The following is a 60,948-nucleotide window of genomic DNA, read 5'->3' as shown; positions in this document are numbered from 1 at the left end:
TCTTACACTTCCCACAATTCATTTCTCCAATTTCAATTTTCTGTATTGATCTATTAACAGTAACAGGGGTCGATACTCGATAGTGACAATGAATAGAGGTACAGAGCACATCCAGATCTTACAAAATATTTCTTGACTATCAACCCATGTTTAGCCTGTCTATTCTCAAAATAACAACAAAGGGCACCTGTGTATAAAGTATTAAGGGGAGTGTCACTTGATGAAACGAGGTGATACATCATGTTGCAAAGGATTCTGGGAAGGGCAAGCTATTTCCTCTGTGAGGAGATTGTATTATAATTTAAGACAGAATTAAAAAGACTTGTTTGCGTCTGACATCGCTCTCAATCAAACTTGCTACGACCCTTGATTGGTTAATAGTGCACAAAAGGAAGGTTGATTCAACTTGTGTCAATCAGAGAAAAGGAATCACAGAAAATGGCGAAAAATTGTGTACTTTTACAAGGCAAAAAACACCTTTTCTAGGCTCTCCCTCATTTCAAATCATTAGTTTTGGTTTCTCTTTTGTTCAGAAACCAAAAATCAAGGGATTAAAAAGTAGAGCAGATCTGGTCTGCAATCTCTGTTCACTATTATGCTGGGAGGACACAGTATAGGGTATATAACCAGAAGTTTACAATAGCCTATTGTGCTAACATAATTATTATCATGATTGATATCGGAAATCTATCCCTGCGGATGACAGTTGATGCTCTCTGTTGAAGGTAGCATATTACACCCTGAGTTCTAGGCCTAGAAATCATATACATGCGCGTATATTGAGGGGTGGGGTGGGGTGGGGGCTTTGTTTATTTGTATGAAACATAAACGATGCATGGAGATGATTTGATTATGAATTAGTTTATTATCCCTGGTAAGCACAACTCATACCTCTTACCTAGACTCCCCTCTCACCCACCTATATAACCTCCTCTTCCCTAAGTGTCTCCTTCTCCGCCCTCATCTCCTCTATCTCGAGCTCTCTTCCCCCTTTTCTTTTCACTTCCAATGCTCTCTCCCATCTGTTTCTCTTTCTCCCTGCCCTTACCTCCCCCACACACCCCCATACCACACACAATCTCTTCTCCCCTCTATCTTCTACTTTTTCCAGTAAAAATTGCTTCAGTAAAAATCATTAGCTTATTGGAAGTCATATAATGGCCTTCCATCGATTCTGGTACATGGGATTAAGGACATGAATCGATTTCGTTTATAACACCTGCGTGGGCGCTTTTGTAATGTCGAATGAAAATATTTTGATGGTCTATATTTTTTCACAGCTAAAATAACCATGGCTTATTCGATTTTGTAAAACACATCTTTCAATGTAGATTGCCATGCTCGATTTCTCTCCTTGTGAATATTGCACTGCGAAATTTAAACATTTGTATACTTAGATCAGGTAACTTCAAACCAAATAATTTTCTTCTTCACACCACTTATGAAACGAAAACCGAATCTGCCTGATACAAATGTTCAGTTTTTAACAAAAGGTAGAAACAAAGAATTTGGTATCTTGTGAGTCAAGTGGTTAGGCAGGAAAATAGGAAACCATGTGACCAAAACCAAAACTAAAAGTAAACATTTGAAATGACCGATTGTTGTTGGTGCCTACAGGAAAGAAAGTTTCCTACTAAGACCTAACTTTTGAGACAGTTTGTGTATTTGAAGCTGCAAAATTAACTATAAGGTGCCCTGTTTTACAGCCACGTTCAGCAACTCATCATCGTAACACACTTGTATAATGTAAACAAACCCTACCTCAGTTTGATTGACAGATGATGTCAGACCACAGAATTAGAGAAGGAGAACCGGGACTCCCTATACCGCCACGTACAATTGCGCCGTCAGCTATGGGGAGAAAATTGGGGTATTCGGGTCCTTGCCGACGGTCTTGGAGACGAACGAAAACAATTCTCGTCTCATATGAAGCGTCTTGGTACTACAGTACAGGTCGCATAAAGTCGTCGCTCAAACGCGCCCATCATCCATGGCGCGCTTGAATGAAAAACGAATGCCTCGGCGCATTCCGAGGGAAACCGAATACCCCAATTTTTGCTCCATGCCTGTATCAAGATGGCGGTCGAGTCCTGGTTCTCTGGTTTTAATTCTGTGTGTCAGACGCAAACTAGTCTTTTTAATTTTGTCTTTAATTATATTGCTCTCACTACTGATGTTCGAATATTACCCACAATGCACTATTTTAAATGATCCATACCACTTATTGTTGGCATTCTAACTCAACTTTGCCCACAACATTGCCAGTCCTTGTGTGTGACCACCATAAATTACTCTTTTTATAAGCCTATCAAAAAATTCACCCTCTTACTAAGAACATCAATTATGACAACCCACATGAAAGGAGTCAGTCTACGATTCAATAAATAATCTGGGAAGATTAGAAAAGAATGAATCGCTCACTACTCCTGATTCCAGAAAAATACAGCACTATCTTTTTTGGATTAAAAAATAACCTGTTTTGCCAAATGAAACATATCCCTAAATCATAAACATTTTTAGTTAGTACTAACTACTAACAGTATACAACAGTCCAGGGACTGTCTTTTGGAATTGGCAGAAAAGCATTAAATAGCTCTTCTGGAGCCTTCAAGGACAGCTGTTTAGAATGTAAGGAAAGAATGGTCAACTAAGGAGAGCTAAATATCTCTCTCCTATATCAGATTTAAGGAGAACATTAGAGAGTAATAATTACTCTCACTCTCCTCAAAAGGCAGTCCCTGCAGTCTATAGTCGCCATTGAGCAGGAAAAGTCTCCTAGGTACTTGTGGCCCTTGAACATGTTTAAAAACAAAACTAACAAGATGTTACATAAAAGGTTTTGCTTTAAACATGTTCAAGGGCCAATGACACACAGGAGGTTTTTCTTGCCCAACGACGTAATGTTGAATGGCAGTGATCAAAAGGTCATATTTTGGGATAAAAGCCTCCTATAGGGCAAGTGACCTTTGTCAGCCTTTTCTTATCTTCCCGATATCATCAATCTGGTTAAAAAAATCAGTTCAAATCAATTTTACTATCAGTGAGAAATGGCCTTTTCTTTTAATTGAAACCCTTGCAACCAATGGCGCATCAAGTCCAATTGAATCACCGTCACTCTCCGAAGTGTCAGAATCATCACTATTAGCATAATGGCCCAGGCCAGGTAACACAGCTACTACTTGTGCCCTTTTCACCTCTGACCTCTCACCTCCAACCTCTGACACCTGTTGGGCTGTTCCATTTCTTACAGCAGGGGTTTGGATAGTTGATGGTGAAGTACTCTGAGGTGCTGAATTGGATGTGTTGTTTGCTGCTGCTGAATCTGTGTCGACTTTTGTTTTTTTGGAAGCACTTTCATCAGCAGAGTCACTTCTGCAACAAAACAAGAAGATAATTATACAAATTAAAAACAGGATTAAGGTGGTACTACACCCCTTGATAAATTTGTGACTATTTTTGCATTTTACTAAAAAAATAATAACACACTGGTAACAAAAGTTATGTATATTATAGGCAAAGAATCCAGGTACTACACTAGAATTTCAGTGACTCAAGACAAGCGGTACATTATTTATGATAAGAAAAGAGGTACTGCTAGAATGTTTCATCATTTCTTGACATATATATTACGATACGTCAAGAAATTAGTACACCTGAGAACACGTCATTTGCTGTCACGCCGACTTCCAATGCGCAGTAACAATATTCGATAAACGATTTGCGCATTGCCGCAGATTGGTGTGACGTCAAATGACGAGTTCTCAGGTGTACTCACAAAGGCTTATGGGATTTACCAAAAAGGTCAATTAATTGATTTTTGAATGATCCTGATCAATAATTGTTAGTGATGTAAATAGAAGATATTGGGCTCTTCCATTTAAAATCCACACTACCCCTGTGGAAGATTTTGGAAATATATTCCACAGTAGGAGTATGTTTTTCAAATGTAATTACTCAGAGTTAATCATTTTGAAACCCATACTCCTCCTGTATAATGACTTTATCTTCCACAACTGGAGTGAGTATTTCAAATGTAAGTTACCTAATTGTCTTATTCTATTTGAAACTTATACTCCCTCTGTAGAATACGTTAGCTAAATCTTCCACAGGGGTAGTGTGGATTTTAAATGGAATAGCCCATTGACTGCTCAGTGCGAAAAGAGGGTAAGTGCAATAGTGCCCTGTGAACATTTGGCAATTTACACACAGTACATTGTACTCATCTTCACATGGCAGCTACTGCACTTACCCACTTTTGGCACAGAGCAGTCGATACCCTCCTATAATCTGTATCTACCTCCAGTCACCGGAAGTTCAGCGTGATCTGCGTTAGCTTTGCGTTACTTGGAGCGTGTACATACTTTTACGAGCTCGATCAATGTGCCGCATATGTAGACACAAGAAACTACGCTAAGCCAACACGCTGAACTTTAAAGCTAGTGCCGGTGACTAGAGATAGATATACAGAATATACTAGGTCTATCTGCGTATTTACACTGAGCACTCTGTATTTTTACCAGGTATTACCTGGTAATCCACAATCCGATTCAGCCAACAGCCAGCACGTTTCTACTGATGCTTAAAATAAGGGTTGTGGTGTGTACCGGAAGTACTGAAAATATTTTCCTGACCCCCAAGCTGCTTTTAAGGTCACGATGTGATACATAAAATGTACACAAATGAATTTCAACACCCAGCAACCGTTAACCGTTGTGTTTCCACTGACAGAAATACCGGGTGTCACACCACATGGTCTACCTCATGAGGTGGATCACGGTTGCCGGGTGTCCACACTGCATCACCGGTAACACTCTAAACTAAACCACATTACCCGCCAACCGTCCCCCAGTAGAAACACACAGACTGTTAGCTGTGCTCCTTTTACTTACTTTTTCCTCTTGACTGCGCCAGCCAAGAGTGATGCCTGTGATTTCTTCTTACTGATCCCGCTCTCTGATGGTGACTTTTTCTGCTCCTTAGTGGATGTTGTCGTACCCGTTGATGACGATGATGCAGATAATGAAGAATCTTCAACTGATAATACTCTGTTGTGAGATTGCAGGTTAAGGAAAGAATCGGTCAAGCGGTTAAATACATTGTTTAATTAGAGAATAAAGGTATTGTTTTTAGCCCCTGGAGTGCATCGATCGTCTCATATAACACGGGCGACATCATTATTTCAAGTAAAACAATGAGGCGAAGCCGAGTTGTTTTATGCCAAAAATAATGATGTTGTCCGTGTTATATGAGACGATAGATGCACAACAGCGGCTAAAAACAATACCTTTATTCTCATTCTTAATCACTTCCAATTCAAATAAAAATATCATACAAATTTTAATCAAATTAAATCTACATTTTGCTTGGAATTACCAAGGGGCTTAAATCGATCAGTCTCGTTGTTGCTGTGCGCCTCCGATTGGTCCAAATAGCGAGTACGCGTATCGCGTTGACGCACACGCACTGACCAGTGTCATATCGTGTCATATCACACGGGTAAAGCTGGGTAAGGACCAATAAGATTGCAGGAACGTTCTCAAGTGTTTAAGAATCTACAATAGCTGCCCTATAAAAAAATGTGACAATTTCTGCATTCTATATTGTACAAAATCTATACATTTGACACCTGGCAGCTATTGCATGGCATTCTTGCCCTAAACCCTTGATGTATATGTGTATTTCACTGTTGTTCATCCAGGATTTGCCAAAAGATTTCAGCCCGAATCGCGGGTCAAATAATCGAAAAGTCACCCAATTTTTCTCTTTACCATTGGTTTCTATGGGGCAGGAAATGATCAGAAGTCGCGGGAGCCAATGTTGAAAAGTCGCCCAAATTTTTTCTTACCCATTGGTTTCTATGGGACAAGAAATTGTCAAAAGTCGGGGAAAATCTTCAAAAGTCGCCCAATTGGGCTACCAAATCGCGGGTTTGGCAACCCTGTGTTCATCATCATTTAACAACAATGCGTCCACACCGTCTGCAGCTATATGAATGAATGAATTAACACATGCAAAAAAATTACTAATTTTGTGAACACATTTAAAAACTTTGCTGACAATTTTTCCACTTTTTCTTCATTTATAGTACCAAAAATAACTACTTACTTCAGTATAAAATTGGTATTATCCTATGACAGGGGTGGAATTTCGTTAAGTGCCATGGGAGGCCAAGTGGATTCTCGCTGGAGATTTTTGCGAGAGTCCATGGATTCCCGCAAACAGATTCTTGTAGTATAATCTTGCGGGAGTCCAAAATAAATTGGCAAATTTTGTTCACCAAAGTGTCTTAAGGTTTTATGTAAAATGCATTCATAAATGTATTACTATAACTAGGGTGTACAGAATGCAAATAAAATGATTGTCAAATAACACACTCTGATTGTATTTGTACCAACTTTTAATTAGCCAATGTCATTATCAGTCACCATTTTATTTAAGGTTTATAGGTACTAATGATACGCCCCACATGATTGGCTGATTATCGGGTTGTGGGTGGGTAGATATCCACTCACTGCATTGGTTAGAAATTTTATTGATTAATCGGTTGTAAGTATTGATTTAAATTAGTTAAAAATCAGTGGAGCTGAGAGCTGGTCAAGTTTTCGCGATGGCGAGTGTTGAACTTGAACGTAAGTTTGCTGAGTGAATGAGCCGATCAAGTTGACTGAAGGCATTTCCAGCTGGACTCGCGCAATAGGACTTTTATGGGAGTCTCTGCAAGAGTAGACTCTCGGACTCTCGACGAAATTCCACCCCTGTATGATGTTGATATTTGAGGCTGATTTGTTGTGCAAATGAATACATTATATCTTGCATGGCATGCTTAGAGGTGAAATAAAAGAGTACATTTTTGGAATTTGAAAACTTGTTTAGTGCAGTTTTTCAAAACTTATAAAGAGAGTCTCCAAACAGGGTCCATTTTTGACCGAAAACAGGTCAAACTCTGTGTGACTTCTCTCTAGTCCAAAGGGTCGCTAGTCCAAAGGTTCTTTGTCCAAAGGGTCACTAGTCCGAAAACCAAATTAAATTCGCTAATCCAAAGGTTCTCTAGTCCAAATATAGAATAAGGGTAATAGGGTTAGGGTTAGGGTAAGCGACCCTTATTCTATATTCGGACTAGTAAACCCTCGGACTAGAGATATTCGGAGTAGCGAACCTTTTTTAGAATTCGGACTAGCAAATGTTACATTACATGTTCGGACTAGCGAACCTTCAGACTAGGGAACCGTAGGACTTAAGGAGTCTTTGCACTAGGGAACCTTCGGACAAGAGAGTTGTCACCAAACTCTGAGAGAATTTTGGATAAAAAAGGATATTTTATATTCCTCCACCTCCTGCATGATCTCCTTTTCTTCTTTCTTCTTCTGCATATCGATCTCCATCTGTCTTACTGCTACCTCATCCAGAAATTTACTCTCATCATCATCAAGACCTCTCACCATGTTTTCTGTTAAGAAAAAAGTGCAGTGAATTAGGTTACATGTTGATTGTCTGAAGATTTAGGACTAACAAAAAAAATTGTTTGATTGGTGTAATCCGACCTACCCTAAAAATAGGCCCAACCCTGACATTTTTTGGGAAAAAAAGTAAATTAATAAAAGTAAAAAATTAAAATTAGAAAAAAATCCCTATCTACCCTAATTTTTTTTTTAATGTTACGCCAATCAAACATTTTTAGGACTTACTCCAAAAACCCAATAAACCATAACCTTACCATACCTGTAACCCTAAACTTTGCCCAAACCCTATTCACAACCTCAGCGTATCGCACCATAAGTGTGTCCCAATGAATACGCACACCGGCGAGGAAGTTATTGATATCCAACAAAGACCTTTGTGTGTGCCGTAGCAAAATATATGTTGTAATTAAAATTGTTTATTTCAACAACTTTCAGAGAATCTTCAAAATCCAAACATTTTGTGGACCTCGCAATACTCCTTGGGGCACAGGATATTCCTTGATTCCAAAGACAAAATGATTAGAATTTTCACAATGCCCTTCAAAAAACTAATACAGAGTTATTAACCATAACTCAAATCCGAACACTAAACCCTAACCTAAACCTATCCCTAACACTAAACCTACAATTTAACCCTAACATTATCGCTAACCATATTCCAACCTAAAATGCCCTTAAACTTTAATTTTAACTCTTTTGGGACTTTTTGGGACTAATTTTAACTCTATTGGGAGCACGGTGGCCTAGCGGAACGGGCACAGACTCATAATCAGAAGGTTGCGGGTTCGAGCCCCGGCGACGGACATCGTGTTGTGCCCTTGAGTAAGGCACTTTATCTCGATTACTCCTCTCCACCCAGGTGTCTAAATGGGTACCGGCATTCTTAAATGCTGGGAAGGTAACAGACTCGCTGTAGAGGAGGTGTAGCGATCCCCTATAGCAACATTACATGGAGGAGTCTGGCCCAATCGCCAATGAAAGAGAGATGGGCACTCTGATCACTGTTTATACAGGATCGTCTCCTTTACCTTTTTGGGACTAATAATCCCTTGGATTTAACAGAATCTACAGTAATATCAAATAAGAATATAAATTCCAATTGCCATCGTTAGACTTAGTCTAAAGTTAGACCTGGTCTAACTTGTTTTGTGTATATGTGACACGATCAAGGGAAATGAGTCGGATGTCGCTAACATTGTTTTTGAGATATTGGCAAAAATAGTGTTCCAATTCTTTTGTTTTATATTGTTTTCAGTGATTGATAAATTGATGTAACTTGGCAAAGAAAAGTCGTATCAACATGGGGTTTTCAATTTCTGAAAGCTCTAGATGTCCTCTTTAGAAACTTTTGTAAAAGTCATTTTTGACCAGGGCCGACATGTGACTCATTCCCCATGATCATGTCACATATACAAACCTTACCAGGGCCGTAGCAAACAGGTGGACTGGGTGAACAAAGTCAATGGGCCGTGAGGGTTTAGAGGCCCAAGGCAAGGCCTATATGGGTTAGGGTTAGGGATAGGGCTGATAAAGGAGATTTGAAAAGGGCACACACTGCTGAACCCTGTCCCTGAACCTTAGTACATGTATGTAGTATGCACAAGCTATGGGCATGTCTCTTTTCTTAAAATTTTAATTGTCATAACTCTACAAAATCCCAGCTATTTTTTTGTGTGTGATTCTCAAATATATACAATTTCTGTGCGATTTCCCTGCAAAATAGTATATACCAATTTCTGTGATATTTGCTATTTTTTCCTGCATGATTTGCCATTTTTCCACATCGCAATATGAGACCTGAGCTCTTATGATACATCATCCGAGGAGCAGCTTCAGATAATGCCTTGGGATTTGGGGGCAGAGGTTATCTTTTGAATCCTTTCATGACCACTGAAGCATAGTCAAGGACACTCTCGCAAATTGAAAGACTTGTTGCTCGCAACAAAAGAATGTCAAAGTTCAAAAAACACAAATTTTGTGTAATCCGCTCCCCATAATATTGGTCTTACGAGAAACGGCTGGTCTCATACATGTATGCAATTTTGAGCCTCGGCTGGAGTTCTACTTACTAAACTGATGCTGATCATCATACTCTGCTTGCTTTCTGTCTTTCTGTTCTTGAAGTCTGTCGTATAAAGATCTGTTGTCATATTCTTCTTCAGGACATTCTGGCCGAAAAAGATAAGAAATTTTGTAAAACAATTAGCGAGAATGAATCTGGCTTGTGATAAAATGGGCTATTTCAGTTGAAATCCAAACACCCCGATGGATATCACTTTAATCTTCCACACGAAACAGCTTTGAAGAGGTTACTTGAATGGCTATTGGGCAATGGCAATTACGACATTTGAAATCTACACCCGCTGTGTGGAAGATTAAGTACGGTATATTATATCTATCTTCCGCAAGGGGTGTATGTGTTTCAACTAGAATAGCCTGGCAACATTACCTTCTGGTTGATCAGCTGTGCGTACTTTCTCCCACTCCTCCTGTCTCTTCTGCCTCTTCTCATTCAGTTCTGTTTCCGACACAAAAGACTTGAATGCCAGCCCGTCTGACATGATGACTACGGTGTATCAATTAGGAAGGATGGTAGGGAGACAGCACTGTCAACTTCCTAAACCAAACCAAAAAACAAAACAATTACTAGTATCATCGGGGCTCAAAAAAGTTTTTTTATGCACCCTAAACCCTATAACCAGTAGTGGAAGATTCGCACTCCATAAATAGCATTCATTAACGATACAGGTGAGGTGATATCATTTTAAGGACGATTATACAGTCAATGTGCTATTGGGAATTTTCCACAGTATACGGAAACAGCATGTTACCAGTGTGTTATTATTTTTTGAGAAAAATACAAAAATAGTCACAAATTTACCACAGGGGTGTAGTACCCCCTTAAGACAAAAATAAGGAATTTGTAATTTAGATACATGTACTGTCAATATCTACATATATTTGAATGGGGCTTCAACTTCATCAATACCGTACTGTTGTTTTCTTTGTTTTTTGCCCAATGTTTCATTTCAAAAATCCCAAATGACAATTTGAATGGCTTATCCTTCACTTTTAAATTTAAGCAATTTATGAACAATATAATTTGTTTTTACACTTTCACTGGGATCACTGAATGGGTTTTTAAGCCTGAACCATCTTGTCCATTTTGTCAAAAGTGCAGGTAAATTAACCTAACTCACATCACACACACACGTAACATCTGCTCCGCTTGCAGAAAAGTACAACTACATTACAACAAGTCTAGTTGAACTTCTTGAAGTTCCGAGTATAAGTGTGGAAGTGGCGTGATGTATGACAGGGAAACCTCAGTTAACACATTTGCTAGTCAGTCAAAATGGCCTATAAACCGGCAATACAAATTTACATTGAAATTTAAAAGAACCGCTTGCTCAAGGAAACCTGAGAGACTCGCACATGGAATTGAGAGGGATTTTGATAGCAGTTCCAAAAAAAAAAGCTGCTATCATCACTCATGAGATTAAGATCTAGAAACACCCCCGTAATGCTGTTTTGGGGAATTCTGCTAGCACGCAGAATCTTTTTGATGAAAGTCAATCTTTGACTAGATGTAACTTTGCTACGGAAAGTGCTATGACAAAAAGGTTTTCAGTGTTGGCTTTCTTTACTCAATGGCTTTAAAGGGGGTAACCCTATTGGTTTTGGATATGGATTGTCTTTAAAATTACATAATAATATCAAATATCGCCTCCTTTATGCTGCTTTGTGAACAAACAAGAGCATTTTCAGCGTAAATGTGAATAAATAGCCAAATTTGCAATCCAATACCTTGGTATCGTGAATTGCATTCTGGGCAGGCAATGACGAATGCTGACATGCTGTACAATGCCCGGCCCGTATTGAACGGAAATTTTTTTTTTTTTTTCGTACCATTTCAGAAAAAAAGGAAACAAAATATTTTTCCCCTTGCAATAAGTACATTTCAAATCACAAGAAAAAAAGTTTGCGTAAAATGGAGAGGAAAAAAAACCTTCCGAGACCGGGTTTTGAACCGGTACCTCTCGGGTAAAAACAAACGCTAGTCAATTGAGCTATTTAGCACACCATACTTACCGTTGCCGTTTTCATAACTATATACGGCAAACCGTCTCCTCAGCAGTTAGTGTGGTTCGCTTTTTTCACAGAATGTGTATGACGCGAAACCAAAGTAGCTGTTGCGGTGACTGATATTTCGTTCATAATTCCCTCCCAGAAATCCAAAGTATTTACCATTGTTTACAAACTGGTATACCTGTAAAACCGCTGTGATTCATGATTTCTCCGGAAATACATCGACTTGGAGCGTCAAATTTCAGGATAGTAATGAGAAAAATAGTATCTATTATGTGATACCAAAACCTCATCAACAATGAAAAAAATCGGGGATGATGCTGTCGATCGGGTTACGGACCTTTAATGTGATATATATAAAATGATGCAGTTTGATGGTAAATGAAATTTAAATTCACCTGGCATACCTACGTGATGCATCACGCAGTTCAGCGGCAAGTGGCAGAAACTAAAGTATGACTATGAAACCAACATTATACCATTGATACATGAACCTTTGCATCTTAGCAATACATAGTATGTGTGTCATCATTTCAGTCTGATCTGAAGTAAGCTTAAACCCATGAAAACAGCTTCAGCTAGCAACGCCAACGTATTATGCCTGGTCAAGCACCCTCACAGACCCAAACGTAGTGAGGGTGCTTGGTATGTCCGCCATGTTTCAAATCCATGGATGGCCAGCATAATGGCCCGCAAATTTAAGCTTTATGAGAAGCCTGTTTTAGTTGCAAAATGAGAACACAGAGTGGCTTATCTTTAACCCACATTCTCAATCTCTCATGCCAGAGGTTTAAATAAAACGATCCCTAACTAATTATCAAAAGATCGTAAATGTAATTTCTTGAAACGTACCGGCGAAACGATTTGTTTACAAACAATCCTTGTTCCGACACCGATACCGTTCATTCGGCTTCATTCGGCAAACCATGTGATCACTCAGGTGAACTAGGATTGCAGGGGTGGAATTTCGTAAAGTGCCACAGGAGTCAAAGTGGATTCTCGCAAGAGAGTTTTGCGAGAGTCCATGGATTCCGTAAATGGATTCTCGTTGTACAATCTTGCGGGAGTCCAAATGGTATTATATGTAGGCCTATGTAAAATGCATTCAAACAAACAAATAAACTAACAAAGTTAAGTTTTTAATATACATGTATATGTGTCATCATACTCTCACTTCCATATGTCATTGCATCTTTGGCGACTTTTCCTTTAAATTTTGCAGGCTTTGATTTTAAAGGCGTGTTGAACTTTAACGTAAGTTCGCTGAGCCGATCATTTCCAGCGCGAGTCCACATGAACTCTCGCAATAGGACTATTACGGGAGTCTCTGCTCGAAATTCCACCCCTGGGATTGGACGATCGATTGCGTGAAATTTTATCCAGGTTACCGGGCCATGCTTAATGGCGATACTCGCGTCTTGGAAATATTTTTCAACCACGTTGCAAAATGATCGGAAATACACCATCAAGGCGACTCGTTCGGTAAGCATCATTAAAACTAAGCAATATTTAGTATTTCTTCTTTTGATTTTTCCGATAAAATTGTAGTTTACAGTTTTGATTAGTTTGATGAGACTGGATTTAAACACCAGTCCACTAGTAGACGTTGTAATTGACAGTTTGACAGTTCCGCCGGAGGATAATGTGAATCCATAAGATGTGGCGATCAATTTCACGATTAAAATCTTTCCTGGGGCGATTTCCATTTCTTGCTATCATTTAAAGCCTGAAAGCATCAATACTAAAGACAGGCTGCAGATATATGTTAACATTGGATTCCATTTCTTGTTTATTTTTCACTGATGGAAACGCCTGTTCTGTTGTATCTTGTATTGGTAGTATTTCCCACATATACTCATAATACTGTCAACGTATGTTCATCAACTTCATGTTGCAATGACATTCAGACAACATGGACAATATGACATTCATGACATTCATGACATTGTATTAACGCAAATTTTAATAGACAAACGTACAAGCTAAACATTCAAGTACAAAACAGCGTTATAATATTACCTGGTTGTGAGATTTCTACTGTTAAAATGAAGAAAAACACAAGCACAAAGTCGTTTCTCTAAATCAATCAATCTAGGTTGACCTTTGACACGGCTACACACAGCCCGTGGTACACATGTGTAATGAGGGCGCACACCACTAAATAAACTCCCATTGAAATACGTGTAAATATACATGAAAGTAAGTTTGTTTTTCTACCCCATGTAAAACCATTTTTCATATTTTGGTAGCACCAATGTCTTAAATAATGATTAAAATTTAATTTAAAATGGGTTTTTTGACACAAGTTGAGACTAACTTTTAAGCTACGGGGACCTCAACAGCGCCACCCTTATTTTCAGCTTGCACGAATGCCTCCTTACCATGTCCGTACGCGGATTAGTTTTGGGAGCCAAACTTTTTGACCAGATCAAGATGCACCATTTTGTGATATTCTGAACATTTACCAATTGTATATCTTTTAATTTAATTATAATAAACAATCATGGCTACTCATCTTGCTCCCAAGGGACACCCACTTGTTTGCACTACCGACCTATGTTTACCGGGACTATCAAAGGTTACACCAAATGCGGAAGGATTTAGTGGTGTGCTGCCTTCTAAGAACAAAATATTTTTGTTTTTCTTTATTTTTGGAATCAGTGTTAAACATCTTAAAAAAGTGTCATTTCTTTTTATTGCTAGTCGCTCCAAAGTTATAAAACAGCGCTTCAAACAAGTTCGCACCTAGTGAAAAATGTGCTACTTTTTGCCCTTTTGAGAATTCTAAGGCCAGAGCAACATAGTAGGCCATGTTAAACTGTATTTATATTCCCATTGATATCAGAAAAGTGATTGATTTCTTTCAAAAATATTCACAATCATAAATATGACATGGTGGACAAACAGTATGTGAGCATTCCCCCGCTCTTTATCATGCAGTATATACGGATATGCCAAAGGCCTATGTTCTAAAGTTTGGGGGTATGGGTAGATGGAACGTCATTTTGGCACTTTAAAATGTTCATTTTCCAAGTTGTGTGTATTATTGTGGCAAGATCTAAAATTAAGAAAACCCATCATTCAAATTGTTTGATATATTTCTCTCTTGGGAATTGAATATTTGATAATATTTTAAAAATACCGGCATTTTGGGCCGTGTATCACGAAAAAAGCACGCATTGACTTTCAAAGTCTATTGCGACCCAATTAAATGGTCAGTGATTATTCTAAAAACATTAATATACGAGTTTTGTTCTTATAATTACATTTTCCATCAAAATAATTTCAAAGCTGTTTCACTTTTTCTGCGCCGGGATAATCAAAAGTGACCACTCCTATGATGTTAAGGCCAAAATAGCTCATTTCTATAGCACGGTCTTAAATTGTCAATTCGATGGGAACTTGTGTTTTGAAGGCAATTTCGTGTGCGTTAAAGAATGAAATCGCGTATTTGTAGACAGTAACAGAAAACAGACATTTTTTCTTTGCAAATAGAAAAGTTTCAGGCAAAAATCTCAACTTTTGGCACTTAAAATCAGGTATCAATCATGCCCATAGCCTAAAAAATGAGTCTTCGAAGGGCGCACACCACTAAATAAACTCCCATTGAAATACGTGTAAATATACATGAAAGTAAGTTTGTTTTTCTACCCCATGTAAAACCATTTTCATATTTTGGTAGCACCAATGTCTTAAATAATGATTAAAATTTAATTTAAAATGGGTTTTTGACACAAGTTGAGACTAACTTTTAAGCTACGGGGACCTCAACAGCGCCACCCTTATTTTCAGCTTGCACGAATGCCTCCTTACCATGTCCGTACGCGGATTAGTTTTGGGAGCCAAACTTTTTGACCAGATCAAGATGCACCATTTTGTGATATTCTGAACATTTACCAATTGTATATCTTTTAATTTAATTATAATAAACAATCATGGCTACTCATCTTGCTCCCAAGGACACCCACTTGTTTGCACTACCGACCTATGTTTACCGGGACTATCAAAGGTTACACCAAATGCGGAAGGATTTAGTGGTGTGCTGCCTTCTAAGAACAAAATATTTTTGTTTTTCTTTATTTTTGGAATCAGTGTTAAACATCTTAAAAAAGTGTCATTTCTTTTTATTGCTAGTCGCTCCAAAGTTATAAAACAGCGCTTCAAACAAGTTCGCACCTAGTGAAAAATGTGCTACTTTTTGCCCTTTTGAGAATTCTAAGGCCAGAGCAACATAGTAGGCCATGTTAAACTGTATTTATATTCCCATTGATATCAGAAAAGTGATTGATTTCTTTCAAAAATATTCACAATCATAAATATGACATGGTGGACAAACAGTATGTGAGCATTCCCCCCGCTCTTTATCATGCAGTATATACGGATATGCCAAAGGCCTATGTTCTAAAGTTTGGGGGTATGGGTAGATGGAACGTCATTTTGGCACTTTAAAATGTTCATTTTCCAAGTTGTGTGTATTATTGTGGCAAGATCTAAAATTAAGAAAACCCATCATTCAAATTGTTTGATATATTTCTCTCTTGGGAATTGAATATTTGATAATATTTTAAAAATACCGGCATTTTGGGCCGTGTATCACGAAAAAAGCACGCATTGACTTTCAAAGTCTATTGCGACCCAATTAAATGGTCAGTGATTATTCTAAAAACATTAATATACGAGTTTTGTTCTTATAATTACATTTTCCATCAAAATAATTTCAAAGCTGTTTCACTTTTTCTGCGCCGGGATAATCAAAAGTGACCACTCCTATGATGTTAAGGCCAAAATAGCTCATTTCTATAGCACGGTCTTAAATTGTCAATTCGATGGGAACTTGTGTTTTGAAGGCAATTTCGTGTGCGTTAAAGAATGAAATCGCGTATTTGTAGACAGTAACAGAAAACAGACATTTTTTCTTTGCAAATAGAAAAGTTTCAGGCAAAAATCTCAACTTTTTGGCACTTAAAATCAGGTATCAATCATGCCCATAGCCTAAAAAAATGAGTCTTCGAAGGGCGCACACCACTAAATAAACTCCCATTGAAATACGTGTAAATATACATGAAAGTAAGTTTGTTTTTCTACCCCATGTAAAACCATTTTTCATATTTTGGTAGCACCAATGTCTTAAATAATGATTAAAATTTAATTTAAAATGGGTTTTTTGACACAAGTTGAGACTAACTTTTAAGCTACGGGGACCTCAACAGCGCCACCCTTATTTTCAGCTTGCACGAATGCCTCCTTACCATGTCCGTACGCGGATTAGTTTTGGGAGCCAAACTTTTTGACCAGATCAAGATGCACCATTTTGTGATATTCTGAACATTTACCAATTGTATATCTTTTAATTTAATTATAATAAACAATCATGGCTACTCATCTTGCTCCCAAGGGACACCCACTTGTTTGCACTACCGACCTATGTTTACCGGGACTATCAAAGGTTACACCAAATGCGGAAGGATTTAGTGGTGTGCTGCCATGAGTGCGTTGCAAGTTGTTTGATGTTTTGTGATTTTTAATTTTGCATCAGTTTATAAATCATTGAATTTGCAATATGATTGAAATAATATTTTTATAATTCATATCATCACTCGTGCACGGGCTCACATAGGGAAGAACTGCTGCATCGTTTTCCACTAGATAATTTGATAGTTTGGTAAGCTTAACTTTTAAAAGTTACATGTTGACGTTTAACCCACTAATACTACGGCACTAAACCTGGTCAATAAATGGCATTCAATGGTCATGCCATGCCCATGATGCTGGTTCACAATGATCATGGCATGCATGGACAGGCAATTTGTGCACAATTCACAATGGTGCAAATTCGAAGATAAGATTTAAGAGTTCTCGAAATCGCTGTCGCTGAAGCATGACACTGTCACTGTATAAAGCAATAAGTAGGTATCCCAGGCAAACCTTAGCTTAGTTAACACATTTGCTAGTCAGTGAAATTCGCCGACAATGTCAATGCATATTTACATAGAAATTTAAAACAACTGGCCGAAGAAGGAAACCTACATGTTTTCTATACTTCACTTGACCCAAATATATGATTTTTTATGGTGATAAGACAATCGCACATGGAATTTTAGAGGGATTTTGATAGCAGTTCCATTAAAAAAAATTGCTATCATAATGAGACTAAGATCTAGAAACACCCCCGAAATGCCGTTTTGGGGAATTTTGCTAGCTGAATCTTTTTGATAAAAGTCAATCTTTGACAAGATGTAACTTTGCTACGGAAAGTGCTACATGAAAAAAAGGTTTTCAGTTTTGGCTTTGTTTACTCAAGGGCTTTAATTTGATATATAAAATGATGCAGTTTGATGGCAAATTTGAATTCATCTAGCATACCTACAATAAGGCGATCTCATTGAAAATTTTATTAAAATTACACTTTAATTTTTGAAACATATAATTTCAATTAATTAAATGCTGGTTTCACACGTCACTTTCCTGCCGCTCTGAAGATGATTTTACTTCACTGCGCAATCGCACCAAAAACGCAAGCGGTGACCAGGGGCAAGCCGATATATCGATCACTCCACCGCTTTGCCGCGGCGGTAGAACGCTGGGAGTTGAATTCAAGTCAACTCGGAGCGGTGCCGCTCTGACGTATGAGAACAAAATACGATTTTGGAGCGGTACTGAGCTGCAAGAGTGGTTTTCAGAGTCATGCCGCTGCTGCTCAGCGGTGTGCCGCTCGGCTTGCAGAAAAGTACAAGCGGCATGATGAAGCGGCATGCTCAGTGGCAAGGGGCAGAAAGTATGAAACAGCGTTCGAAATAGGGCTGGTTTTTGGCCTGGCCGGTAACTTTTTTGACTGGCATCTTGTTGCCGGCCCGGCTGGCCGGTAACTTTTTAAGGTCAAGCCCGGCTGGCCTGTGACTGTTGGAGGCCTGCATATTTGCAGAGAATATAGTTGCAGAGAATTCACTGTCGGACTTTTGGCGCTGAAACTCCCCACCGTTTGCTCGAGAAGTCTAGCCACAAATTTACCAAAAAACCTTTGCCCACTCCCTTGTTTTGATATGTGCCAAAAAATCTTTTTTGGGGGAACCCAAATTTAAAACCTTAAATTGTCATATGCGACCGCAGCGAGCATGAAATTTTGCATACATATATTTGAATGTGTTCCTATAATGTTTTCCTACACCTTTTAGGGTGTAATAGAAAGGGTGCCTAAAATATCTGTGCTAAAAATTGCTTGCTCCCCTTTTGACCTGCCAAAATCGCTTGACCCCCTTTTTTCGACCAACCAATTTTGCTCCCCCTTCCTATAATCAACACCGTGGGGCTCACCCCGGCTCACATTATAATTATTGCACCACCCCAGGCCCTTAGAGGTCGCCAGGATTCATGTTGTTGCCAGGGCACATATTATTGCATACATACCCAGAAAATGTCAATATGCACAATTTTTTCATTTAATTTTTTTTATATCTTTTACTACGGTATTTTGTTTATATCACGGATTTGTTTGCAGAGTTCTAATCATGGCTGCCGGATCAAGTCAGAATGCTAAACCCAAACTCTCTAAACATCTCAAGCAGATGAAGGTAAGGCTGAAACGATTATCGCAACCGTTAATCGCATAGCTACCAATATGTGCATGCGTCATCGGTAAAAATAGCGGATCAGTAAAAAAAATGAGATTAATAAATTTAATATTGGATTGGATATCGGCCAATTTTAGGAACTTCAATATCGGATTGGTGAGCTTACCCCCATTATATGGGGATTGTTGTGAAAAGCAGAAGAGCAACACATCCTGTATTCTTTATGGGGAGGAACACTTATCTTCAAATTCCAAGGCAAAATGAGTAGTTTGGCACGGGTTAAGGTGGTACTACACCCCTGGCCAATTTTGTGCCTTTTTTGCATTTTTCTCAAAAATTATAGCGCATTGGTGACAAGTAAGATATGTATATTATAGGGGCAAAGACTACAATTACTGCACTGGAAATTTATTTCAGCACAGACAACAGTTGTGGAGTTACAGTCAAAAATGAGGGAAAACCAATATTTGATCAATAAATCAATAACTACTTGTCTTGAGTCACTGAAATTCCAGAGTAGTAACCGGATTTCTTGCCCCTATATATTAGGGTGCATCAGATGCCCCTCATGTCAATGGATTCATCTGTCCCTAGTCTTAAAATGTTCCTATTGTCACAAAACTAACATGTGCCAAGTTTGAATTAATTCGGAGGTCGTCCTGGGGGGCCACCGAGACCCTAAAGTTACAATGTGTGTTCCTATGTAGTAAAGTTCGTTGACCCCTGTACAATTCCTATTAGAAGCCGATCGAACAATTTAAAGTAGCTGCCATATCAAAACCGTCAGGACTTAGAAGTTCAAATCTTTTGCGCTTATAGTACTGATAATCATCTTCGAATCGGTGATAAAAATTAATCACCAACAAAATGAGCATGTGTGGAATTGGCACAAGCGCCCTCGATACAAAATTTCAGTGAAATAGGCATTTTGTGGTAATTTTTACCTCAAATTTTACAAATGTTGATGTCCTGGTTGTCATTACACTTTTACAAAGCAGATTTTCTGAACTTTAGATCAATATATAATACATATTAACAACTTTCAGTGTGAAATAAAGTATTATAGCACTTGGTTAAGACAGAAATGATAGATTTTCCCAAGAATATGGACTGTGGGGGCACTTTTGACAATAAAACACACAGTCATTTCTTTGGAGATGGATTTTCATCACAGATTCAAAGATGATTATCAGGACGCTTAGCTCCCAAGATTTGAGCTTCTAAATCCAAACGGTTTTGATATGGCAGCTACTTTAAATTGTTCGATCGGCTTCTAATTGGAATTGTACAGGGGTCAACGAACTTTACTACATAGGAACACACATTGTAACTTTAGGCTCTCGGTGGCCCCCAGGACGACCTCCGAATTAATTCAAACTTGGCACATGTTAGTTTTGTGACAATAGGAACATTTTAAGACTAGGGACAGATGAATCCATTGACATGAGGGGCATCTGATGCACAAGTGCTTTATTGGTTTCTGAGAAAATTCAAAAATAGTCATAAATATATCAAGGGGTGTAGTACGATCTAAGTGATATACGCACTGCCGTATAATAAGTACAAGTGTCATAATTATCTCCGCCAAACAAAGTTAGCTATTAAGGCACCAGAGACAAGTTTGTTTGATCTTTGTATCGACCATCGATGCTGCTTCAATGCTTGCTATTTTAATGAACTATCAACTAATTAATCAGAATTAATACTAAATTTATATTGGTCAATATCACTACAGGCACAAATGACTATTTTATCCCAATTAACAATGGTAAATTAATTGATTTCATAAATTGATTTCGTAAGTTCGAGAGATCAAACTAATTTGTTTATATCGCCTAAATGAGCTCAGGTGTACTGAGCCCGGATGTCGCCAGTGCCACTATTGAGATATGCTCCATTGAACTTAAGGGGGTACTTACGTACTACACCCCTGGCTAATTTTATGCCTATTTTTTTTATTTTTCTCAAAAATTATAGCGCATTGGTGACAAGTAAGATATGCATATTATAGGGGCAAGGACTACAGCTACTGCACTGAAAATTTAGCAACTGAAGGCAAGCAGTTATTGATTTATTGATCAAATATTGGTTTTCCCTCATTTTTGACTGTAACTCCACAATCGCTGCTGAAATAAAATTTCCAGTGCAGTAGTTGTAGTCCTTGCCCCTATAATATACTTATCTTACTTGTCACCACTCACCAATGCCCTATAATTTTTTGAGAAAAATGCAAAAATAGGCACAGAATTAGGCAGGGTGTAGTACCCCCTTAACAATAAACAATAGGAAACAAAGGATTTATTGTTCTGTTCTGTTGTCTCAATGTAGTTTATGCAAAGGACACAGGAAAAAGAGGAGGAAGATGAGTTGGAGAAAGAAAGACAACAGAGGATAGATGAGGCACATTGGGCGTTAGATCTGCCAGAATTACAAGTCAAAGAGTAAGTCATTTGACATGTTTCCTAACTTTAATAACTAAATATTTTGAGAAATTGGCAAAGTGCTAAAAACCCTTCCCTGTAGTAATGCAGTGGGATTTTGAGATGACAAAAAATTGCGTAAGTCAAAAACAATTTTTTGGAAAAAAATTATAACTTGGCAAGTAAGGTTTTCTCATCAATACACACATCCTATATCATTTTCAAGGAGTTCTGTCCATGACAGCGTAGCCGATAAAGCCACCTTAATACCATAGCCCCAACCTGTGTCACATATTATTTGGGTGTAAATGACACTGCATTACATGTACCTTTTATTTCTAAGTACAAGAGCTAATTTGTGATGCAATCAAGCTACATTTTTTGCGATTATTGATCTTTAGATATCTAAATAATGGAATTCCACTTTCTTTGTATTTTATTGTTTTTTTAAAACAACATAAAATGGCTATATCTCTAGAATTGTAAGTCCAATTGTCATGGGATTTTCAGTACAATAAAGCTCTGATAAGCTCCCGGATCAATTCCCCGCAGGACCCAACAAAAATCTCTGCTCTCCCCGTGGTTCATCTGGTAATGGCGGGGCAGATGATCCATGATAAAAGACCTCGTTTACAGGCGGTTCCGATCAGGGTAACGCCCGATTGTCGACTACACTTGCCTGTCCTGTAAAAATACCCCGACCAGCTATGTACTGCGACCGCTTGTTCACCAGGTCACTTGTATCTGGCGAAGTTTCATCAGCGTTATCTACTAGATTTCAGCTGTTAATGCCTAGATATGCCCGACATTAAAAAATAAAAAAATAAGGTTACATGCAATGAAATAGAAAATACATTATTGTATTGTCTGACAAAGGACTCATTTTGTTTGATCATATCACAAATTTATGCTATGAAAAGGTGTAAATTGTTTTAATTAGAAGGAGCAAAAAATATTCACTTCTGGTTTTGATAAATCTGTTGATAAATATGAAGAGCTTTGTTGCAAAACCCCTTACATCCACTTGAGCAATTTTGAGAAAACATCAAAAACTCATCAAAAAAATTACTGATATATGGGGATTTGCAACAAAAGCAGTTTTTGATGTGATGCTTGGGTAGGATGAGCATTCCGCCAAAAACTGCTTTTGTTGAAAACCCCTTATATCAGTGATTTTTTTTTGGACAATTTTTGATGTGTTCTCAAAATTGCTCAAGTGGATGTAAGGGTTTTGAAACAAAGCTCTTCATATATATGCATATCATAATTATTTTGAGAAAAGTAGCTTAAACATATGAGTAACTTTATAATATAAATAATTTGATTTTAACTTTTTGATTTTTTTTTTCATTTCAGGAGCAAATATGAAATAGAACCTAGCTTTGTTATATGTGAAGACCTTCATCAATTTGGTAGGATGTCATTCAAGGGCATTAATCCCACTATTGAGGTAAGTACTGAGGTCTCTGATTGGTTGAATACATGATATAATCATCTGAGTAACCAATCAAAATAGAGCTTTTATATCTCTCTGCAATTTTAAGCTTAAGATGGTACTACACCCCTTGATAAATTTGTGACTATTTTTGCATTTTTCTCAAAAAATAGCTACACACTGGTAACAAAAGTTATGTATATTGTAGGGCAAGGAATCCAGTTACTACACTGGAATTTCAGTGACTCAAGACAAGCGGTATGTTATTTATGATAAGAAAAGAGGTACCGCTAGAATGTACCTCATTTCTTAACCTATAATGAATCACTTGTCTTGAATCACCACAATTTTAGTGAAGTAATTGGATTCCTTGCCCCTATAATATACATTACTTTTGTTACCAGTGTGTAGTTATGCAAAATTATTCACAAAATGTATCAGGGGGTGTAGTACCACCTTAATTGGACCATCCACTTTCATTTGGGAACAGTGGTGCATGTAACAAACTTTTTTGTCAGTTCTAAAAAGTTTCTTGGCGAAGCAGAATAATGGGACTGGATACAGAAGTCCAGTTAACTCAATCGATAAGTTCAATCGTCAATTTAGCCCAATCGATAAGGTGTTTGACTATGATGCGAGTTGTTGTGGGTTCGAACCTTGGCAGTGATTAAGTAAACTCTCGGGGAATAATTGAGTTAGCTTGAAATTCCCCTGGACAAGAAAAATACTGCTGATTGTTTTATTCTATTATGGTATTAGAAAATCAGAAAAAAAACACCAACAAATGGCAAGGAAATTTTCAAAAAACCTCTTATCATGAAATGTATGGAATAACTCATATAATTTGGCTAATTTAAATTTAAAATATTTGTAAATAATAGCACCTTCAATTTGCACACCAATGTACAGTTTATAGAATAAAAATTACCACAAAAAGCAGAAAAAGATGAATAATTTGATATAGAAATGAAAATCTATGTTAAAAACAGCTAACAAATATATGTGTTTATTTAGAGTGATATCTGTTGGTATTGTCCATGTCTAGAATTGAACAAATATAATATTTGCTTAAAAAGTTACCTTTTTCAGAGTCTTCATTGAGCAGCGACGTAGCTTGCGACACCATCACGGCGTCTTCATTCAGCGTAGTGATGTTTTGTTTACAAACCTCCGGTCACATGACCACCCGATGGGTGGTCAAGTGTCAGCAGATCATTGTAGATGGCGGGCAGGTCGTATCCGGCGTCCCTGTTGAGCGTGGGTCTTTGTGTCTTAATCTCTATGGCTTCCCTGATCTTTCTGTTCCAAAAATGGTCTTCTCTGTCGATGACTTCCACATCTTCAATACTAATATCATGTTTATGATCAGCTTTGTGATCACCGACTGCTGTTCGGGGGGCAGTGGTTCTAGTATGTTCTTTGAAACGGGTGCCGAGAGATCTGCTTGTCTCACCAACATAAGTGTTCTCACAGTCGGGCAACTGATTTTGTAGATTACACCACATTTGTTGGGTTTTGGGGTTTTGTCCTTCGGATGTACTAGGAAAGATCTGATGGTATTGACCGGTTTGTGGTAAGCATTGACACCGTGGTCACGGAAAATATAGGATAGTTTCTCAGAAAGTCCTTTGATGTATGGCAGCGGGACATTGATTTTTCTCTCATACTGTCCAGTTGTTTCTTTGCGATCTTTCTTTTTCTTTGGTTTGGGGGTTTTAAACATCCAGGACTTATAGCCGTTTGCCTTGAGTGCAGATTTTACATGGCTCTTTTCCTGTTGTTTGTCCTCCTCTGTAGTGACTAATTTGTCCACTCTGTCCATTAGCGTTCTAACCACTGACCTTTTGTGCTCAAGATGGTGGTTCGAGTCAAAATTCAGGTATTGGTCAGTGTGTGTTGGTTTGCGATATATGGTGACCTTGGTGCTACCGTCATCCTCAACATGAATACACGTGTCCAAGAACGGGAGTTAACCCTCCTGTTCGGGTTCGTTTGTGAACTTAATGTTCTTGTCTAGGCTGTTGATGTGCGATGTAAATCCATCTATGTCATATTCGTGGATGAGGACGAACGTATCGTCGACATAGCGAAACCATTTCGACGGGGGGCGAGGGGCTGTAGCAAGAGCCTTGACCTCAAACTCTCCATGTATAGGTTGGCCACAATGGGAGAGCGGGGAACCCATCGCCGCACCATGGGTTTGCTTGTAATATCGTCCTTTGTAAACAAAATAGGTGGTATTGAGACAAAAAGTGAGGAGTTCCAGGATATGGTTAATTTTGAGGGGGGTGCGATCCTTTAGCGTAGCGTCTTTCTCCAATTTGTCCCTGACAGCTTGAATCGCGTCTGGTACGGGAATACTCGTGAAAAGGGCAGAGACATCATATGATATCAACTTCTGCCCTGGAGGTACTTCCAAGTTCTTAACTTTTTCCACGAACTCACCACTGTTATGGATGTGGTGTTCAGTTTTACCTACTAAGGGACTGAGGATATTGGCAAGTACTTTGGCTGCATTGTAACTCAGACTGCCAATGCTAGACACTATGGGTTGGAGAGGAGCTCCCGGTTTGTGAATTTTGGGAGTGCCATAGACTTTAGGGACTTCCTCAGTTGTGGGGTAGATTTTGTGTTTAATGTCTTGAGGAATGGGATCACTGCGTTGCCATTCGCGTATTATACCAATAAGCTCACGCTTGTATGCTGGCGTGGGGTCTTTAGCTAGCTTTTGGTATGTGGTTTGATCATTGAGCAAAGACTCCATCTTATCTTCATAGTCACTGGTATTAAGGACTACAGTGGCACGACCTTTGTCGGCCGGTAAGATCGTGATATTTTCATCTTTTTTTAAGTCAAACAGAGCTTTCTGCTCACCTTTCTTGATGTTACACGGCGGCACTTTGGATTTGCGAAGACACTTAACAACATCCGCTCGTAAGCTTTGAGCTTTTGCTGGGGCGAGTTGGCGACATGCTACTTCCGTGTTTACAATGTATTCTTTTTTGAATTTCCAGCGGCGTGATGGCGTAGTTAAGTCCTTTTTCAAGCACAGATTTCTCATTTTCACTCAGTATCCTGTCCGATTTATTGATGACCCATCTATTCCTATCTATGTCATTCTCTTCCGCTCGATTTTTGAGCAAAAACTCTTGCTTGGCTGTCACCAATTTACCAAATTTCTCACGTTGTTTACATTTCACTTTGTCAAATTCCTGACTACGCATGCGCGAGAGATGTTGTTCCACTTCCTGTTTCTCTTGATCGCTTATGGCGGTAAACAAATTGGTTTCCAAATTCTGCAGCTCGTCTTGTAATTTCGAGATCGTGAACGAGCAATTTCTGATTCTAATATCCAAAAGTTGTTTTTCAGCTTTATGGATTACTTTATTAGCTTTGATTCCCGTGGCGGATTTCAGTTTTATGCTGCAAGGTGTGATGTCGACCTTGGCGCATCTGATATTAAAAATACGGTGGTTCGTCCATCTTGCAATTTTGGTGGTGATATTTTCCGCTTTGGAGGATTTTGAGGACATCGCTTCGTGTTGACGTAAAATAAAGCGTGTATACTGATATTGGACTCTGTCATGTTTGACATTTGCTTAAAAAGTTACCTTTTTCAGAGTCTTCATTGAGCACTTGACCACCCATCGGGTGGTCATGTGACCGGAGGTTTGTAAACAAAACATCACTACGCTGAATGAAGACGCCGTGATGGTGTCGCAAGGTACGTCGCTGCTCAATGAAGACTCTGAAAAAGGTAACTTTTTAAGCAAATGTCAAACATGACAGAGTCCAATATCAGTATACACGCTGCTAAATATAATATTGTTTTGTCAGAAAATTTAATATGTGATTACATCAAACAACTGTGTAAAAGGCCTTTAATTAATACTTAAAGTACTACCAATATTTGATGCACATCATTTGGTCATTTTTACAGAGAATTATGAAAAATATTGAAGCAGAAAAGTCTGAAAAGGCGTGTGAAGAGAGGGAGAAAGACCTAATGGTAACAGATGAAGAGATGGCTGATAGGTGGGTACAAAGATTTAGGCAATCATGTTTCACCGTTGTTCATCACCGTCGTTTTTAACAACGTGATGAACAATGGTGAAACATAATAGTTTACCATCACAAATACGGACTAACCCTGACGCAAGTTCCTGGTTTTTTTATGCCTCCACCAGAGGTATTATGTTTCCTGGTTGTCTGTCATTGCGTACGTCATTCATTATTGGAAGTGGTAAAGCATATAGTGATGTGATTTTGTGGAGGGGTAGCAATTAGCGATATTCAAATTCAAAATAAATGCTAATTTGGTAGCTCATTCAATTAAATTTGCATTTTGTCCAATTTCTCGGACCTGGTGAGGCATATAATGATGTGACCTGGTGTAGGGGTGGCAAATAGCGATCTGGAAATTCCAGCAGGGTTTCATCACAAAATAAGCTAATTTGCAAGCTCATTGGCATAAATTTGCATGCATTTTATTCTGTGAAATTCTCAAACCTGGTGAGGCATATGGGCGCTTAACAAAGTCATTTTGGGTGGGTGCTTATTTTTTAACTGGTTTACCTAATTTTTTTGTTAGGGGCGTTTATTAGAGACAAATTTATGTAATATTTTAACTGGGTCCTGAGATGTTCTAGTAGCTTTTCTGATGTAAAAAATGTATTGGAAGTTTACACAGGACTTCTAGTCCTCCAGCTATTTCACTGTATTGACATCTATCCGTCACTTCAACATTGATGGTACCCTTTATTTAGCAAATTGAAAATACCCTGGGTGGGCATTTATTGGGGCATGGACGCTTATTGGAATGAATACGGTACATGTATAGTGATGTGACTTGGTGGAGAGGTGGCAAATAGCGATCTTCAAATTTCACCAGGTTTTCATAAAATATGCTAATTTGGTAGCTCATTTGCATAAATTTAATTATTTATTTTTTTATTTTATTTTTTATTGTTATTTTTTTTTTCTCTATTCATTACAGGTATAACACACTTGTGGGTACTATCGGAAAAAAGTTTGTGAAAAAGAGAGACAGAATGGAGAGTGACATAGACACAGCAGAACCAGTCATGAAGAAACACAGAAAACAATTTATGAAACCATCTGATGATGATATATGAACCTTGACCTTTGTTAGCAAGCGGCCATTTTGTTTTTCAAAGGGATGCTGATTAGTGAATTGAATGATATTCCTGTGTGGCTGAAAAATACTGTGTGCATTTTATGAAATAATTTAGGTGCATTTTTTAGTTGTGTTAAGTTGATGGAGATGAGGTTACCAAGTTAATTTGGTAAGAATCACTCTCGCATATTTTAGACAGTAAAAAAAAAAAAAACGCAGATTTCATATAGCACAATTATGTAAGATCATTGCACTTTGCAGAAAGTTGCTGACCATTTGGCCCAAACACACATTATAGCATTGTTCAGGGAGAACCCTGGTCAGCCTACATATAAAATAATCATCACAGCCAGGATCAGCTCCCCGAGTTTTGTATGGGAAAATTAGCAGTAAGTTCCTCACCCAGGGGAATTTCATGTAAAAACAAAAAAGCTGCAGATTTCATACACCACAATTAATTATGTAACATCATTGCACTTTGTGGAAAGTTGCTGCCCACTTTGGCCCAAACACACATTATGATCTTATTAATTAATACCCTCCTTGATTGGTTCAAAATTGGACACAATAGTCATTTTGACCAATTGGCAAGTAGTTCTCATCAATCTCATGGGGTCAATTGTTTTGCGATCTGATAATAACTATGTGCACACATAATGTTCATAAGTCAATTTCAATGTTTTACAAGAATCCTGGCATGCAAGTGATCCAAAGTTTACACCAGACTTAGATACAGACATGTTTCAATTCATAGTGTAATTTTAATTTTATGGATCACACCCTGGGAAGGGGGGTACTCAGTACAAATGACCATACAGGGAGGTGCCACAAATATGGGTAGCATTTCAGCCTTTCGGTATATCAATTACCCTTTTTCAAAGCCTATTTTGGTATATGAATGGGTCCTTTTTTCAAAATTTATTTGGAAAGTATCCCATTTTTCCTTAATCTAGCAAAAGTTTCCTAAAATTTTGGGGAAATTTTTAAAAACTAAGACAATTTGGGTTAAATTCGGCTGAAAATTTTGACTTTTGGTACATCAATGGGTCCAAATTTCTTGAAAAATTGGTATAATTATGGGTCCACTCTCAAATTCTCAGTGGCACATCCCCACCAAAACCAAACTTGAGGGGATCACACAACCTGGAATTCTCATAATACAACATTGAAATTTACCTCCTGTGTGATACCAGTTTGATAACTATTAGTCATTCATTGTCAATGTGGGGAAATCAATGTAGCCAGAGAGGATATCTTACACTTCCCACAATGCATTTCTCCCATTTCAATTTTCTATACTGATTTGTTATTTAGTGCAACATGGGTTGATAGTGACAAAAATTTCCCCATTGAGTAGAGCACATGCAGATCTTGCAAATTGTTTATTTCATGACTATTGACACATGTTTAGCCAGACTATTCTCAACATGGAAACAAAGGGAAGCTGTACAAAGTAATAAGCACATCCGTTGCTATAATGAGGTGATGTATCATGTTGCAAAGTATTCTGGGAAGGGTAAGATATCTTCTCTGGCCTCAAGTCTTCTTGGAGGATTTGGTTGTGAAAAAGGATTTGTTTGGTTAGGATTTCAAAATTTAGAGGCCTCTGGGAGCAACAAAAAGGGGGCTCCCAACCCAAAAAAAAGATCAAAACCCATGAAAATACAAAGATTTACATGTCACAACTTTCTGTCCAGGCTGGAATTCAATTAGTCTACTGTAGTAGACTACTTTAATTTATCATCCCCTCCCTCTAACCATGAAAAATCAATCCTGTTCTGATCCAACAGCTCGGCCATCCATGAGAAGTGGTCTACTATATTTAGAATACACAATGAACTATGCACTCTAATACTGGGTATGATGTTACCTCATTAAAAATGCAGCCTTGGTTGTTTATGCACAGATTTTGTGGTTTATGTTACCTGACCCAGATAGCGATACCCCATGTGGGTTGAACACAGTGGGTTGGGCTAATGCATAAACATGTATGCTTGCCTATCTGTTATTGGTTAAGATATACCACCCACATTTATTTTTACTTCATTAACATTCATCTCAGATTTGAGATGAAAGAGGTTGAGTCTATGTGTTAAGATATGGTGGGTCACACAGGTCATATTCAACTAGAGCAGTCCCTCTTTTCTCTGGACAGGGCAGTCACTGGAGATGAATTAATATCAAAAAAAGGGGGAATGCAGAGCAGTCTAGAATTCAATTGGCTGATAATGTCCCCAATTCATAGTAGAGATTATCATAGGTGTAAATCCCAAGGGATAAATCCCCCCCCCCAATATTTTGATAAGGGGGATGTGCCATACAATCATCCCCCAATGTTGATGCCTGTATCTTGATTTCTTACCAAATTAACCTCATATTTTGGCCATTTTAGCCTAAAAGTGCCAATTTTTGCACGCTTCACATGAATTTGTTCTATTTTTGCACCATATTTCACAATTCTAGCTTCAATAGTGCAAAAATATATTCTGTCACCAAAAGGTGCTGCATTCACTATAGCATACTTCCCGAAATTTCTTGTCTACGTGCAATGAAACTGCAATTTCATTTGCAGCGAAATGGGCCTGCAGGGCCTCTGCGTCGTTTGTGAATCTAACTAAACAATTATTTTCCCACAGCCTTTGGACACACCAATGTAATCAATCCTGTATTTTCAAAGAATGGTATATATTTAAGTTACCAATTACAAATTCTTGCAAGTTTACAATTAAATTATTTTTAATTGCTGAATTGAATTTTTTGAATAAATTGACCAAATCTATTAAAATAGTTCATACTAGTCAGTATTTCTTGTAGTTCATTGCAGTGATTCTCATGTATGCATGGTTGTAGGTGCAAATGGGCTGTTCCAGTTGAAATTCATATACCCCCTATGGAAGACATGACCTTAATCTCCTAACAGGGGGTGTAGATTTCAAATGGAGTCGCCCCTTCAGGTGAAATTCACACTGTGTGGAAGATTGAGGGTAGACTAGGTATTGTTGGTGGAAGCAACCAAAACAATCAATTTTCATTATCTAAATCAATATATTATTAAAAAATAACACTTGATGTTTTGCAAAAGTTCATTCTACAAATAACATACTTTGAAATCTTGCTTGATTTATTGTTGTTCATGAGTTATATACGCTTTACAAAAGTGTTGTTTCAGCCCTCTTTACAACATAACTCAAGAACCACAGGACCTACAAAAGTATATCTGCTATATTTGAATTCTTCTACATACTTGCTATGAAATGATCAATGCAATTTTTGTTAAAGCTCACTACCATTCTCAAGATGCTGTGAACTACCAAATCGAAACAGTTTAAAATATTTGCTAACTATAGGGGGTATATTACCAAAATTTACCAGACTATAGAGATTCATTACAACCTTGCCTGTACTACAACAGACAAAACTTTTACTCAACTCATAAAGAAAACACAACAAATTATTTTATATATAGTTACTTTTATTTTATTTTAGGTATTGCAGAAAAAAATAAAGTTATATCAAACAATACTGAACACACAACACAAGATATTCTAAAAATAGTAATGCAATAGTCAAGTACTTCCCCCCCATCCTGAGGAATGTGAGAAAATGATGTGACTTGAAGGCCTATTCAGTGATTTCCTCGTTCAGAAAACTGTCAAAATTCATTTGCTTGCACCTTTGTTAGAAGCATAAGATGTGCTATAATGAAAGACAAAGATAAAGAGAATTTATCGCGTCTGACGTCATCTGTCAATCAAACTTGAGTACGGTTTGTTTACAAGTGTCGTGATGATGACTTGCTGAACGCGGATTTATAACCGGGCGCCTTATTGTTAGTTTTGCACCTTTCGACATGCAAACCATCTCAAAAGTTAGGTCTTTATAGTCGGAAACTTTCTTAACCGAAGGCACCATGTCCACAATACCTAGAAAAGCTGCTTTTTGCCTTGTATAAGTACGTAATTTTTCGCCATTTGCTGCTATTCCTTTTCTCCGATCAGCACCAGATAGATCGGTCTTCCTTTTACACGCTGATTAACCTGTGTAAACCAATCAAGGATCGTAATTGACAGTGACATCAGACACGATAAATTCTTTTTATCTCTGACTCTGTCTTTAATAAGATTCAAGACAAAATAGTATATTTTAAATGAAATACTAATATCTCTAGCCACATGTTTTTGAATGGGGCTTTGCCACTACTGCTGTTTTCCACATTTTTTGTTAAATGTTTCATTTCAAAAATACCCAATGGCAATTTATAGACATTTTTTTAACACTGTAACTTTTAACACTGAATAGGCCTTTAAAGAACACACTCCAACCCGTGGGATCCCTATAGGCATTACATGCCCCACCTTCTTGTTGTTTCTACGTACCACACTAATCCCGGGTTGCAGGGCCGGGGAAAGTACATGTTACAAAGCGCTGCAAGCCCACCTGTACCCATGCCAAAAGCGCAGCAATCAAATAATCCGTATGTAATTCAAGCGCATACATTCCCCACCAATGCCCACATTTCATGGGATATGGGAGGGGGGAAGTACTTGAATAGCACTGATAGCTTCTTGTTAGACCTTCCCCACCCTTTGGCAATTCCAGTTAGAATCCATACACCCCCTGTGGAAGACATGACATTAATTCCTCCACACAGGGAGTGTGAATTTCAAATGGGGTTACCTGAATGGGTGATTTCCATTTGAAATCTACACCCTGTGTGTGGGCAGATTAAAGTCATGTCTTTCAAAGGGGGTATGAATTTCAACTGGAATAGTCCAATATGTTATGGCAGACATTACTGGCTCCTTGCTGGACCTTCCCTACTCTAAAATCTCATGAGGATTGGGTATCCAAAATACACAAAATTATTCAAATTTTGGATAAAATTACAGTCCGATTGACCTTTTCGGTAAATCCCATAAGCCTTTGCGAGTACACCTGAGATGATGTCATTTGACGTCACGACGACTTGCAATGAGCAGTAACGATGTTCACTAAACGATGTGCGCATTGGCACAGATCGGCGTGACGTCAAATGACAACATCTCAGGTGTAGGCCTACTCGCAAAGGCTTGTGGGATTACTGAAAAGATCAGTTTGTAATTATTTAAGACTCGTAAGACCAAGACCTGCACAAGCTAATTGTATATTGTTATAATAAATAGGTTTTTTCTTGTCAATAGTCTGCCATAAGTGGGCTATTCCAATTGAAATCCATACTCCCCCTGGAAGACATGACCTTAACATGGAGTGTGAATTTTAAATGGAGTTACCTGAATGGATGACTCCATTTGAAATTTATACCCATGTGTGTGAGATTAGTTAAGGTAATGATTTCCATAGGGGGTGTATGGATTTCAACTGGCATAGCCCATTTCAAGACTTACTGGATATATCAGTAAATAAATTCATATACAATATTTGTTGTTAGTACTATTTTTTCACATGCATATTTTTGGTACAGATTTAAAAAGAACAATTCATCAAATATTTTGATTTTCTCATAAATACTTCGGTCACATTAAGGATAATTTAACTACATGGAAATTCAACAATTTCATAAAATCATAAATAAATTCATATAAATTGGTACAAATCTTGTACATGCACTTTTTATAGCAATTATTCCTGAATCAAGCAAAATGGGGACAAAGAACTTAAATGTTAAGCACCTTATTGAACTGGTTATCTGCAAACAAAGGCGTTTACAGCCATAATGTAAAAATTTTTAAAATGAGTTTGGTCAATTATTTTCAAACCTGCTTTTTAGGCATATTTGTAATGTTTACACATGTCTCAACTTACACCTAATTGGATTCAGCCAAATTCATTGTGTTTGTAGGACAGCAGATAAGTTGCTAAGATATAATTAAAGACCGAATTAATAAAGACTAGTTTGCATATGACATCCCAAAATCCCGTACTGCACAGGTCAGTAACCAATTACACAATCACATTAAGGCGTCCCGTTTTACACTTGTAAGCTCTTGTAAACAAACCATGCCCGAGTTTGATTGACAGATGACGTCAGATGTAAACTAGTCCTTTAAATTCTGTCTTCAATTATATATTTCTAGCATTTCAATTTTAACCCCCTGAGCACTACCTGCCGATCTAATATTGCCTCTGATTGGTCAATTATGTGATATCTTCACTTTAATCACCTATCAGAATGGAGCTTTGCAAATAATTCAACCCAATTTTTTTGCATGGTGAAATTATTCTAACAATGTTGCTGATTGGTACAATTGATAATGAAAACTTCTTTTTGGCCAATCAGCAGCTAGCTCTCATGGGGTTAAGCCCTGGTTCTCATTTTGCTTGATTAGGTTAACATATCAAGGGTTTGGTGCAAGAAAGCCCTATCTCAATTAGCTGCCTTGTGTTGTTTTCATAGATGTATACAATATAGAATGCAGAAATTGTCAATTGTCTATAAGGCAGCTATTGCAGACAGGCTTCTTACATTTAACCCCATTTATATAATATCTCTTCATTACCACACTGAGGTGAAAATTCTTTTGAACTGAAATTGAATTAATTAATAAATATGTATGTCAATTCCAAAAATAGTGTACAACTGCACCATCAAATTGAACCAAAATTACACACAGGTTTACTTCAATACTCTACTCTTAACACATGTCAGTAACCAAGCAGTTATCCAACTGACACAACAGCAAAATGCACTGACATGGAACAGCTTCCTGGACCACATTCACAGCCCAGCCCTATTTCATGAAAAAAGTGTATGAAAAGCAGAAAGCAGCACCGTTTTATCATCTGTGCAAGGATCTTGTGTGCATTCTCACAGATTTTTTTGTGCTGGGTGCCAAATGTTGGGCTGTGAAAGTGGAGGAACCTCCAGGAAGCTGTCCCATGACAGTGTAATTTTGGTTCATTTTGATTGACACTATTTTAAGATATGACCTTGTGATTCAAAAGTTGTAAAACATCAGTTTCTTTTTGAGCTCAGTTTAGTTGCTAACCTTAACAATAAATTAAGCAAATTTTCAAAGTATATGAAGGGTCTGAATTAATAGGGCAATCTTGGAATATTCAGACGTTTGGATCTACTAGCTTAGGCTAGTGATAGGGTGCATTTACTCGACTATTAGGGATTTATTATAACCTTGCCTGTACTACAACAGACAAGACTTCAACTCATAAAGAAAACACAACAAATTATTTTATATATAGTTACTTTTATTTTATTTTAGGTATTGCAGAAAAAAATAAAGTTATATCAAACAATACTGAACACACAACACAACACAAAATATTCTAAAAATAGTAATGTACTATCAAGTACCCCCCCCCCCCATCCTGGGGAATGTGGGGAAAATGATGGGACTTATTACATTTGAAGGCCTATTCAGTGATTTGCTCACTCCAAAAATCATTAAAAATTCAGTTTTTTTGCACATTTGTTAGTAGCATAAATGTGATAACATACCCTGCTAGTAGTAAACCCAAAAGCTGTGTATTAAAGTCAAAATAGTACATTTTAAAGAAAATACTGATATCTCTAGCTACATGTATGGGACTTCAACTTTGTCACTACTGCTGGTTTCCTCATTTTTTGCTACAAGTTTCATTTCAAAATACCCAATGCCAATTTATGGACTTTTTTGTACACTCACTGATCAGTGAATAGGCCTTTAAAGCATATTCCAACCCATGGGATCCCTGTAGGCATTACATGCCCTCCACCTTCCTGTTGTTTCTACATACCGTACTAATCTCGGGTTGCAAGGCCGGGAAAATTACATGTTACAAAAGGCTGCAAGCCCGCCTGTGCCAAAAGCGCAGCAATCAAATAATCCATATGTAATCCAAGCGCATACATTCCCCACCAGTGACCACATTTCCCGGGATGGGGGGGGGGGGAAGTACTTGAATAGTGTAGCACTGAAAAGATATGGCAGACACTGATAACTTCTTCCTGGACCTTCCCCACCCTTTGGTGATTCCAATTGGAATCCATACACCCCTGTGGAAGACACAACCCTAATCTCCCACGCAGGGAGTGTGAATTTCAAAATGGGTTACCTGAATGGAATTTGAAATCTACACCCTGTGTGTGGGCAGTTTAAAGTCATGTCTTTCAAAGGGGGTATGAATTTCAACTGGAATAGTCCAATATGATTTAGCAGACCCTGCTGACTCCTTGCTGGACCTTCCCTACTCTAAAATCTCATGAGGATTGAGTGTCCAAAATACACAAAATTATTCAAATTCTGGATAAAATTACTGTGCAATTTGTTATTATTTAACTAACTTGTACCTAGGACCAAGGCCCACATGAAAAAAAAATCACAACTTTTCACAAAATTGTCCAATAACGATGCTTGTATATCCTTATAATAAATATGTTTTTTCTTGTCAATAGTCTGCCATAAGTGGGCTATTCCCGTTGAACTCCATACTCCCCCTGGAAGACATGACCTTAACATGGAGTGTGCATTTTAAATGGAGTTACCTGAATTGTTGACTGCGTTTGAAATTTATACCCATGTGTGTGAGATTAGTTAAGGTAATGATTTCCACAGGGAGGGGGTGTAAGGATTTCAACTGGCATAGCCCATTTCAAGACTTACTGGATATATCAGTAAATAAATTCATATACAATATTTGTTGTTAGTACTATTTTTTCACATGCATATTTTTGGTACAGATTTAAAAAGAACAATTCATCAAATATTTTGATTTTCTCATAAATACTTCGGTCACATAAATAAGGATAATTTAACTACATGGAAATTCAACAATTTCATAAAATCATAAATAAATTCATATAAATTGGTACAAATCTTGTACATGCACTTTTTATAGCAATTATTCCTGAATCAAGCAAAATGGGGACAAAGAACTTAAATGTTAAGCACCTTATTGAACTGGTTATCTGCAAACAAAGGCGTTTACAGCCATAATGTAAAAATTTTTAAAATGAGTTTGGTCAATTATTTTCAAACCTGCTTTTTAGGCATATTTGTAATGTTTACACATGTCTCAACTTACACCTAATTGGATTCAGCCAAATTCATTGTGTTTGTAGGACAGCAGATAAGTTGCTAAGATATAATTAAAGACCGAATTAATAAAGACTAGTTTGCATATGACATCCCAAAATACCGTACTGCACAGGTCAGTAACCAATTACACAATCACATTAAGGCGTCCCGTTTTACACTTGTAAGCTCTTGTAAACAAACCATGCCCGAGTTTGATTGACAGATGACGTCAGATGTAAACTAGTCCTTTAAATTCTGTCTTCAATTATATATTTCTAGCATTTCAATTTTAACCCCCTGAACACTACCTGCTGATCTAATATTGCCTCTGATTGGTCAATTACATGATATCTTCACTTTAATCACCAATCAGAATGGAGCTTTGCAAATAATTCACCCAAATTTTTTGCATGGTGAAATTATTCTAACAATGTTGCTGATTGGTCCAATTGATAATGAAAATTTCTTTTTGGCCAATCAGGAGGGAGCTATCATGGGGTTAAACCCTGGTTCTCATTTTGCTTGATTAGGTTACATGTCAAGGGTTTGGTGCAAGAAAGCCCTATCTCAATTAGCTGCCTTGTGTTCTATTCATTAGATGTATACAATATAGAATGCAGAAATTGTCAATTGTCTATAGGGCAGCTATTGGAGTCAGGGCTTCTTACATTTAACCCCCATTTATATAATATCCCTTCATTACCACACTGAGGTGAAAATTCTGTTGAAATGAAATTGAATAAATTAATATGTATGTCAATTCCAAAAATAGTGTACTGTATACAACTGCACATAGGCATACAGGCAAATAAAAGTTCTACATCATTATAACACTGCACACATATTATTGCTGAAAACTTCCTACAAACATGCTGTATAACTACTGACTTATCATAAACTCCTTACTATTTGGCCCCGGACCTGCATTCTATGTATTCGTGTGTTAGGCATTCATGTGGGCAAACTTTGAAAACCCCCCATCTTGCATTATGATTTCAGGTAAAAACACAAATTTCTAAGCAATTTCGCAAATAGCCCTTTTCTTGCTAAAATGTGAATGACATTTCAGAGATACACCTTTTTGACAGCAAGGCGAGTCTCAGAAACCGACTAAGAGTATTCTTGTTTCCCAAAATAGGAATTTAGAGCAATTATGCATAAATAGTTTGCTTGATTCATATTTGAAGAACGTCCTATTTTTATAATTTCAAGAATATATGTGTTTTGAAAAAGACCCATTTTTTTGTGTTTTTCGCAAATCACGTTTTACATTAGAAATCGTCCCAAAATTTGACACAAGCATGCCTACACATGGATTCACAGGAATGCATGGACCGGGCTATTTGGCACAGTAGTACAATATGGAACTTATAATACATTATGCTCTTCATTGGTGGTCTATCCTGCATTTAAGCATATACTGTAAAACCATTTAATTTCGCTAGGGAATTAATTTTGCTAGAGACCTTAATTCACGAAATTAAATACCCGCAAATTTGGCAGATTTACATTGCACTGTAAACATTAATTCCTCGATTAGTGAAATTAAATTCCCATGAAAATGGTGGTCATTGGGAATCAGCGAAATTAAGTGCTAGCAAAATTAAATAGCTTTACAGTATTTCTTCTTGACCTTGCTGCATTAAGTTTTTAAATATTCAGTACCTATTCAGGGCTATTACAATTGAAATCCTTACACCCCATATGGTAGACATAACCTTAATCTCCCACACAGGGAGTGTGAATTTCAATTGGAGTCACGCATACAGGTAACCCCATTTGAAATTCACACTCCCACTGTGACAGATTAAGGTCATAGCTTCCAGGGAGTGTATAGATTTCAAATGGAATAGCCCAAAACTCATACTGCAGATAAACCCTCTGTATCCCAGAGAGACACAAAAAGTGACGCATATCATGAACAACTTAACGAGGGGTCAGTGACACAAAGATGTAACTCCATTTTGGCCATTTGGAGAAAAATGAGTTTAAAGATAATGGGGTGCAAAATGGAGTTACTTCTATAAGGTTTTTGGAAAGTGCTCATGTTTCTGAACATTTTGATATCAAAATCTCATTTTGCAAAAAAAATGGGAGTTGCATCTTTGTGTCACTGACCCCTCGATAATAATAAATATATTCATTGCACAGAATAATAAGAACACACAGAGACAAATGCACACAATTGATGGCATAGATTGACCCCAAGATCATTATCCATGATATCACAATTAATTAAAATTGTGTCCAAGAGACAGCTTGTAGTATAATGGGCCTAGATGTAAACAATCAAGACAAATAATGTGAAAAACACACATCATCGCTTATTTTCTCATTAAAGTTTTTGCTTACTTTCACCTCAATTTCACAAAATAGTTTGTTCAAATGTGATCCCCATTATTCAAACTGTTTTTGAACTTACAAAATGGAAAATATTGAAATGTAAATATTCCTTTGATGCTTTATTTTCATCACTTGTTTATTTACATTGTGGCATAACAGAGTGTATCACATGATGATCCCACACGCAGGTTGCAGCATGTCGCACAAACAGATCTTTCACGGTGGCTCTGTGTTTTGCATTTTTACCCGGATCATTCCAAATGCCATGTTTTCACACAGGCTGTCTCTTGGACCCAATTTTAACTGATGACTTGACAAGAAAAAGGTCTTTACCCTGTCTACACTGGCCAACGGTTGCAATCTACAAGTCAACTAGAAATGGATTCAATTATTGTGTTATTAATGTAAGCAATTATCATAATCAAACCATAGAAATAATTTTGCCTGTCTGCAAATAACTTTTTGAGGAAATTTCTGAAATTTCATGTGAGTTAGAACTGTTTGTATAACATTACTTGGGGTGGCTTAAGCTTTCAGGCTACAAAAAAGTCCTTGCATCAACCAATTTGTGCATTAAACAAAGACAAAATGTCAAATTAGCAATTATAAAAATTGCTTGCATTCAGAAAGCGGACTTCACCCCTTATTTTGAACAGTTTAACAAGGAAAGGTTATCCCCTTGTAAATTGTTCTTTCGCATTAGGACCTTGTGACATTTTAACTATTTTTACCTAAAATGTGGACTTTTGGGGGTGCGACCACAATTGGCTTAATTAGAACTACTATGAAATTTGGCATAATTCAGGTAGATACAAATTCACATAACTACTAAGTTTCATTGTATGCACAAATATACAGTCTAGAGTAAACAAATATTTTACAATTAGTAAAAAGATCTTTATACTTGTGAATATTTATACAGTGTTAGATTCAATGGACAGAATAGTTTATTTTACATCAATATTAAATTCAGTTCCAAGTTAGGTCATTTTGTAAAATGGGACACATGTACATGTAGCAGCCGACAAGTGCATCCTTTTGATATGGACGTATTAGGCAGTTATAATGAAAGACAAAGATAAAGATAATTTATCGCGTCTGATATCATCTGTCAATCAAACTCGAGCACGGTTTGTTTACAAGTGTCGTGATGATGACTTGCTGAACGCGGATTTATAACCGGGCGCCTTATTGTTAATTTTGCAGGTCTTTATAGTAGGAAACTTTCTTAACCGAAGGCACCATGTCCACAATGCCTAGAAAAGCTGCTTTTTGCCTTGTAAAAGTACGTAATTTTTCCCCATTTGCTGCTATTCCTTTTCTCCGATCAACACCAGATAGATCGGTCTTCCTTTTACGCGCTGATTAACCTGTGTAAACCAATCAAGGATCGTAATTGACAGTGACATCAAACACAATAAATTCTTTTTATCTCTGTCTTTAATTATAAACTCCCACTGGCCTTGCCAATTATTAAAACCAAACTTGATAATGGATTTTGTTGTGTATTACTCAAATCTTAGAAAAATATACTCAGTTCTAACTTCCTAAATTTAAAATATTTAGTATTTGACTTTCATAATTAATTGTATTTTCCTTACTCAAAATATGTGTTTGGTGCAATGGGAAAAGTCTAACATTATTTTATTATACTAAATCCAACTGCCATTATTAAAATCAAATTGATGATCAAGTTGTAACATGTATTACTCAAGTCTTAGAAAAATATATTGAGTTCTAAATTTAAAATCTTTAGTATTGACTGCACCATTAATAATGTATTTGACTTAGGCTAAAAAAATTGCTATGTCTCAAAGCCGCTGCGCGTTCATTTTCCTTATCGCGTCCATTTTCCTTAGCGCGTCCATGTCAGCTGAAACAGCAAATTCATTTTTTATTTCTTTTTTTAATAGTTTTTTGCTGTAAAATCATGAAATTCTGAAACAAATTTGGAAGAAAAGTTACTTGATTTGATACTCGCATTGTTTATAAAACAATTTTGTACTTCAATTGTGTCAATCAACCCTAATTTTATGCTGCATACTTTTGAACACTCAAAAATGATATCTTAATTCAAAATTAAGTTTTAAAAAAATCTATAAAACAAATACAAATTTTATAAAAAAATGCATTCCACATTCATTTTTGAAACTGTCATGGGCTTTGAGACAGAACAATTTTTTTGTTTAGGCTTACTCAAAAACATCAGGGTTTTTTCTATTCATATAATTTTATCAATTTATAAGCAATAATTTATTGGATGAAATAATACTGGCCTTCCAAGAAATACATCCATTAGCTATTCCAATTAAAATCTATACACCCCCTAAAGTAGCCATGATTTTAATATCCCACACAGGGAGTGTGAATTTCAAATGGGGTTACCTGAATGGGTGACTCAATTGGAAATCTACACCCTCTGTGGGAGATTAAGGTCATGTCTTTCATAGGGGGTGTATAAATTTCAACTGGAATAGCCTGTTACCAATATGACGTTATTATTTAATTTATACAAGCTACCAATTTCCAGCACCATTGTTATTCATGTGGGGCTAAATTAGTTAGGGAATACAAGTATTTGTCATAATGGAATTTGTGCATAATTTTAGCACCGAAGTTTATAGCATGCCATCAGAAACTCTACTGGGGCACTTTTAATATAAGCATAATATTGAATGTTATATCATCACCCTGATACTATAATTATCCCCACTTTTCAGCTGAATTGAAATTTTTGGCTAAATCATGTCTCTATCAGCATAGTTCTGTAACCTACAATCATGCGCAAAATGTGATGGAGTTCTTGATATTTTTAAGTCCAATGCACATTAAACATGTTCAAAGTAGGAAATACAGTAGGCCTAATACTATATTTTTGCTCCCTCCAAGCAATGTTAGGGTGTGCATAGAACATCATATGCCGTTATATTCAGCACTCAACATTGCTACAGGATAGCGGGATGTGTAAAATGCATAAACTGTCCCAATATTTTTGCACATGATTGCAGCTTAAATGAAACTCCTAGCTTCTGAATGTGAAGGGTTTTGACCAGAAGTATAGCCTAATTGGTAATTAAGAAGTGAAATTGTCACCTTAATTTCCAAGGTATATCAAAATATTATGAAAATAGTTTTTGCGGTAGGGCTTCAGCACAAATACATTGGCTTAATTCAATCAATGCTGATCCTTCAATTGACTCCAACTTGGCAAATATTTTTACTAAACCATTTTTCACCCTGATGTAGCAGTGACATCAACGCATCGATGCAGCTGTTTTGTGCGCGCATGTATGCGGCGTCTTTAAGTGTGTGTGTTTGTATGCCAGCACTTTGAGCGAACACTAGCGAATTGAAGCTGTATCCACTGAAATACTCACTGACATCACTGCCACATCAGGGTGGAAAACGGTATATGCCTAAAATCCTAACTATTAGTAAGGGACCAAACAAAACGATCAATGAAGTCCTACAGGAACGAAACTAGTTTTGTTGATAAGGGTGGGTCTTAAATAACATTGATGTTACTTTGACCCATTTCTGGTTTCGTTACAGTGGGGATGAGGGTGTCAGCTATGAAATGGGCTATTCCAGTTGAAATCCATACACCCCCTATGGAAGACATATCCTTATCCTTCCACACAGGGAGTGTGAATTTCAAATGGAGTTACCTGAATGGGTGACTCTATTTAAAATCTACACTCCCTCATGAGTGGGTTATTAAAGTCATGTCTTTCATAGGGGGTGTATGGTTTCCAACTGGAATAGCACAATGGCTTCATCCATCTTTTGGTTTGTTCCCTAAGACATTTTTTAACATCTAAATTACTGTCAATCAAATATGACTACTAATAGCTAGTATAACAGAAATTGCACTTCAATCTCTAAAAAATAATTTGAATGCTTAAAAATACTTAGTTACATCTGCAGAGAGGGCGAGTTGTGGGACCATACTTAATTTTATTGTTCAAACATGCAGTAGTATGTTATATACTAGGTTAGGAATTGAGTTATAATTATGAGTAAAAATGTTTGAGAGCAACTTTTATTATTTACATTGGACTATTCCAGTTGAAATCCATACACCCCCATGGAAGACATATCCTTAATCTTCTACAAGGGAGTGTGAATTTCAAATGGGGTTACCTGAATGGATGACTCCCATTTGAAATCTACACCAGTGTGGGAGATCAAAGTAATATCTTTCATAGGAGGTGTATGGATTTCTACTAGACTAGCACACTGAGTTGAGGGTAGACTAATCTACATCTTTTAGCAGTGAGACAAGAGGCAGTTTACTTCATCAGCTCTTTTCAGAGCCACCAAATTCACAAGAAGAAAGGGGCACCTACTATTATATTGTATAAATATACGACTCTTTTCAGAGCTACCATTTGGCTATTCCAGTTGAAATCTATACACCCCTATTGGAAGACATGACCTTAATTCCCACACAGGGGGTGTAGATTTCAAATGGAGTCAACTATTTAGTAACCCCATTTGAGTTTCACAATCCCTATGTGGGAGATCAAGGTAATGTCTTCCATAGAGGGTGTATGGATTTCTACTAGATTAGCACACTGAGTTGAGGGTAGACTGGTCTTTCAGCAGTGAGACAAGGGGCAGTAGCTCTTTTCAGAGCCACCAAATTCACACTTAGAAAGGGGCACCTACTATTATATTGTATAAATATATGACTCTTTTCAGAGCTACCATTTGGCTATTCTAGTTGAAATCTATACACCCCCTGTGGAAGACATGACCTTAATTCCCACACAGTGGGTGTAGATTTCAAATGGATTTACCCATTCAGGTAACCCGATTTGAGTTTCACACTCCCTGTGTGGAAGATTAAAGTCATGTCTTCCATAGAGGGTGTATGGATTTCAACAGAAATAGCCCATCTCATAAGGGGCGATATACTTCCATATCATTATGTGAGGATACTCCGTAAAGTTTGTTTGCCTTGTAATTGGGGATAATTACTGCACGTTTCAATAAAGTCCCAACACACGCTCCTGTAAATTCGCATTAGCGCACCAACTAGTGTAAGTGCTGCACCCAAACTGTGTGCGTACACCAGTTTAATTTTATTTTCCGTCAATTTATAAGCTGAACAAACTCGGAGCACACTACATGCAGAATTCTGAGTACTGGGACAAATGTAACAACATATTGAAGTGCACACTTCTGTACTCTCATCAGACCATAATTTATCCTGATTTTGGTCCATTTTAGTATTAAAATTGCACATTTGTTTCGGTCCCAGTAAAGTAATTTTGAAAGTGAGCTGGTCTGTGGAACCATTTCATTTGCAACTCCCTCTCCCCCTTTGGAATTTTGCCCTTTGAACACCATATAAGCACTATCCCTTGGTGTATTAAATATAATATAATAGGCCAGCAGATTGAGACTCATTTTAGGGGTGAAGTGGCAACTACCGTCCTACCAGCTAATTTTGGTATTTTTGGAAAGTATGGGTCCTTACCATCTCCCAGATATAAAATTGCCCAAAATATCTGTGGGGGAACATGCTGAAATGACGTCATCAAAATGGCCGCCCAAATTTTAGCACACCATACTGGAAATGACCTTATTTCATTAGTTTATCAAATATTTCGAGTTACTTAAGGTCAGATATGTTATATATCCACTCCGTAAACATTATTTACTTACCTACAGTTGATCTAGACACATTGGAACATTATAAATGATAGAGGCGCTTTCAATATGGCTGCCAATTAGCCAATTATTAATTTTACATGATTTATTTAGAACAAAACATGACAAAACGATCTTTTAAATTAAAATAACATTAATATATACTGCAGATGTTTGTCAGGTAGTATAATGCTCTATTTACCCCAAACGAAATATTTTACTGGCCACGGATGTTGTTTTATAACAAATGACGTCATCAAAATGGTCGCCCAAAATGTCAAATTTTTGCACACCATACTGGAAATGACTTTATTTCATTAGTTTGTCAAACATTTTGAGTTACTTAAAGGACAAATATGTTATATATCCAATTAAGTAAAATTATCTACTTATCTACAGTTGATCTAGACACATTGGAACATTAGAAATGATAGAGGCGCTTTCAATATGGCCGCCAATTAGCAAATTATGAGCTTCCCGCTCAATGCCTGTTGATGCGCAGGGTCTGAATCTTGTTGTTTCTGTCTGCATCAGTTTCTTGTCTACGCCAAGAAATGACGACACTGTGTCGTAGCCAGTGAGAGCATGGACTGCAGGTAACACACCACAAACTGTTGACAACTTGACAATAGCAATATGAATGGGAATCATTCTCCGTTGGCCAATGGTTTTAGTAATCCTTCCAGTCTGCATCCAAATTTCAAGAACCGCTCGCATCCGTGGCATGCATAATGTACTAATAGAACCATTACACCAGTGTCTGGTGATTGAATGATTATCCCTCCAGTTGCATTCTTGGAATTTATTTTCTTGTCAAAGTCCATTGAATTGAGCACATGTTTGGAAAACAACTTTTAAACTTCAACCAAATCTGCAGATGTCTTCCAACCAAATGTGTAGCCTAACCATTTGCCATTTGTGACTTGTTGGATAATAATCCCATAAATGATTTCCATATGAAAGTGGCCGAGCCCCTTCAACCGGATACTTGTGTTTGCCGTTGTCCTTGTCTGCGGGCACTCTTTCACCTTTTGGCGATGTTTCCTCATCATAGCAAAAACAACATGTACCTCTTGTGCAGTTTCAAGCAACTTTGTAATGTTCTTGCGGAAGGCTTCTGCAACGTCTTAGAAGTTCTGTATATTATGTTAAACATTCATGCGTCATAAGTCACCCATCATCATTCGCCCTTTATCCACAGTATTTAACAGGGAATTGCTGATTTCAAAAATAGCTACTAGACCACTGCTTTAATCAACTAGTAGGAGCTTCATCCTTTGTCTTTATTGCCGGTTTTGTTTGTTCATGTAACTCTGTTGTTGTTGACTTTGTGCCACTGCGAAGTTGCATTGTACCACTATATTATAAGGTGGCATATATAAGGTGGCATGTCCATCGAAGGACATCAGATCCCCTTCTTGTCAGGCCAATGATGGCACTATCACTCTTGGTATCCTTAATGATGGTAGATTCCACTCCCATATCGCTCCATATACCCTTAAATGTTCCTGGAGTTTACTTGACTGAAAACCCTTTATTGGAAAACGCCTCTTGAACTGTGTCTGGTAGTGAATATAGCATCACTGTTGCATTATAGTGATCGCCAACGAGAATAGTTCTGCCGATCAGCCACAGAAAGGTAAGAGAGCGTATTTAACTTGAGTTCTGGGATGCAGTTCCCAATTGCCTTCTATTTCAGCATTGATGTTGCCGAATGCCGATCCCATGTAATGTACTCTGCTAAAATTGGTAAGAGGTTCTCTTCAATCAAAGATGTCAGGGGACCAATGATTTCTGGTGGGACTCTGTCATGCCCATGAAGGTCTTCTGTGCATCACACATCACTCTATTCTCAAGATGCCTTTGATCTTCAAACCATTTCAGGATGTTTGTGATAAAATATGAATAAGGGCTTCATATACCAGAGTAAGAACTCTTGTAGCCTGATAAAATTTCATTCCAGCTAACATACTTTCAACAGTGGCAGGAGGCGTACATTTCTGAATCTGCCAATATATCTTTCAAACCAAATCGCCCCAAAGTCGTCCAATACATTAGAAGCGATGAATGTTGAAAGATTGTGAAATCCACCTAGCCGTATGACAAGATAAGGAAACTCCTGTCTCTGTTCAGCTTTACCACCTGTGCCACTGCATACAACTGTTATAACCAAAGCCAAAGACATTATTGACTACACTTTTCAGCCAGATCTTTTCTTCTCTTTAGTGTAGTGTAAACTGTTCTCATGTCAGGAGGAGGTGCCTCAATTATGGGTGGATATGTAGCTACAGCAACAGCGTTTGGATTGTATTGAGATACTGTTGCATTGTAGCCTGTCCAAAATGGAACAACCTGAGTGCACAAAATGCACACCATTCTGTATTGGCAAGTTTCCATGTGGTATTTGACGTAGGAATTCCTATTTGTTTTAAACAATGAAATAGCTCAAACCGATCAAGCTGCTCTTAGGTATCCGTTTTGGTTCTACTAGAGACTTCATTTTTTTAAACCGATAAATCGACTAGAACTTCTAGTCGATTTATCGGTTTCAAGAAAAATGAAGTCTCCAAGCACTTCTGCGTTCTGTACGCTGAAACTTTGTAGATTCTGTTTGTCTAGCCGTCAAGGGATGTTCTTGGAATTCTGCTCTTGCCATTTAGTGGTAAAGTTCTTCTATCTACAGTGTCTCCATTGATATTTTCATTGTCATCACCCTCCTGCCTGAAGAGGCTGTCCTGGGCAGAAGTCGTGGTGGTACATACACATCATCTGCAGCATATGCTACTTGTTCTTCTGCTGTCGCTGTTTAAAATCTGCGAAGCTCATCATAGATAGCACATGTACCATAAGCATTAAGAGTTTTAATTAAGCTGCTGCTGCCATACTCATGAGGCAGTTGGGGCATGAGCCCAATGTGAAACGGTAGTATTACCTGCTTCTTACCATGGCGACTGCAGTAGATAAGGCATTCAGCTAGTTTAATGTATCGACGTCTCACATCATCTGACGACTTACATTCTTGATCTGTTGATTCAAATGCTTTCTTATCAAAAAGCCACTGCAGAACTGCTTGACGTGAGACAGGAACAAATGCCGATGATGCGTCAAGATCAATTTCTTGTACATTATTGTACAACTTCTCCACTTCTGGACAAAGTATGCCAACTGCTTTGTGAAGTATTTGATCTTTATTTTTCTTGTCCTCATCATGTTCTTTATTCTCCACCTGGTCAGTCTCAGCAATTTCATCCAGCTTTCTTAGCTAGAAAGATTTTACAACACAACTGTAAAAAGTTGTGTATGGGGTGCATAGGTGTTTGCCAGCAAACGGGTCACACACACTCGCACTTCACATTCAAACCGCATGGACCACTCTGCAATGTGAGACCGTCCTTGGTTTCTTGAGGTCTGCAAACGACCGCAAATGCATGTACAGGGTGTTCCAAAAGCAAAGAGGCCCCTCATTGCGCCCTCTTTTTCTCCTATTTCAGAAAAGTTGATCAAGTATATATTTGTATATAATGTAGCCTTTACCCGTTAGCTTTAATAAACCGAAACAATTATTTCAATCGGCTCATAACTTTTGAAGATATGCCCTTTTAAAGAAATGTATCCGTTCCGTTTGGAGGCGATTATACGTGAATGTGTATAGGGATGGGAGTGAGTGAGGTGTGTGGGGTGGGGGTGTGGAGTGGGGATGTGTCTGTCTGGCAACCTTGTTGTATTTTATTAGTTTGCAACTTTAATTGTAAATAGTGCGTATTACAGTTTTTAAGTATGTATATTGCCGTTATCATCCAAATAGTAGTTAAGCTAAACATTTTAATAATCCGCAATCAGATATTGGTTAATAAATAATATAATGTGCAAATTGAAATAGTTTATAATGGGATAAATAGAGCATTATACCATATACCAAACATCTGCAAAGTATATAAATATCATATTAAGTAAAAGGAGTACGTTTTGCCATGTTTTATCTGTTTAAATCATGTAAACTTCATAATTGGCTAATGGCGGCCATATTGAAAGCGCCCTCTATCATTTCTGATGTTCCAATGTGTCTAGATTAACTCTAGATAGGTAAGGTATGTTTACTAATTGAATATATAACATATTGGAACTTTAAGTAACTCAAAATGTTTCAAAAACTAATGAAATAAAGCCATTTCCAGTATGGTGTGCTAGAATTTGTCATTTTGGGCGGCCATTTTGATGACGTCATTCCAGCATGTTCCCCCACAGATATTTTGGGCAATTTTATATCTGGGAGATGGTAAGGACCCATACTTTACAAAAATACCAAAATTAGCTGGTAGGACGGTAGTTGCCAGTTCCCCCTTTTTTAGAGCACTTTTTGGCCATTCTCTCTTCACCTATAATATATAGAAACCCATTTCACTGAATGGTAGTATACTTCTTGTACAATACATGTATAGTATATAGTAAGTATTTATCGGTCGCAACACATAATAACATACACAAAGGACAAACTATGTTTCCGAGAAAAACATATTTTAAGGATATGTTACTAATAACAGAGTCTATACTCCTCCACTGCTATCTCTCAGTAGCCTCATTCCACTTCAAACTATTAAACCGTATCTTTAATAGCTTAATAGGAATAACTATAGGACTTAGCTAAATCTGAACCATTACGTCATTATGTGACGCGGAAAATTTAGACAATTCACTCTATGTCACTATGTGTTGCGACCAACATATTGTATGGTATATGATGAGTTTAATTCACTATCATGATTCATAAATAGTAATAATAAATATATCTAATAGAGGTACCCATAATTATATGCAAATTTATGCACACTATGTAGCATAAGTAATTAATTCAAATTCATTATAGCTTCAGTGGAAGTGTACTGTATAATTCTTTAGTATCTATATTTGGCTATTCTAGTTGAAATCCATACATCCCCTATGGAAGACATGACCTTAATCTCCCACACAAGGAGTGTGAATTTCAAATGGGGCTACGTATACCTGAATGGGTGGCTCTATTTAATATCTACAGTCCCTACGTGGGAGATTATGGTCATGCATTGCACAGGGGGTGTATGGATTTCAACTGACATAGCCCATTTTCAAGGAATGTAATCGAATGAGTACTACAGTATATACATCAGCACAGTAATAAATTTTACAAAAGTTACGTTCACATGCCATGCATATCTCATTATTGAAAATATTCATTAGCAATATCTGTAATTAGAAACATCTTTAATATTTTGTTACCGAGATGTTATTAAGGTGGTACTACACCCCTTGATAAATTTGTGTATATTATAGGGGCAAGGAATCCAGTTACTACACTGGAATTTCAGTGACTGAACACAAGCGGTACGTTATTTATGATAAGAAAATAGGTACCGCTAGAATATACCTCATTTCTTAACATATATAATGAACCACTTGTCTTGAATCACTAATTTCATTGAAGTAATTGGATTCCTTGCCACTATAATATACATAACTTTTGCTACCAGTGTGTAGTTATTTTTTGAGAAAAATGCAAAATTAGTCACAAAATTTATCAAGGGGTGTAGTACCACCTTAAGCAATATAAATATTGAATATATCATATGCATTAATCATTCCTCCATTACCAAGCAGAATCATCAGTAATTTTAGAATCACTACGTTTCCACTGCTGGAAGCCAAATCATCACACCATTGATAGGTTATGACAATTTTTTTTCTACCCTACTTTGGTTATTCAAATCCACTCTAAAAAAACAACAAAATTACTTTCCCATGTTTCATAGAGAAAAAAAGCTTGACAATCCTAGCCTTTATAAGTACAAAAATATTGTTTCTTTTAATCATTTTATATTTTAGTTTTCAAATAGGCCCAAATCTTGCCCATATGCCACTTTCCACAGTCAGTTAGTACTGTTAAAAAATACACAAACCAAAGCTGCTGCAAACTACATTTTCATCATGATAATACCCTGTATATAGTAGTACACTTCGGCCATCTTGAAAATCACCATGGTGACATACCCTGCTTTAATAGCAACCAGCAGACATCTTAACTGATCTTCTTCCTAGTCTCTGCTACACATCATTCTTGGCACACTCCTTGCATACACCTTTCTTTGGGTGTACCTCTGTTCTGACTAGGAGATGAGTAAGAGACTATTGATTTACTGCCTCCTAATCTCTGTATCACAACTTTCTTGAATTTGGGGTGCTCCTTGCATACCCATTTCTCTTAGGGGTACTCTTATTCTGACTAGGTGATGAGTAAGAGGCTGATGATGGCGAATCCTATTGGAGAAGAATTAAGATGTTACCATAGTTACTTGTATATGAGCTCATTTTCATTGAAATGATCGAGATCCTGTTTATAAATACATACACCATAACTCGGCAATTAAGAATTGGACAAATGATGTCCAAGTATTTTGGCACAAGAATGACGAAACAAAGAAAACCATATCATTCTGTTTTCTAAATATTGATGACGTCAGGAGGTTATTAGGATTCTAGATTTAGAATCTTCAAAACTACATCTAGACACATTTTGTAAACATAAATACATTGTATACTCAGTCTAAATCTGAGACCATGGCCTCTGGTCTAAGTGTTCTTGCTTATTTTCAATAAATAACAAAATTATATTTAAGCAGATTCCAAAAATTTTATGACGTTTATCCTTGCGTCACATATGTCAATCAATGGCAGTAGAAGCATCCGAAAGAGTTGTAGAATGTAGAATTATCTTACAAAAAGTATTGCACTGAAAAATACTGGCCAATATTGACTTCAGGATTCTAAATTCAATGTAAAGCTTTATCAGATGAATGAAAATCTCAACAGAGTTGTATGATGTCAAAAAGATTCCGTAAAATTGATTTTTATCACAAAAGTGGTTAACGGCAGTGACAAATCAGTTGTATGTAGAGCTAAAAAACTCTCACAACCTACAAAATGACATAAGATCATGTATCATTGTCTCATAGATTGTAAACAGTACTCAATATAGTTTGGGTAATTGAGTATATTTATACTGCATGATGAAATGATGACACAATTATTGCTCTAGACCTGTCTAGATATCCCAACAAACCACAGATGACAAAGAACTTGTATCGTTGGCTCACGCACATGTAGCATAAAAAATACTCAAAATAGTTTGTGGTATTTGAGTAAATCCATACTGCATGATGCGACGATGACAAAAATCAATGCTGTTGATTTAGAATTCACTAGCAGACTACACAATGTAAGAACATAATGTCATGGTTCAGGGAGCATAAAAAATACTCAAAATAGTTTGTGGTATTTGAGTAAATCCATACTGCATGATGCAACGATGACAAAATCAATGCTGTTCATCTAGAATTCTCCTCAAACTAACATGATGACAGACTTAATGTCATTGGCTCACATCGAGCAATACTCAACATAATTTGTGTAAGCTGCGTATTTTCATACTGCATGACACGACGATGACAAAATCAATGCTGCAGATCTAGAACTCTCCTCACACTACATGATGTCTATAAGAACATAATTTCATCGGATCACAAAGCGTAAAGTTACATGATACTTGTCGTTGACCCAGTACTTTGCATATTTTGGTTCATACTGCCTCTGGTGGCGGTGGTGGAGGCATGGACTGCCCACACCCACACATAGGGTTCACTTGAAGCAGGGTCCTGACAACGGCTGGACCAATGCCGGTATTGCAGCTTTTGCTTTTCCTCTGCATTTAATGAATGAAAAGTTTGGACCATTTTAATAATTGGCAATAACTATACTTTGTCACATTCATTTAATGAGTGTTAAGTATGGACCATTTAAATAATTGGGCTATTCCAGTTAAAATCTATACACCCCCTATGGAAGACATGACCAACACCTCCCTCACAGGGGTGTAGATTTCAAATGGAGTCACCCATTCAGGTAACCCAATTTAAAATTCACTCTCCCTGTGTGGAAGATAAGGTTGTGTCTTCCATAGGGTGTATGGATTTCAACTGGAATAGCACATTGGCAATAACTATACTTTGTCCCATTGTGAGTCAAATGTGGTGTCAAAACTCAGATACTCAGAAATTTCAGAATTTGCAGTTGTATGTATTGTGCCTAGGAACAGTACATGTGAAATCTTCATCAATCGAGTGGTGGCTAAACACATCGCGTGCATGTGTGTTATTGAATTATTCATTGAATCAGTGACGCATAAACTGTGTGTATATCGCCATTTCGTCTTACGTCTTGATGTATAAACTGTTTGAATATCGCTACTGGTCTTTCTATGTGAACGCTCATTTCATTTTGCTGCTCCAACTGTATGGAACTCGCTTCCAAACAACCTTCGTAACATCCCCACACTTTCTCAAATTTAAACATCAGCTTAAAACCACATCTCTTTCATCAAGCTTTTCCAGATTCACAGAATTAATTGCTTCTTTGTTTGTTTGTCTTTTTCATGTGTTTGCACGCTCTGAGTTCCACGGAAGATTTTGCGGCTTAAAAGAACCATTCAATTTTACTATTATTATTATATGTCTTGTTTGTTCGTCCTAGCTGTGTGAAACTATGCCAATATTATTATTATTCATGATAATAATATGATTGGCGAGCTAATACACACATTGTAGGCACTCGAATGAAATAGCAATTTTCTTTCTTTTACCTCATTTGTTTAGCTCAAAATTAAAAGGGCTTTAAATGTCCTTGCCCCGATCAACAGCGTCAGCCCCTATATTCTTCATCACAACTGAGATTTTAGTATCAGAAGAAAGCTCATATTTTTCTCATTATCCAAGTGAAACTTCACGCCCGTGATATTGTTTTTTTGAACAGTTTTTATTTCTCATATCAAAACCGCGGGAGCAATACAACTCAAAATTTGGAAACATATTGTTTAAATTGTAGGCTTCAATCTAAGATAGAAAACAGAACATGAATAATTGGACCATGCCTATTTCATTAGGTTATGCAATTTCACACCTCCTTCATAGAAACCTTTCTTTATTGAAGGTAAAATAATTTTTTAGAGCTGTTCATTTCCTTGTAAATATTTTGATGGAAAAAATAACTTTGAATTGAAACTAAATTATGTTTTGACACCAGACTTAATTTACCCAATGAGACAAAGTTTATAATTATTGAATGAGATAATTATATAATGAGACAAAATTATAGCGACAATTATAAAAAGGTCTACAGTATATAACCAAATGTTGTGATGATATTAATATCAACATCAAATACACCCAGTGTCCATGCAGTCATGCAGTACGAGAGAGGAAAATTCTAGATCTAGCACCGATAGTCACCACAGTATATTATACGTATCAACAAGAACTGATCAAATTTTGGAACGACCTTTGACCCTTTGTAAAGAATATCATATTATAAAAATTTATATTCTTAGCAAGAGTCAATAAATATTTCCAAAATTGTTCAGTTTATCGACATATACCTCTAGATATCTCTAACAACAAAAAACAAAAATACAAAAGGTACAAAACAAAGTGATTTTTACATCTGAATTAGTGTTCACATTTAGGCCATATGACCCAAATATGGCTTGTGATACATTATTGGCCAAATTAGGTCATGTGATGTGAGTAGGAACAATGATCGGGATAACAATATTGGCTGAGAGGTATGGGCTATTCCAGTTGAAATCCATACACCCCCTATGGAAGACATGAGCTAAATCTCCCAAACAGAGGGTGTAGATTTCAAATGGTGTTACCCATTCAGGTAATCCTATTTGAAATTAACACTCCATGTATGTGTAAAAGATTAAGGTCACATCTTCCATACTGGGTGTGTAGATTTCAACTGGAATAGCTCATTTTAGGTACAATAGCCCAATTCCTGAGCAAAACTTAGAAAAAGTTGACAAAATCTGAGAGTATGGTCCATGTAATGTAACAAACATGACATAAGTACATTAGCAGACCTGCCAACCTTCCGAAGTCAGAAAGAGGGATATTGAAACCAAAACCTTGTACATGTACACAAATCAGGTACAAATTCAATGACTTGAGGTGTGCAATACTTTCTGAATTCAGAGGTTTTGCAGGTCTGAATTTATCACAATAGACTAAAGAGAATGCTATAGCAAAATTTTAAAGTGAAATTTGCATCATTTTCTGCTGTTCTAACATAAAAATTTGCCATCACTGAAATTTTCAGAAAGCAGGACTGTCCCTCCTTTTCACTTTTTGTAAACCCCAAATGAGGGACAATCCCTCAAAATGAGGGACAGTTGGCAGGTCTGCATTAGTACAATTCACATCAAAGAGAGAGAATGAGTTTTAGAAAGACACCAAAATAATGGTGGATCACGCAAACAAGGCTTTTTGAAATGCTCATTCTCCCTTCTAAAGTCTATGATTTGTTCTCATAATACGTACCTCATACTGTGCTAGCCTCTCTTTAAGTGCAGCAACCTCGGCCGTTTCTGTCTTCTTTGACGCGGCACCTAATTCAACCGCCCTCACACGTTGCGCAAAGCTTAAGCTGCACTGGGATTCACCAACGTTCTTTGCTACTGGTGATACTTGTACCATCATTAAAGTCTTACTGTCACCACCTGCAGGGGGTAAATTGAATGAAACATTGAAAAAATGGTGAGGTGAGGGGAGTTAAGGTTTTTCCGTCATCACCCGATTCAACTTGACTATTGCGCCTGTTTTCAACGCTTGCGTACTCCGCGTCGTGCTCGGCGTTGCGTTGCAGACATCGCAGAGAACGATGCGTGTTGTGTGTGTTTATGCTATTTTTAAGGTCTTACTGTCACCACCTGCAGGGGAGTAAATTGAAAGAAACATTGAAAAAATGGCGAGTTAAAATATTGGTCAAAGTTGATCTTTTGGGTTAGAATTTTCATCATTTCAAACTTACGTTAGCGGGAGGGAGGAAGGGCCTCCTATAAATGAAAGTGCTTTAATGTCAAACTTTTAATTTGTTCCCTTACTGATTTATTTATTAATCAATATATTTTATAGTCTGTTCCTTCACTCAGTTTCACGTAAACCAGCTTATCTAGACTCACTCCATCAGTTGTCTACACTGCATATATATACTTGTGTTATGCTTTGTAGTAACGACTGAATAACTTACAGTTCAGTGTGTCGGACTTATGAAATATCCTCACACGACTTTGGTTGTGCGTCATTGCGCGACTGACTAGCGCACCTCTGTACCGCGCCATTGTGACAATATCACATGAAGTTCTAAAAATAACCAACTCGGACAAAAGGTCAATTTGGACACAACTGCGCATGCTCTATGCCACAAGAATCCTGTTGCAAAGTCTGTCTTTTTTTTTCCACATAGTTTTCTCAGTCATCAACCCAGATGGTGGACGAATGACGGCAGCGGTCTACAGCCCATCACCATCGACTCACTATGACCACCGTTCATTTTCTATTGCTGCTGCTGAACTTTACAACAGCTTACCATATGAAGAACTATCAGACTGTTAATCATTTTAAAACATTACTTAAAACACATTTATTTTCTATTGCTTACTAATGTACTAATGTTGTTGTTGTTAAATTTTTTGCTTCTTTTGTCCAAATTTTTGTTCTTTGTAAAAGCGAATAAAAAGGGACTCTGGTGTAAAGCGTTATAACCATGGTTTGTGTTGTTGTTACTACTAAACAGAAATCTCAACTTGGAATTCCAGTATGGTATATGGTTCTGCTTGGCCCATAGAGCATGAATGACATCATCTAGACTGACATGAGTACAAACAAGCCTAGTACTTACCTAGTGATTCTTGCAGTAGATATGTCAACTTGGAATTCCTGTATGGTATATGATTCTGCTTGGCCCATAGAGCATGAATGACATCATCTAGACTGACATGAGTACAAACAAGCCTAGTACTTACCAAGTGATTCTTGCAGTAGATATGTCAACTTAGAATTCCTGTATGGTATATGATTCTGCTTGGCCCATAGAGCATGAATGACATCATCTAGACTGACATGAGTACAAACAAGCCTAGTACTTACCAAGTGATTCTTGCAGTAGATATGTCAACTTGGAATTCCTGTATGGTATATGATTCTGATTGGCCCATAGAGCATGAATGACATCATCTAGACTGACATGAGTACAAACAAGCCTAGTACTTACCAAGTGATTCTTGCAGTAGATATGTCAACTTGGAATTCCTGTATGGTATATGGTTCTGCTTGGCTCGTAGGGCGTGGATGACATCACCTAGGCAGGACAGTGATTTGTTGATACTCTGTGCCTCCTTCAGCCTTGTATTGTCCATATTTGTACCAGATTTTCCAACCCTTTCAGAACCTGCCAAGTCTACCAAGTTCAGTTTGCCTGAGGAGAAAAACAAATGAAAATGGCCTATTCCAGTTGAAAGGATAGAGGGCTCTCACGGTTTAATTACCTAAATCTAAATACACCATGTGAGAGTGGACTTGTTTTCCTTCCAAGCCAATACCAAAGTTGCCACTGGTGGGAACTGAACCCGGGGACCTCATGCACCAAATGCAAGTCCATGTGATAACACTATCCCCTAATCCCAACCTTATCCCTACTCCTAAAGGATTGGAGGAAGTTATCTTAACCCATTTAACTGAACAATTGTCCTTTTTTTAGTCTCCTGGTTATGATGGTAATTACAAGATGTAGGCTGTTAGGGTACTGAACCTACATAGAGCTGCATCCATGAATTATACTCAATGAGTTGAACTCCTGGACACTACTGATCATCTAACAGCATTTCTGATTGGTTGATAACTTGAAATACTCATTTCAATTGCCAATTATGACTAGGCTAGCTTTAAACTATTTCACCCCTTGATTGGTTCAAAAATGGACACAATATTCATTTTGGCCAATCGGCAGGTAGTTCTCATGGGGTAATATGGTCTCCCTTGGGTCAGTGATTTTCTGTCAAGTGTGATGGCTTAGGTGTAGCCACAGTCCTTGTGCATTGTATGCTATGAATTCTCGCATATTCATGAGGGCCGATTGTTTGATTTTGCTGTGTCTAACAATCACACCAGCCTTGCATGCCTTCGTGTGTACATAATAAAGCATTGTGTGCCTTCACAATTACGTGATATACCATAAAAATATGCAGTAAGTACGTAGCAGTTTTGCCTGTCGCATTTCATGGAACAATCGGCCCTCATTATCGGGTGATGTTGAGACTTTGACTGCTTGTACGCTGTCTGTTATCTTTTTCGTCCATGGGTGTAGCACTCTATACATCAACTTTGTTTGTTTGCTTGTTTATCTTACCATTTGTCCTTTTCTTAGACTGTCTATTGGTGCCTATTATCTTGACACATAACAGTGCATGTGACCTTGAGCTGTGTTCATTCATATCAGTACAGGCTGTAGCACGGTTTGATTTACCCATCTTGAAAACCTGAAACAAATCACAGACATGCCAATTGTGGTCATTCACTTATTATTATTGTTACAGTATTGTCTGGGGATACCCAGCTACTTCTGTAAGAAATTTGTAAGGCCCCCAATGCCATCTTGGTGACATTAAGACAGATTGGAGGGGAGCATGACCTAGCGGTGTTTGCACACAATATTGAGACAAATAAAGCTGATGCACAAGAGGAATGGTATGGGTTCTATAAAGGAGATCCCAAAGTTTGATATAAGGAATGTCATTTCCACCCATGTGCATTATTTTTCTTGGAGGGGAATTAACGAATGAAAAAACTGAGGGTTGAACCAATAGCAGATGGTTATTATAATATGGATGAATGTAGAAGATATCAGTAAAATTGGGAGGAAAATTGATTTATTGATATTTATCGATATTGAGTGGCCAATATATAGAGCACGATGTTGACGGTCCTGAGTGCGCCAAGTGTTAATCACTCATTACTTACCTCATTTACATCGTCCACTGAGGTGACAATGATTTCATTAAGACCAGGTACATGGTACCCACCCTCAGGGTTCATCTTGACATCTAGTTTATATGACGGGTCATCGCTAAGAAGATCCCTGAATAACAAAACAGAAACATGTTATTCTAAAAAATTCACCACATGCCTGATGCATTTATTGGGCTATTCCAGTTGTAATCCATACACCCCTATGGAAGATATGATCTTAAACTTACACACAGGGAGTGTGAATGTCAAATGGGATTACCTCATGAATGGGGGTGACTCGATTTGATATCTGCATCTCCTGAGTGGGATATTATTATTAAGGTCATGTCTTCCACAGGGGATGTGTTGTTTTTAACTGGAATGGCCCAATATTCCACAGGGGGTGTGTTGTTTTAACTGGAATGGCCCAATATTCCACAGGGGGTGTGTTGTTTTTAACTGGAATGGCCCAATATGGGGGCGGGGCACTTGACTTTTATAATTGTATATGGGTGTGCATTGCTTTGTGTCAAAACTGGGAGTTTTGGGAACTGAAGAAGATGTTAAGGCCAGAGTAATGGAAGACACATTCGTTCACGCCCGAATTTGAGATTTCTTGATATTTATCAACACTAAGATGTATTCTTTCACTTGAAACTGATAAAATACAACTTGCTAATATTTACTCGTATTTTTGCTTGATTTGTTTCACTCTTTTCAACTCTAAAAAGTCACATGGCTCAAGACAGCTTAGTAAATTGGCGGAAATAATGAGTCAGAAATGCGCTGAATGCAAAATATTTTGATTACTGCTAGCGATTCGCTTAGCGTGACGCTGGCGCAACTCTGGCGTATGTCTAACGCAGTCTAGGCGCATTCGGTTTGTTGTTCACGCCAGCAAATGTGGTGTAAACAAAACAAAAATTTGCAGTCAAAATGCCACTTAGATTTTTTAATTATTTTGAATTTTGGCGCACTGAAAGCAGACATTATAGATTTATTGGTGCAAAAAGATGCATATTTAGACCATGCATCAGATACAGCTTTTACAAGCGTGAAAGTCTTACCGTTTTAAAATATAAGGACGTTTCGTGCATAATTTTGACATTTTTTTACTAAAACAACGATTTCTCAGAGTTCACTTTTGACAATATTGCACGATTTTTGTGACAAGATAACTCGAAAAATATGCAAGGAAAAGGTAAACTTTTTGCACTATCGTTTAGAGTACATCAAAGCCTACGGAAGGTTTTCTCATTTTTTCAAAATATTTGTTTTAAACAAAAATATACACCATTCTGTGCAATTTTTAGCTTAATAGAGTGACAAAATTGCTTTTTTCACATGTTTTTTTCAATATTTTGAAAAAAGAGACGAATATCAAAAAAATTTAAAAAAACCTTCCCTAAGTTCATGTCTCTTCTTTATGAAAAGCTAACTGAATTTGTTTTACTCGAACGGATTTTTTTCTAAGTTGTCACAAAAAAACTGGGGTAAAAAAGTGATTTTTTGTGATTTTTTCAAAAACTCGAGATTTTTGAACAAATCTGACGTCACCATGGGATTTCTTGACTCATTTCCTTTCCAAAAATGTATAGTTTTATATACTTTTGACATACAATTCAAAAATAATGATGCTCGAAAAGGTCCACGTTCTCTCCCATTACACTGCCCTTAAACAGGGTTCTTAGGAACTGATTGGGTCTTGGAAATTTGCTCAAATTGGAGCTGAATCAATTTTCCAAGGTTTTTAAACCATTACAGACATGTTTTGGTTTTAGTCAAAACAATTTAATAATATTTAAATAACAGGTTATACAAGGGCAATCAAACATTTATAAAATGCTTTATATGAACAAATACTACTACAACACATTTTTTAAAAATTTGTCAAAATGTTATTGCAAAATAATTGGGGGCAAATATTTTTGCGGGCAATATAACCAATCAGAATCGTTT

At 37.3% G+C, this 60,948-nt stretch overlaps 3 protein-coding genes across 4 annotated transcripts in view; 1 reads left to right on the top strand and 2 right to left on the bottom strand.

The window, feature by feature from the left end:
• Positions 1 to 3,020: 3,020 nt before the first annotated feature.
• On the bottom strand, positions 3,021 to 13,677 carry LOC140172103 (uncharacterized). The gene is made up of 6 exons (XM_072195452.1): positions 13,569 to 13,677; positions 9,910 to 10,077; positions 9,530 to 9,628; positions 7,317 to 7,447; positions 4,890 to 5,050; positions 3,021 to 3,372 (listed from the first exon to the last, which is right to left on the bottom strand). The coding sequence occupies exons 2-6, from the start codon at positions 10,019 to 10,021 to the stop codon at positions 3,021 to 3,023; spliced, it is 855 nt and encodes a 284-aa protein (XP_072051553.1). The 5' UTR covers positions 10,022 to 10,077; positions 13,569 to 13,677.
• A 3,361-nt stretch (positions 13,678 to 17,038) lies between these two features.
• LOC140146854 (M-phase phosphoprotein 6-like) lies at positions 17,039 to 28,486 on the top strand. 2 transcript variants are annotated; one of them, XM_072168742.1, is made up of 6 exons: positions 17,039 to 17,211; positions 19,045 to 19,117; positions 21,446 to 21,558; positions 22,894 to 22,987; positions 26,913 to 27,007; positions 27,969 to 28,486. In XM_072168742.1, exons 2-6 carry the CDS (start codon positions 19,055 to 19,057, stop codon positions 28,105 to 28,107), a joined length of 504 nt encoding a protein of 167 aa, XP_072024843.1. In that variant the 5' UTR covers positions 17,039 to 17,211; positions 19,045 to 19,054; the 3' UTR covers positions 28,108 to 28,486. The 2 variants fall into 2 exon arrangements, with proteins under 2 accessions (XP_072024843.1, XP_072024844.1); XM_072168743.1 differs by having other exon boundaries at positions 19,033 to 19,117.
• A 22,393-nt stretch (positions 28,487 to 50,879) lies between these two features.
• Positions 50,880 to 60,948, bottom strand: part of LOC140145013 (kinesin-like protein KIFC3) — a 23,469-nt gene continuing 13,400 nt past the window's right edge. The window contains 5 exon segments of the mRNA XM_072166807.1: positions 50,880 to 51,409; positions 55,525 to 55,703; positions 57,257 to 57,460; positions 58,391 to 58,520; positions 59,002 to 59,119. Coding sequence (XP_072022908.1) covers positions 51,308 to 51,409; positions 55,525 to 55,703; positions 57,257 to 57,460; positions 58,391 to 58,520; positions 59,002 to 59,119 — 733 coding nt within the window. The 3' untranslated portion in view covers positions 50,880 to 51,307.

The sequence above is a fragment of the Amphiura filiformis genome, chromosome 2, assembly GCF_039555335.1.
Source record: "Amphiura filiformis chromosome 2, Afil_fr2py, whole genome shotgun sequence".
Lineage (NCBI taxonomy): Eukaryota > Metazoa > Echinodermata > Ophiuroidea > Amphilepidida > Amphiuridae > Amphiura > Amphiura filiformis.
This window is presented reverse-complemented; position numbering and strand designations above follow the sequence as displayed.

Coding starts and splice junctions, on each gene's coding strand:
- LOC140172103 (XM_072195452.1), bottom strand. CDS start 10,021: ATGTCAGACGGGCTGGCATTCAAGTCTTTTGTGTCGGAAACAGAACTG. Junction 5,051..7,316: donor AGGAGGTGGAGGAATATAAA/ATATCCTTTTTT, acceptor CTGCAATCTCAC/AACAGAGTATTATCAGTTGA. Junction 3,373..4,889: donor GGCGCAGTCAAGAGGAAAAA/GTAAGTAAAAGG, acceptor GTTTTGTTGCAG/AAGTGACTCTGCTGATGAAA.
- LOC140146854 (XM_072168742.1), top strand. CDS start 19,055: ATGGCTGCCGGATCAAGTCAGAATGCTAAACCCAAACTCTCTAAACAT. Junction 19,118..21,445: donor AACATCTCAAGCAGATGAAG/GTAAGGCTGAAA, acceptor GTCTCAATGTAG/TTTATGCAAAGGACACAGGA. Junction 21,559..22,893: donor CCAGAATTACAAGTCAAAGA/GTAAGTCATTTG, acceptor TTTTCATTTCAG/GAGCAAATATGAAATAGAAC.